This window comes from Bufo gargarizans, chromosome 2, assembly GCF_014858855.1.
Source record: "Bufo gargarizans isolate SCDJY-AF-19 chromosome 2, ASM1485885v1, whole genome shotgun sequence".
NCBI lineage: Eukaryota > Metazoa > Chordata > Amphibia > Anura > Bufonidae > Bufo > Bufo gargarizans.
The window spans coordinates 127,429,727-127,501,815 of NC_058081.1; positions in this window are offsets into that span (position 1 = coordinate 127,429,727).

A 72,089-nucleotide genomic window follows, 5' to 3' on the forward strand; every position below is an offset into this window, starting at 1 on the left:
GATTTTATATTGTTTTACTTTTTTTGGGGGGGGGTGTTAATAGAAAAAAATATAAATAAATATACTGTATGTCATAATTGCCATTTAGCGGTGACGTTACATTGCACTACAGCCATTTACAGGGTGTATTGAAGGGAAATAAACCTACTTCCTATTATCTGTTCTGCGGTGAATTGTGATTCTTATATTTAGTTTTTTGGGGTGTAGTAATAGGAAAATAAATACGTATCCACTCTGTCAGGGGGGCACTATTTGTATCAGCGTTTAATAGAACAGGTTCTGTAGACATCTATGTGGAAGCAGCTGATGACGGAGTAAAATGAGTGTGCTCTTTAATGCTATAGTAGAATCTTGGGCCTCTGCATGGTTCTTTATATCAGGCGCTAACATTGACCTGTAAGGCTTAGTTCACACTTGAGTTATTTGGTCAGTTTTGGCCCTGTAATTGACCAAATGAGTGAACTGTGAAGTCATTCTAAGAGTGACACCTGTGTTATAAGAGAGCTGAGAACATTAGAGACAAAATGATAAGAGCCGACATTGGCAGCAACAAAAGTGTATTAAAACAAAGTGTGCTCTCAACAACATAGCATGGTACTTACCCATGTTTGAATTATACACATTGCTCAAGCGTTATTAAGGGTTCGTTCCTATCTCATCCACAAACAGGAGAAAACATTCCAATAAAAGGTTTTTTTTTTTACCTGTGAGAGCAAATTTGTCATTTACATCTTGAAATGCCCATGTGGGTTTCTCTACTTAGAAGAGACATCAATGCGCATGAAAGATCATCTTAGTAAGCACAAATCTACCACCCGAAAAAGTTTCATTCACAGAAACATAACATCGCACAATTGCGTTTTCAAATTATTGATGAAATATCACAACCGAGACGTGGGGGGAACAGAAATGCCGAACTATTGAAATGTGAAGCATACTGGATACATCATCTACAGACCTTAGAACCTAAAGTTCTGAATCGCAAGTACACACTGAATATCTTCTTATAGGTTTCTGTTCATATTACTTGCAGCATTACCTTTAAAACACATTGATTTGTATTTCCAGAATATTCAGAGACTATTCTTGAAAAGAATGAACTGGGCATTATAATATTTGCTTTTGTTATTGCTGATAAAGTTTCTTTCCCTTTTTTTCATTTAAGTTGCATGATTTTCTTGATGTCACGGTCAAGTGATATATACAGACAGCTTATTGATTAATTAATTAATTGGCTTGTTCGGGCAGGCTATTTAAACACACTGTTGTATGTATTTTGCACACTGTTTGAAAAAGGCATATTTTTTGCCGAAACGCGTGACAGTATTTATAAGATGTGACATTAAAAAATGATCTACAAATTACAAGATTGAGTTCTGGTCTTCTTCGACTACTATTGTCATTTGCATGTCATACCGACTCACAGTATTGTTTTACTACCACAGCAGACTCCCTATGCGTGTTATTACAACAAAACAGTGTTCTACACTAATTTACAGGTTCTCTGCAGCCAGGAAATAGATGTTTTTTTATGTGAATCACCACAAATAAATTCAGATCAAATCAAATCTTTTTGGAAAATTGGCGAACCGACCGAATCACAATCCTCATTTCCATAATTCGCTCATCTCTAATCCTCATTGTTTTTATTCTTGTTCCTGACACTTTTATTCCAATAAGGTATGTAACTTTCACAATGAGAGTTTAGGATACTTTTAAAAATATCCCATTTTGTGTCTGTATTTTTATTTTTGAGGACATTTTCCCATTTAGTGAGACTAATAGCTTTATGCCTCCTTGAAAAAAACTATCTTTTGAACAACAATTATTTTATAGTCACTATTTTCCAGGTGTCCACCAACCCTGCATGTCTGTTCTGTCAGGTCTATAGGATAATATGGCTATCCCTCCAGTCAGGCCCTAAACCAGTTGGAAAATGTAATTCTCTTTAGTTATTGACAAAAATATGATTCCTTTATGAGATCCACAGTTTCAGTCGCCCAGTTTATATCTGGCTTGTTGAAGTCCCCAATAATAACAAGCATATTATGACTTTCCACCTCATATATTACCCTTAGTAGTAGATTTTCTGTGCAATATTAAGTGGCTTATACCACACCACTATCAGTATTTTATTATTGGTTTTCCCACCATTTCTATCCACAGTGCCTCCAAATGTTCATTACCCTGACATATCTTCCTGGAGTGTGGGTTTTAGACAGTACTTTGCATAAAGGCACACTTTCCTTTTCCATTTTTTTATGATCTGTTCTAAACAGGATGTAACCCTGTATGTTAATCAGCCAGTTATAGCTATCACCCATCTATGTCTCATACGCTCTATTTCATAGTCCTCCCAGCATTGCTATTTCCAGTTCATCAATTATATTAGTCAGGCTTCTGTTATGTATGTATATACGCTGTACAATTAAGAGGTTTCTGGATATTTTGTACCCTATACTTCTTCTTATGAACTGTTTTAGTGACTCCATTAATTACGTCCCCAGTTCCATTACCTTGCCCAATGTCACTATTTGCACTATCTGTTCCTCCTATAAGGTAATCCACACCCAGTCCTTAGTTTAAACATTCTCCCAACCTTATAGCCTTCATCTCCCTCAAAACAGCTGCACCTTCCCCTTTTAGATGCAGCCATCTCTACGGTAGAGCCTGTAGCCAACAGAGGAGTCATCCCAGCTCTACAGGAACCTAAACCCCTCCTTCCTACAGCAGTTCTTGAGCCACTTGTTTACATCCCTAATCTCCTGCTGTGGTTCTAGTCTGGCTTGAGGTACAAGTAGTAGTAATCCAGAGAATACTACAATTGAGGTCCTTGTCCTGATCTAAGTCCCTGAAATAAATGTTAAGGATCCTCCATCTACCTCTAACTTTGTCATTGATGCCAATGTGGACTATGTATACTGGGTCTTTACCAGCCTTTCCCTGTAATCAACCCGACCCGTGATATGTCAAACTCAAGTGTCAGTAAGACAACACACCATTCATGGGTCCCGGTCTTTGAGACAGATCTCTCTATCTGTACCCCATAGGATTGAATATCCCACTACCATTATCTGTTTAGCCTGTCCTGCACTCCTAGTCTCCTCGCTGGAGCTGACATTGCCCTGATTGGCAGAGGAAGAGTCATGCTTCAGCAGTGCTATCCTATCCCTGGATAGCCTCCCTGGCACTCTTCCCTCTACCCCACTTTCTCAGTGTTATCCAGCTACCCACCTCACTTTCCTGTTCCTCCATATTACTAGCCTCACTCTCATTTACTTCATTGAGGGTATGCACAATGAGCATCATACTTCTTTCCATATTGTCATGGAATCTCAGTGTTGCAATTTGCTCATTTAGATACAGGATCTGGACTTCCAAAATGTGCAATTTCCTCACATTTTTCTTAGCAATATGCACCCTCAAACTTCTGTTTCAAGACTGCATACATTGTACATTATGTAACTCAATGCAAATGATAAACAATTGAATATTTGCAATTCCTTTCCAAAGTCCCTGGATTTGAAGTCACTTTATCTCAAGTCACATGCTGAAGACAAAACAGACTTTAGATGAAAAATACATTCATAAACTCGCTACGCTATTCCCAAACCAGCCAGCATTTCTTTTTCTTCTAGATTCTGGAAAAAAAGGATCCAAAGAGAAAATCTGCAAAAAAGTAAAATGTTACCTCCATTTTGATTTAATTTCTATGAAACACCTAAAAGAATTACAAAGTTTCTAAAATAATTTTTGAATAATTTGAGGGGTGTAGTTTCTAAAGTTGATTGATTTATGAACTGGTCCTTTAAAAAGTCGGTTTTGAAAAATTGCTTCTAAAATTCTAATCCTTCTAACATCCTAAAATAATATAAACTAAAATTTACAAAATGATGCCCACATAAAGTATACATATGGTGAATGTTAATTAAAAACTATTTGGAGACATCACTATCTACTTTAAAAGCAGAGAAATAGAAATTTAGACAATTGCTAATTTTTCCAAATGTTCTATAATTTTTAAAATAAAATAAACCTAAAACATGTCGACCCAAGTTTACCACTAACATGGAATACAATGTGCCACAAAAAACAATCTCAGTGTCGCTTGGATAAGTAAAAGGATTCCAAAGTATTACCAAAAAAAGATTAGCGAAATTAGGCAGGGCGAGAAAGGAGAAAAATAATTGTGCCTGTAAGGGGTTAAATGCAAATTACACCGCTATAGATAATTCTGTATAATGTCAAAGTGACATCACAGGATTTTCTATCCTTATAAAAAATATTATGCCTATTGAAAGACAGAAACAGAAAGGTCTGTATTGGAAAGGTTAACTTTAGGCCTTCAGCTTTCAGTAAAAGTCAGGTGAATGATCACTCTTTTTGCAGTGTAAGTCACAAAGTGGTTAACAGCAGCATTAGAAACACCAAAGCAATTTTAATGTCAATAAGGCACAATAAAAGTCACACTCCTACTGGAAATGGCTGATATTTGATATACAATCATTGCAGTCCACTGCAGAAAAAGTCAAAGGTTCAAATTAAAGCAATATAAATATTCTTGGGAATATTCTTCAACTTGCCAAGTCATTAACGGACCTGAGAAAGAGCAGGTGGAGGTCAGAGCAAAAGCCCTTTATATCGGTGCTAGAGTGTCATTTGCATTAATGTCACACTCCTAAACAAGAATACGGCTAAATATAAAAATGTTTGTACAAAGTCACTGTCTTATCACTAGTTAAAATGCCAACGTTTCAGTTTGTGACAATAGAAGCCATAGCCACTAGCTAGAAACACCTTATCATTTATTGATGATGTCTGTGGAGCAAAATTGTTTCACACAATCTCCCAAGGTGAAAATGCCAAAGCTGTTCAGGGAAATCCACCATACGTCATGTACATTAACCAATACAACCTGCAACCTGCATCCTGCTTTATTTATCTCAAAAGTGACAACATTACTACAGAGTTCAGGGGTACTTCATCTGCCAATGCTGAATTTGGTCATTTGCTGTGGACGTTTACATTTAATTGAACTTTGAAATACTATGAATTTGCATACCCCTGGCAGAATTTAGAAAATGCAGACTATTTTAGAAATTTTGGTTAGCAGACAAAAAATATTTTTTAGAGCAATGTCAACACTAAATATAAGCAAATTGATCGTACCCTAATCAAATTATTAATAGTTTTCCAAAAATTCTACTTCTGAATTAAGTTTTGGCACAAATCAGGTGGCCAGATATCGAAGATAAAGATGCAGGACAACGCTCTCTAAGTCAGACCAGTGCGACCAGGTGGTCGGTTGGATTGCCCGTAGAGTGTCCGGAATTAACGGCAGTCACACGTGGTACATCTGGTCAATTCCCTTTAATTCGCACAGGGTGTGGGTAAGGAGCAAGCTCAACGCGTTTCGGGGTCTACAAGATCCCCTTCATCAGGAGCATAAACATATTGCAACATTGTCTGATATTTAAGCCCAAAAATGTGGCAAAAAATGGAGGTAGTTACATCACTTCCGGTCCGTGCTCCAATGTGGAACGCATCAGAACCCACCGAAACCAAGGACCTTTCCGCCAAGCCAAACATCTGATCCCACACTCGGATATTCCGAGAAGCTCTTTTCAGGAGAAGCTCTTTTCAGCGCCATTCCTTCATTTGGGCCTCTCGAAAAGCCCTCTTGAGATCTTGTGCACTGATTCCCAAACTCTTGAGCATCCACAGTCACAAGAAGATGACAGTGGGGAATGGAAATTGGTGTTTCACGAGGTGGATGATGATGAGACACAGTTACCAATAAGACAACGGCAATTAGTGCCTCAAGAGGTTGATGATGAGGGTGAGAGTTGTCAATAACTGAGGTTATTGTTAGGTCAATAAGTCAGGAGAATGAGCAGAGTAAGGAAGTGGAAGAGGAGGTGGTGGACAATTAAGTCACTGACCGAACCTGGGAAGGTGGCAAGCCGAGCGAGGACAGCAGTACAGAGGGGTAGGGATCTTCAGCACCGCAACAGGCTGGAAGAAGCAGTGGCGTGTCAAAAGAGAGAAGGTGGGCCATGCCAAAAGGGCCCGCAACTGTTCCCCGCAGCACACCTTTACCAAAATCTCCCTTACCAAGGGGTAGGTGTTCCACAGTCTGGCGCTTTTTTGATGAATGTGGAGATGACAAAAGAAATGCAATTTGCAACCTTTGCCACATAAAAATGAGCAGGGGCATGAACACTGGCAGCCTCACCACCACCAGCATGATCCGCCACATGGCATCAAAGCATCATATAATAGGTGGGCTGAATACCTGGGTCCACAATATGTATCTGCGGGTCACACCACTGCCTTCTCTTCCCCGTGTTACATGCTGGCCAATCCCCTGTCGAATGCTCGGACTGGGAGAAAACGTCTGTATGTGGGTAAGTAACTGGCTCAATGATTGAAAACAGAGGGTGGTTATTAATGGTACACACTCAGATTGGGTCACTGTCACTAATGGGATACCTCAAGGGTCAGTATTGGGCCCTATTCTCTTCAATATATTTATTAATGATCTTGTAGAAGGCTTGCGTAGTAAAGTATCAATTTTCGCAGATGACACTAAACTGTGTAAAGTAATTTACACTGAAGAGGACAGTATACTACTACAGAGGGATCTGGATAGATTGGAGGCTTGGGCAGATAAGTGACAGATGAGGTTTAACACTGACAAATGTAAAGTTATGCACATGGGAAGGAATAATGCAAGTCACCCGTACATACTAAATGATAAAACACTCGGTAACACTGACATGGAAAAAGATCTAGGAATTTTAATAAACAGCAAACTAAGCTGCAAAAACTAGTGCCAGGCCAAGACCAATAAGATAATGGGTTGCATCAGAAGGGGCATAGATGTCTGTGATAAGAACATAGTGCTACCACTTTACAAATTGCTAGTCAGACCACACATGGAGTACTGTGTACAGTTCTGGGCTCCAGTGAACAAGGCAGACATAGCAGAGCTGGAGAGGGTCCAGAGGAGGGCAACTAAAGTAATAACTGGAATGGGGCAACTACAGTACCCTGAAAGATTATCTAAATTAGGGTTATTCACTCTAGAAAAAAGACGACTGAGGGGAGATCTAATTAATATGTATAAATAAATCAGGGGTCAGTACAGAGATCTATCCCATCATCTATTTAACCCCAGGACTGTGACTGTGACGAGGGGACATCCTCTGCATCTGGAGGAAAGAAGGTTTGTACACAAACATAGAAAAGGATTCTTTACGGTAAGAGCAGCGAGACTATGGGACTCTCTGCCTGAGGAGGTGGTGATGGTGAGTACAATAAATGAATTCAAGAGAGGCCTGGATGTATTTCTGGAGCGTAATAATATTACAGGCTATAGCTACTAGAGAGGGGTCGTTGATCCAGGGAGTTATTCTGATTGCCTGATTGGAGTCGGGAAGGAATTTTTTATTCCCCTAAAGTGTGGAAAATTGGCTTCTACCTCACAGTTTTTTTAGTTTTTTTTTGCCTTCCTCTGGATCAACTTGCATGTTAACAGGCTGAACTGGATGGACAAATGTCTTTTTTTGGCCTTATGTACTATGTTAGTATATTACTATGAAGGCGCATGCCCGGATGCCTCCTGCCCTGCATTTGTACTTTTGCAAGCACCATCAGCAACCACATCCACTTCCGTGTCCCAGCGCAGCGTACAAATGTCCTTACCCCAGGCATTTGAACGCAAGAGCAAATACCCAGCAACCCACCCACATGCCATAGTGTGCAACTTTCCAAATTACTGGCCCTGGAAATGTTGCCATTTAGTCTTGTGTACACTGAGGCCTTCTGCAGCCTGATGTCAGTGGCCGTCCCCAGACGTCACTATTATTTACGGTACGCCATGCCCACCTCACATCAGCATGTGTCCAGTAACATCACCCGTGCCCTGACCAGCGCAGTTACTGGGAAGGTCCACTTAACCACTGACATGTGGACAAGTGCTTTTGGCCAGGTCACACATCCCATGCGTAGCCCACTTTTTCAACTTAGGCTACTTTCACACTGGCGTTTCACGGATCCGTTTGAAACGCAATGGAAACGGATCCGTCAATAAAATATCTAAACGGAGACAAACTGAAGCCATTCAGATGGATCCGTTCAAACGGATCCGTCTGTATTGCAAATCCGTTTGTCACATTTTTTTTTAGTTTTTGCATCCGTTTAGCGGATCCGTTTTGGAATGAGTAGCAATTAGGTTCCCCCCTCTTCATGTATTCAGATCCCCAAGGTTGTCATGCTCCTAAAATTTCTCCAGGGCTATCTTGTTGAAATTTAAAGATCATCCAGTTTTATCTTTGATCATGGACCACACCTTTTGGACTCTTGTACACGACTACATGCACTTAAAGATGTATAGTGTTCGTTAGCGGGCCATATGTCCCTGATCGTCATTGATCGTGCGTACGGGAGTACAGAGCATCATGATGCTGACCATGTTGTGCCGCACACTGGGCTATTGTCCTGCACTCATATGATCTATTAGTGCAAGACAATATCCTCGCGGGCAGCTCGACTTGCACATAATCATTGTGCACTATGATGCTGTGTACTCTCGTGGGCATGATCAATGCCACTATGGGACATATGGCCTGCTCACGGACCGTATGTCTCTGGGGGCATACAGTCGTGTGCAAGAGGCCTTAAAGGGGTTTTCTCATGTGGGACAATGGGGGCATACCGCTAGGATATGCTCACATTGTCTTATAGGTGCTGGTCCCACCGCTGGTACCCTCGCATATTTTGAGAACGGAGCCAAGAAAGTGGATGAGGGCGCACTGCGCCGCCGCCCTCCATTCATTTCTAAGGGAGAGGCAGCGATTAGCGATTTGTGGTGGACGTACCACAGGAAATTTGTGGTCCTCCAGCAACAGTGCTCCCCGCTCCGTTCTCGATATAGGTGCGGATCCTACCAATGGAACCCACACCTATCAGACAATAGGGGCATATTCAAGCAAAATCCCCCCATTGTCTATGTGAATACTCCTTTAACAACTGTATGTCCCTTGCGTGTCCCATGTGGTAATCACACTAGTTATATTAGAGCGTCATCGGGAAATCATTAAACTGTAAAATTACAATTTATTAATGAAATCCTGATGATGCTGATGGACCGTGATTCCCACAAGGGCTCATATGAAAGGGCACAAGATTGAACAATAAACAAGCATTTGCTTGTTCATGTGCCAATCATAGGGTCTACGGTCAACAAAGAGCCAAAAGATAGCTCATTATTGATGGTCATGTTCATGGTTCTTCCAACATTGACACTAATGCTGTTTTGAAATAAAAACTACCAAGGGTGTTACAAGAAACGCACAGTAGTGAGACTAGGGTAGTTTTAATTTCAACGCAGCTGTAGTGGCCAAGGTTATTCTTTACAAGACAATAAAAACACAGACACAGTGAAGTAAACTATAATTTTTTTTTTTTATAAAAAAATTAAATAAATATAAACATAAAATGTATTTACAATTGCTCGTAATGGTGAGGGGAGGTGGACTGTCGTGGGGTTGATGGTCTGGGACTGGAAATGGTAGCCCCCCTGTCCTGGCGATCTACTGAAATGAAACTACGGGCCACAGGAAAGGATGCAGTGCGTAAATTGTGGGGTGTGGAGAAAGGAAGTGTCTGAGGAGGAGGGGACCCGAGCATGTGTAGAGGTGGAGGGAGTTTGAAAAGAAGTAGAAGGAAAATACTGGGCAGGAAAAGAGACAGAAGGTAACACGTGCTCGGGGGGGTGGGGGGAGGGTGGGGGGGTGGGAAGGAAAAGGTTGGCGGTACTGTCCACTGGTGTAGGATGGGGGGTAGGTGTGGGATGAGGGTGGGTGGTTGGGGGCATTGCATGATTTCCCATGACCCGTTCTCTAGCATGATCTTAAACTCATGCAACTGCTTGGGTGTCATTGAGTCCATCAAACGGATTATGCTTAGCCCATAATGGTAGTTTGGGCTGCGTTGAATTGCCAACTCTGCCCCCTCCCAGCAGCGAATCAAGTCAGCACTAAACTCCTTCTGATGTAAGGCAAAACCTTCTAGAGCGTCGGAAACGACCTCTACAAGGTTTGCATAATCAGTTTGATTTGGCCTACCAGATCTCTGCCTGCTCACCAGGGCTCTCAGATTTTGGCGAAAACCAAAGAGCGGAGGGATCCGGTAGGGGATTCGGATTATCCTGAGCCGATACATGAGGGACAGGAGGGCTGGCGCTGGCGATCTGTTCCGGTTCCGCCTCAGGAGGTTGTCCATGCTCCCGAGTGCTGCTGGCACTTTTGTAGAAAAAAAAAAAAGTTAAGAATTGTCCTTTAAAATAAAACATCCATTTTCTATGCTATGTCTACCTTATACCACAGGGGGCTGGCCAAAACAGCGGAGCCAAACGCTTTGCTGTCTCAGACAGCCCCTTTACACTCAGACGGAGAAAACAGTTGTCCCTCTGACTATAGAGGGCTGGCCAAAACAGGGGAGCCAAACGCTCCACTGTCTCAGACAGCCCCTTTAAAAAAAATAAAAATTAAGTATTAAATATTTACCTTCTTGGTGCCTTTCGTAGGAACCCCAGGGCTGCCGTATGAACATATGTGGTCCCTGAGGTTCCTCCGGAGCCACTCGGGGCCTGAACCTCCTTGTTAAAATTCCAGGAGCCTCTGGAACTCTGAAAAAAAAGGAAATACAAAATGAAATATAAATCCTAATAAAATGCAAATTAAAACTACTTAATCAAGACTTACACGTCTACGACCACCACGCTCGTTCCCGCAGACTCTGGAGGCGACTGGGGGATCCCTGCTGGCAGCTCTAGGTGCAGATTGCTGAAACAAAAACAAAAAATGTTTAAAACAGAATGTATTAAAAAAAAAATATATATATATTATATATATATATATATATATATATATATATACACTTACTTCTTGACAGCCCTGGTCCGGGCTTGGTCCACCTACCCTGGACACTGGCGATTCCAGCACTGGAGCTCCAGCTCCGGCAGGTGAGCTGGCCATAGCTGGAGAGCCCTCGGCTGATGATGATGATGAAATCTATAATAAGAGCACATACTGAATAATGCAACAAATCAAACAGTACAAACTCCAAGTGTTGATTTTACACTTACCGGCCACTGAATACGCCTGCGCCTTCTGGGTGGGTTTTTCCAATCTATGGTTGTCTTCTTTGATGACATCTGTACGCAACAGAATGCCAGACAAAATGCAGATAACGTTAAAGGAACTTGTTTAGAGCACTATGTCCTCATATATCCACAATTTATTTTTATTTTTTAATACTTACTTTTTAAAATATAGATTGGTGCTTGCCCACCGCAGAACTTTCTAGAAATTCAAAATGTTTTAATTTTTTTGCTTTGGGACGACCCTAATAATAAAATGATTAAAAAATGTATCCAACAGGAGCCATATTCCCCGCAAGTGCCATAATCACCCCCAGAGACAGCAGCGCCGCATAGTGCCTGTAGCCCCCCATAGTTCCAGCAGCCCTTCACAGTGACATCAGCACCGCACAGTTCCAGCCGCAAACATCCCTGCAGTGCCAGCAGCAACCACAGTTCCAGCCACAAAAAAAACTGCAGTGCCAGAAGCACCGCACAGTTCCAGCCACAAACACCCCCGCAATGCCAGCAGACCCTCCAATTCCAGCCACACACATCCCCGCAGTGCCAGCAGCACCCACAGTTCCAGCCACCCCCCAAAAGTGCCAGCAGCCTCCACACCCCAGTGCCAGCAGCCCCCCCCACCCTAGTGCCAGCAGCCACCCTCAGAGCCAATAGCCTCCCATAAAGGCAGCCCCCACCACCAGTGACAGCAGCCCCCACTGTTCTAGACACACACACACACACCCCTTCCCAAGTGCCAGCAGTTCCCCAGAGATAGATAGATAAATAGATAGAAAGAAAAGAAAGATAGACAAACAGACAAAACTTCATATACTTACCTGTCTTCATCAATTCAATAATCTAAAATGGCCAACAATGAGGGGAGGGACAGGAAGTTACTGGGCATGCACAGAGACGTGAATGGTTTCTAACGGATCCGTGTCACAGCAGAGTCAATTGTGAGTCCGGACGGATCCGTTTGGCTCAGCATCGTCAGGTGGACACCAAAACACTGAAATCTATAATAAGAGCACATACTGATTAATGCAACAAATGAAACAGTACAAACTCCAAGTGTTAATTTTACACTTACCGGCCACTGAATACGCCTGTGCCTTCTGGGTGGGTTTTTCCAATCTATGGTTGTCTTCTTTGATGACATCTGTACGCAACAGAATGCCAGACAAAATGCAGATAACGTTAAAGAAACTTGTTTAGAGCACTATTTCCTCATATATCCACTTTTTTTTTTAATACTTACTTTTTAAAATATAGATTGGTGCTTGCCCACCGCAGAACTTTCTAGAAATTCAAAATTTTTTCATTTTTTTTTTCTTTGGGACGACCCTAATAATAAAATGATTGAAAAATTAATCCAACAGGAGCCATATTCCCCCCAAGTGCCATAATCACCCCCAGAGACAGCAGCCCCGCATAGTGCCTGTAGCCCCCCATAGTTCCAGCAGCCCTACACAGTGACATCAGCCCCCCAGTTCGAAACAACCTTCCCACAGTGCCCTCAGCCCCCCCCAATGCCAGCAGCACTGCACAGTTCCAGCCACAAACATCCCTGCAGTGCCAGCAGCAACTACAGTTCCAGCCACAAAAAACCCGGCAGTGCCAGAAGCACTGCACAGTTCCAGCCGCAAAAACCCCTGCAGTGCCAGAAGCACCGCACAGTTCCAGCCACAAACACCCCCACAATGCCAGCAGACCCCCCAATTCCAGCCACACACATCCCCGCAGTGCCAGCAGCACCCACAGTTCCAGCCACCCCCCCAAGGGTGCCAGCAGCCTCCACACCCCAGTGCCAGCAGACTCCCCCCACCCTAGTGCCAGCAGCCACCCCCAGAGCCAATAGCCTCCCATAAAGGCAGCCCCCACCACCAGTGACAGCAGCTCCCACTGTTTCAGACACACACACACACACCCCTTCCCAAGTGCCAGCAGCCCCCCCCCCCCCCCCCGAGATAGATAGATAAATAGATAGATAGAAAAAAAAAGAAAGATAGACAAACAGACAAAACTTCATATACTTACCAGTCTTCATCAAGTCAATAATCCAAAATGGCCAACAATGAGGGGAGGGACAGGAAGTTACTGGGCATGCACAGAGACGTGAATGGTTTCTAACGGATCCGTGTCACAGCAGAGTAAAGACAAACGGATCCGTCCCCCTTGACTTCAATTGTGAGTCCGGACAGATCCTTTTTGCTCCGCATCGTCAGGTGGACACCAAAACACTGAAAGCAGCGTTTTGGTGTCCGCCTCAAAAGCGGAACGGAGACCAAGCCTAAAGATAACACAAAGTTCCACACTTTGAGTTCAGTCCAAGCAGGGTTCCAAAACAGTAGTGTCTCATCAATCTTTACAGTCTTTCAGAGATCACGTTCCCCTCTCAGCTTGTTCAGCGTTCAGATTGCCTGTCCACACTGTATCTCCCCAGCCTTTTTAACCACACCTTTATGAAAACCCTGGATGGAGTACGGAAGTGACCTGTCCCACTAATTGTCTCTGGTCATGCCTAAAACCCGAAACCAAAATACACTTTTTCATGATAACCTCCCAGTAACCTAGTGTTGCTGGCATACTGATTCCCAGGAATTATTTCAATGAGGCATACAATCTCAGTACGACATACCGACCATCCTTAATTCTCCCATTTTGGCTACTACAGTGCATACAGCAATATTAATCTTTAGCTATAAAATGGTAGAAATGTTATAAAAAAAAAGGCAACGATGAAGGTATAAAAACACTACAGTAATATAAAACAACAAGACTATACACTAATAAATATACATTATAACCATTAACTTAAATGGGTTGTCCGGGTTCAGAGCTGAACCCGGACATACCCTTATTTTCACCCAGACAGGCCCCCTGAGGCTAGCATCGGAGCATCTCATGCTCCGATGCGCTCTCGTGTCCTGCGCTAAATCGCACAGGGCACGGGCTTTTATGTTTTCACTAACACACTGCCGGGCTGTAACTTCCGTCTGGCAGTGTGTTCGGTGATGTCACCGACTCTGAGGGGCGGGCTTTAGCTCTACCCTAGCCGGACAACCCCTTTAACTACTAAATATCACTAGACACTAATGAACTATTCCTAACTAAAAAACTATATAATGAATTTAGATGCAAATTGTCATCTGCTTTATACACTAATCACTAATTGGCTTTTAATCTGATCAGAATTTTTAATTTTTTTTACACAGTATTAATAAATCTGAAAAAAAAAAAAAATCTTACAGCTGCAACGGGAGCACCACAAAGATTTAAAGGAGCCACGGGAACAGCAGCGAAAGTTGCAGGAGTTGAAACATCAGTTTTCATTCAAAATGATGATGCTGGAGGAGAAGCAAAATAAGGCCTCATGCACACGACCATTTTTTTTAAGGTCCGCAAAAACGTGGTATGTAGGTCCGTGATCCGTGACCGTTTTTTTGTCCGTGGGTCTTCCTTGACTTTTGGAGGATCCACGGACATGAAAAATGAAAAAAAAATTTAAGTCAAGTTTGCCATTGAAATGATAGGAAAAAACGGACACGGATCACGGATCACGGACGCTGATGACATATCTTGTGTGCATCCGTGTTTTTTCACTGACCCATTGACTTAAATGGGTCCTGTGAACCGTTGGCCATGAAAAAAATAGGACAGGTCATATTTTTTTCACAGCCAGGAAAAACAGATCACGGATGCGGATGCCAAACGGTGCATTTTCCGATTTTTCCACGGACCCATTGAAAGTCAATGGGTCCGCAAAAAAAAAAGGAAAACACAAAGCACAACGGCCACGGATGCACACAACGGTCGTGTGCATGAGGCCTAAGGCAGTGGAGGTGCTGTTAAACCTCCATGACCATCTTAAAGCTTTGCCATAGATTTACATGTAAATATAAAGCTTTTTGATAATGTTAAATGTTAATATAAAGGTTTTCTAGTTAACTTTAGAGTTGAGCGGACACCTGGATGTTCGACGGGTCCGGCCGAACTTCACCAAAAAGTTTGCGTTCGGGACCCGAACTTGACCCTGAACCCAAACACAATTGAAGTCAATGGGGACCCGAACTTTTGAGCAAATGTCATGGAAACGTCTAGAGGGCTGCAAATGCCAGCAAAATGTGGTTAAGAGCATGGCAAGTGCTCTGCAAACAAATGTGGATAGGAAAAAGACTTTAAATAACAAAATACGTTTAAAAAAAATTGTTCATGTGGCGGTGCAGGTGGAAGCAGCAGTGGAGGAGGTACATTTGGAAATATAACCTGTGATAACCCCCCTCCAGTCGTGCTAAACACACACTCAGACAATACACTGACTGCAGGGAAGGCCACCACCTCCAAGGCGTAAAGGGCAAGCTCAGGCCATGTGCCCAATTTGGAGACCCAGAAGTTGAAGGGGGCAGACCCATCAGTCAGTACGTGTAGGTGTGTGCACACATACTGCCCCACCATGTTGCACGTCCCCATGATGTCCACGATCCATTTGGATATCTTCTTCAACTTTCGATGTTCATTACTGAGCCTACCATGTTGATCACGGTTATCGGCGAATAGGGGTTTCACGCCGGAGAGGAAGCGTGAGAAAGAGATACCACATCCAAGGGAGGTCAATGGATGAAATGAAATGTGATTGAGCGGAAAAGTGGGACAAATTATTTAAGCCGAAGCTTACAAGTAAAGGAGGCGGCGCGCTTCAATTCATGAAGAATTTTTAAAATTGTATTCCCAGTCATCTATGCAGAGCAGGGGTTTGTATATGGCAAAATTGGTAAAATGTCACCTGACAATGTAACAGACAAATTAGTGAAATGTTTTTACCTGTCCACTAGGTATATCAGGGGTATATCACAGCCAAGAATTGGTGAATTTCACCCGAGAATGTAACAGACAAATTAGTGAAATTTGTTTACCTGTCTACTAGGCATAGCAGGGGTATATCACGGCCCACAATTAGTGACTCTCACCCGAACATGTTACAGACAAATTAGTGAAATGTTTTTACCTGTCTACTAGGTACAGCGGGGGTATATCATGCCCATATCATGCCCAAAAATTGGTGAATTGTACCCGAGTGTGTAACGGACAAATTAGTGATTTTTTTTTACCTGTTTACTAGGTAGAGCAGGGGTATATCACATCCAAAAATGGGTGAATTTCATCCAAATATGTAACAGACAAATTTGTGAATTTTTTTTGCCTGTCTACTAGGTATAGCAGTGGTATATCACAGCCAGAAATTGGTGAATTTCACCCGAATATGTAACAGACACATTACTGATTTTTTGTTTTACCTGTTTACTAGGTAGAACAGGAGTATTTCACAGCCATAAAATGGTTAATTTCACCCGACTATGTAACAGACAAAGTAATGATTTTTTTTAACCTGTCTACTAAGTATAGCAGTGTTATATAACAGCCAAAAATTAGTGAAATTCACCCGAAAATGCAACAGACAAATTAGTGAAATGATATTAAATAATATAAAATACCTACAAATAAAAAATTAACTTGATTTTTGAGGTGGAGGTCCATATGGAGTAGGAGTTTGAGAAGGCTAGGTGGAAGCTGCGGTGGAGGAGGACGAGGTAGTCAACACTGGTTTAAATTTTTTATTTTTATTTTTTATTAGGGTACACCCCAAAAGAGTGGGAAATATCCAAAATACAACAATGAGCAATTGCTCTGTAGTATAACAATGGCAAGGCCGGTATACATGTCTATTCTGCAAAAGGTACGGAAAAGTCCTGTGGGATCCATGCCTGGTTCATTTTAACCCCTTAAGGACCAGGCCATTTTTCACCATAAGGACAAGACAGATTTTTGGAAATCTGACATGTGTCACTTTATGTGATGATAACTTTTAAACGCTTTTACTTATCCAAGCCATTCTGAGATTTTTTTTCTCATCACATATTTTACTTCATGACAGTGGTAAAATTGAGACAAAAATTTTCATTTTTATTTATAAAAAACACCAAATTTACCAAAAATTTTGAAAAATTAGCATCTTTCCAAATTTCAATTTTTAAAACAGATAGTTATACCTCCTAAAATTGTTATTACTTTACATTCCCCATTTGTCTACTTCATGTTTGGATAATTTTGTGAATGCCATTTAACTTTTTGGGGGATGTTAGAAGGCTTATAAGTTTAGAAGCAAATCTTGAAATTTTTCAGAAACTTTCTAAAGCCTACTTTTTAAGGACCAGTTCAGGTCTGAAGTCACTTTGTGAGGCTTAAATAATAGATACCACCCAAAAATGACCCCATTTTTAGAAATTACACCCCTCAAGGTATTCAAAACTGATTTTACAAACTTTTTTAACCCTTTAGGTGTTCCACAAGAATTTATAGGAAATAGGGATAAAATTTCAGAATTTCACTTTTTGGGCTGATTTTCAATTTTAATCCATTTTTCCAGTTACAAAGCAAGGGTTAACAGCCAAACAAAATTCTATATTTATTGCCCTGATTCTGTAGTTTACAGAAACACCCCATATGTGGTCAAAAACTGCTGTATGGCCACACGGCAGAGCACAGAAGGAAAGGAATGCAATATGGTTTTTAGAAGGCAGATTTTGATGGACAATTTTTTGGACACCATGTCCCATTTGAAGCCACCCGAAGCACCCCTAGAGTAGAAACTCCAAGCAAGTGACCCCATTTTAGAAAATACACCCCGCAAGGTATTTAAAACTGATTTTCCAAACTTTGTTAACCCTTTAGGTGTTCCACAAGAATTAATAGAAAATGGAGATGAAATTTCAGAAATTCACTTTTTGGGCAGATTTTCCATTTTTATTTTAAAAAAAATCCGCTAAGTAAAGCAAAGTTTAAGAGCCCAACAAAACTCAATATTTATTGCCCTGATTCTTTAGTTTACTGAAACACCCCATATGTGGTAAAAAAAAAACTGCTGTATGGCCTCTTGGCAGTGCACAGAAGGAATGGAACCCCATATAATTTTTAGAAGGCAGATTTTGATGGACAGTTTTTTGGACACCATATCCCATTTGAAGCTAACCTGATGCACCCCTAGAGTAGAAACTCCAAAAAAGTGACCCCATTTTAGAAACTACACCCTTTAAGGTAATAAAAACTGATTTTACAAACTTTATTAACCCTTTAGGTGTTCCACAAGAATAAATGGGAAATAGAGATTACATTTCAGAATTTCACTTTTTGGCAGATTTTCCATTTTTATAATTTTTTTCCCGCTAACAAAGCAAAGGTTAACAGTCAAACAAAACTCAATATTTATTGCCCTGATTCTTTAGTTTACAGAGACAACCCATATGTGGTAAAAAACTGCTGTATGGGCCACATGGCAGGGCGCAGAAGGAAATGAATGCCATATCGTTTTTAGAAGGCAGATTTTGATGGACTGTTTTTATGACACCATGTCCCATTTGAAGCCACCCTGATGCACCCCTAGATTAGAAACTAAAAAAAAATTACCCCATTTTAAAAACTACACCCCTTAAGGTATTAAAAGCTGATTTTTACAAACGTTGTTAACCCTTTAGGTGTTCCACAAGAAATAATTGTAAATGGAGATGAAGTTTCAGAATTTCACTTTTTTGGCAGATTTTCCATTTTAATAATTTTTTTTCCGCTAACAAAGCAAGGAGTAACAGCTAAACTAAACCCAAAATTTATGGCCCTGATTCTGTAGTTTACAGAAACACCCCATATGTGGTCAAAAACTGCTGTATGCCACACGACAGGGCGCAGAAGGAAAGGAACACCATATGTTTTTGGGAGGGCAGATTTCACTGGATAATTTTAACTTGCCGTGTCACATTTGAAGACCCCCTGATGCATTCCTAGAGTTGAAACTACAAAAAAGTGATCCTATTTTGGAAACTATGGGATAAGGTGGCAGTTTTATTGGTACTATTTTAGGGTAGAGATGATTTTTGGTTGATTTTATATTAGGTCCCTTTCACACGAGCGAGTTTTCTGCGCGGGTGCAATGCGTGACATAAAACGCATAGCACCCGCACTGAATCCTGACCCATTCATTTCAATGGGTCTGTGTACATGAGCGTTGTTTTTCATGCATCAGTTCTGCGTTGCGTGAAAATCGCAGCATGTTCTATATTCGGCGTTTTTCACGCAGCCCTGGCCCCATAGAAGTGAATGGGGCTGCGTGAAAAACGCATTGCATACGCAAGCAAGTGCGGGTGCGATGCGTTTTTCACTGATGGTTGCTAAGAGATGTTGTTTGTAAACCTTCAGTTTTTTATCACGCGCGTGAAAAACGCATCAAAACGCATTGCACCCGCGCGGAAAAAACTGAACAACTAAACGCAATCGCAGACAAAACTGACTGAACTTGCTTGCAAAATAGTGCGAGTTTCACTGAACGCACTCTGAACGCATCCGGCCCCAATCCGCAACGCCCGTGTGAAACCAGCCTTACACTTTTTGCGAGGCAAGGAAACAAAAAAAATAGCTGTTTTGCCACAGTTTTTATTTTGCTATTTACAACATTCATCTGACAGGTTAGATCATGAGCTTATTTCATAGAGCAGGTTGTTACGGACACGACAATACAAAATATTTTTGAAAAAAGATTTTTTAACGTCTCCAAATTGTGAAAGCATTACTTATTTATTTTTTGGCAGCGAATGTCTTATGTAGGGGCTCTTTTTTTTCAGTATGAGATTATAGTTTGATTTGTACAATTTTGGGGTGCATATGACTTTTTGATCGCTTGCTATTAAACATTTTTGGGATGTAAGGTGACAAATTGGCTATTTTACATAGTTTTTTTTTTTTTTCACGGTGTTCACCTGAGAGGTTAAATATAAAATATTTGTATAGAGAAGGTTGATACGGACACGGCAATACCTAATATGTATACTTTTTTCATTTATTTAAGTTTTTTAAACTAATATTATTTTTTAAACCCAAAAAAATCATGTTTTAGTGTCACCATAGTCTGAGAGCCATAAGTTTATTTTTTATTTCTTGGGCGATTCTTTTAGGTAGGGTATCATTTTTTGTGGGATGAGATTAGGGTTTGATTGGTACAAGTTTGGGGTGCATATAACTTTTTGTTCGCTTGCTATTACACTTTTTGTGATGTAAGGTGACAAAATGGCTTTTTTACACTGTTTTAATTTTTTACGGTGTTCACCTGAGGGGTAAAATCATGTGATAATTTTATAGAGAAGGTCTATATGGACGTGGTGATAACTATTATGTATGCTTTTTTACATTTATTTAAGTTTTATACACAAATAGATTTGAGCGGAAACTGAATGTTCAGGTTCGACGGGTTCGGCCGAACTTTGGAAAAAAGTACTTTGGAAAACCCGAACTTGACCCGAACTTGACCCCAAACCCCGTTGAAGTCAATGGGGACCCAAACTTTTAAGCACTAAAATGGCTGTAAAAATTTTATGGAAAGGGCTAGAGGCCTGCAAATGGCATCAAAATGTGGTTAAGAACATGGCAAGTGCTCTGCAAACAAATGTGGATAGGGAAATGACTTTAAATAACATAAAATACATAAAAATAAAAAATAATAATCTTGATCTAGGAGGACGAGGTCCATATGGAGTAGGGGGTTGAGGAGGCGATGGATGTGGCGGTGTAGGTGGAAGCGGCATTGGAGGAGGAGGTAGCCTACACTGGTTTTTGGTTTTAAATTGTATTTTTTTAATTAGGGTACACCCCAAAACATTGGGAAATATAATCTGTGATAACCCCCTGCAGTCGTGCTAAACACACGTTTAGACAAGTCAGTCAGTTCGTGTAGGCATGTGCAAACTTAATGCTTCACCATGTCGCACGTCCCCGTGATGTTAACGTTCCAATTTGATATCTGCTCTATCAACTTTTGATGTTTTGGTGGTACATCACACCCAAAAATTAGTTAATTTCACCAGAATATGCAACTGACAATTATTGTTTTTTTACCTGTCTACTAGGTATAGCAGTGGTACATCACTCCCAAAAATTGTTGAATTTCAACTGAAAATGTATCTGACAATTTTTTTAATTTTTAACCTGTCTACTAGGTATAGCAGTGGTACATCACACCCAAAAATTTGTGAATTTTCCCCGAAAATGTAAATTACAATAATTTTTTTACCGGTCTACTTGGTATAAAAGTGGTACTATTGAAATATAAATCTGTATTAATCTGTTGTAATCAGCTCGCATCAAAGTTTGTGTAAGGAAAAAGGTAAATCCATCCTCCATCAGCCGCAGTCAGAGACAGACCCACTTGTTACCATCTTGATTGAATTCTCCTGAGTATCTCCTCTGCAAAGGAAATCTATAATAATCTGTTGTAGAAAAATTAATAGTGTAATCAGCTCGCATCAAAGTTTGTGTAAGAAAAAAGGTAAATCCATTCTTATCATCTGCAGTCAGAGACAGACCCACTTGTTACCATCTTGATTGAATTCTGCTGAGCATCTCCCCCCGCCCTGCTCAGTCTCCGTCCTTTATTGACAAAACAAAAGGTGTAAAAGGGGCTGGCCCAAGACAAGGATACAGAAAGTGATGACATACAGGAAGTGATGACATAGGAAGACAAGCATTTAGAATAACATAGCCAGCTAACAAACACATGTATACAATACAGGAAGTGATGACATACAGGAAGTGATGACATAGGAAGACGAGCATTTAGATACAATAATCTCCCATTTCCACTGGAGCAAACTTTATCCAGCCTTGCTCAGTGATCAATGCCAGATAAAGTTACTATGATCCACATGCAGGTTTATTTACAGAACAACGTCATTATCTCCAGCGGCTGATCAGGCGCAGTAGAGACAACAAACGCACGTTCCTTTCGTTTATATTGTTCTCTTAACAAATGCATCCACGCCAAGCCAATAAATCCGCGTCTTGCGCGGGGGCCCTAGCCATGAGCCAACAAAACACTGCTCTGCTGATCACATCAGTCTCCCCCGACCCACAGCCTACTGCTTAGCACATGGACCATTCGCCGATGGAGACCCCTGCGCCCAGCAGCTGTGACAGGACATACACGGGAGGATATCCACTCCAATGGTTTACCCTGACACTGAGAGACATGATGACTATACACAATATAACAAATACACATCCTAATAAAATTTCCACAACACTATACACACAAAAATTTGTGAATTTCACCCCAAAATGTAAATGACTATTTATTTTTATATTTTTTTAACCTGTCTACTAGGTATAGCAGTGGTACTATACACCCAAAAATTGGTGAATTTCTAAAATTGGTGAATTCTGCACAAGGTACGGCTAAGTCCAGAGGGATCCATGCCTGGTTCATTTTAATGAACGTAAGCTTGTCCACATTGGCTATGGACAGGCGGCTGCGATTGTCTGTGATGACGCCCCCTGCCGTGCTAAACACACGTTCAGACAATACACTGACTGCCGAGCAGGCCAGAACCTCCAAGGCGTAAAAGGCAAACTCAGGCCATGTGCCCAAATAGGAGACCCAGAAGTTGAAGGGGGCAGAGCCGTCATTCAGTACGTGTAGGCGTGTGCACACATACTTCTCCACCATGTTGGTGAAATGCTGCCTCCTGCTAAGACATTCCATATCAGCTCGTGGTGCTGGTTGTTGTGGCATGCTGTCAAATCTTTTCCACATTTCGGCCATGCTAACCCTGCCTTCTGAGATGCTGGCGGTGCCCCAGCTGCATTGGCGACCTCGTCCTCTGCCTTCGCCTTGTGCTTCCACTGTGCCTCCTCTGTCAGATGGGAATGCCACCAGCAGCGCGTCTACCAGCGTGCGCTTGTACTCGCGCATCTTACGATTACGCTCCAGTGAGGGAATTAGGGATGGTACGTTGTCATTGTAACGGGGATCCAGCAGGGTGGCCACCCAGTAATCAGCACAAGTTAGCATGTGGGGAACTCGGTGGTCGTTGCGGAGACACTGCAGCATGTAATCGCTCATGTGTGCCAGGCTGCCCAGAGACAACGAAAAACTGTCCTCTGTGGGAAATATATCGTCTGTGTCCTCTGTATCGCCCCAGCCACGCACCAGTGATGGACATGAGCTGGTCTGGGTGCCACCCTGCTGTGAATATGGTTCCTCCTCCCCCTTAATCTCCTCCTCCTCATCCTCCACCTCGTCTTCTTCCAGAACTGTGCCCTGGCTGGACAATTGTGTACCTGGCGTTTGTGGGTGCAGGACCCCCCCTCCCACAGAGCCACTTGAAAATGACTGGCCGGAAACACTACTAAATGAACCCTCTTCCTCCACCTTCTCCTGTGCCACATCCTCTTCCATCTAATAATAAAGAAGTTGCAGCACACAGCTTTTCTTGTTGCTATTAAGGTTTAATTTCACATTTTTTCTTTTCACATTTTTTACATGATTAAGGTTCCGGTGCTATATTTCACAGTAATGAGAAGAAAAACGACCAGACGTTTCGGCCTTTCACGGCCTTCCTCAGTGGTCTAAATCTAAAAGAATAATACATATTTATGTCATATATATGTTGGTACCTTTGCTACATGAAAAACAATGTTTTAGGAGAAGTTTTTTTGGTATACATATATGGATATCCTCATATGCAATTAAACATAACAAAAAAATTGTAGAGAACATTATAGAAAGAAATATTATGTACAAAGGATATAGTATAAAAACAATAGATAGCTTATTGTCGTCTGTGAGTAACTCAGATTTATTAGCGATTATAGTCAATAAAGAATAGTATGCTAGTATCGATAAGTGGGGTATAGACTGTGGTGCCTCTCAGTGTCATGGTTGCATTCCTGGTGGTTTTGCCCAATGTAGAACACGTTTGCATTATTGTAGTTGTATACTATATAGAGGATCCACTAAACAGGCAGAGGATCTTGTGGAATATTTGTACATAATTCCAGAGAGGTATGTATAAGATTAATGCGCTGTGTCTGTCACTGGGCAGCCCCATGAGTGCATTTCATTAAATCTATGATCAAGAAATTGCTGGCCAGTCATGATTACTGGCACTTTTACCCTTATCCTATTGATTAGACATATATAAATCTCATAAAAATCTCATAAAGATATATAGGCAGCCGATCTATCGGCTTCTAGTTGGTACAAAAGCAGGCATAAATACATTGGATGACACGCAAGTGGAAACACCATAATAACCTTGTCTGCTGTGTGTGTTGGGTGAAGCGCCGGATGCACTGAATGCGCGCCAGTCCTAGTGCCTTTTAAACACGAGGGAAGCGCTGCTGCGCTCTGAATTCTGGGGCATGTCCGGTCATGTGATTCGATGAGGGCGTGTTTAGTGCGTTCCACTTGCGTGTCAAGCAAGTGGATCCGGCCGTTCACCGGGCTGTGCTGCGCATGCGCAGGCAGAGCGGAAATGTCCTGCGTTCCACCTGCGTGTCATTCCTGCAGTTCCATGCTAATCAGAAGGAGGCACATTTTATGTGATGTGTCATAATGCTATATTTGTGCTGAATGTTGCGCTGGACACCCCCATGTGTCTAGATAGTGGGGCCATATATAATTGAATATAGATCCTAAGCAAAATTCACATCACATAAAACATAAGATTACATGACAGGGGATAGATTGATACACTGAAATAAACGGTATAGCACCACATATTATATCCAAGCATACTTGTGATAGAGAACTGCTGATATATGGTAGACTATGATGTCCCTAATGTAATGGATGATTTGTGGGGTGGATAACGGGACAGGGAAAAACTCAGGAAGGAAGGGGGGTGGGGAGGGGGGAAAAAGGGAAGGAAGGGAGGAAACGGGGAAACAGGGGGGGAAAAATGGGGGGGGGGAAGGGGGGGCAAAGGGGGGGGTTAGTTATCTCACCCTCGTAGGTCGTATTGTCAGCGGGTCTGTAATGGAAAGTAGAAATTTTGTTAATTATACATAGAACTTATAATTAATACAATACATCAGATATTAATAGAAAAATCACATTCAGGGTTGAGACCATGCGGTGATAGGGTCCCGAGTGTGTGGATCCAGTATGCTTCTCTTTGTTTTAAATGTAGGATCCGATTTCCGCCGCGTCTTGGAGGGTCCACTTGTTCTAGTACTTGCAACCGTAATTGGGATACCCGATGGTTTTTCTCATTAAAATGGTACGGGACGGGTAGTAGGGTGTGTCCGAGTCTGATTGTGGATTTGTGTTTGCTTACACGATCTCGCACATGTTGAGTTGTCTCGCCAACATACGCCAGTCCGCATGGGCATTTCAGTACATACACTACAAAACTAGAATCACATGTAAAAAATCCCCTTATCTGGTATCGTCGTCCAGTTCTCGGATGGGTGACATGTTCGCCTCTAGTGACGTTAGAGCATTGTGCGCAGTGTAAACATGGAAATGTCCCTTGTCGTTGACTCCTCAGGAAAGTTTGTTTTGGTAACTTGGTGAGACTACCTATGTCTGCCTTTACTAGTTTGTCTTTGACATTATGGGGTCTCTTATAGCACGTGATTGGTGGTTCGCTGAATTCCGGAATGTCGGGGTATGCTTTTATGAGTAGTGGCCAGTGTTTTCTTAATGCCTGGTGGATCTTAGGTACCAAGGGGTGATAAGTAGTGACACAGGCTAACCTTTTGAGTTCCTTTTGGCGTGGTTGGGCTTTTTCAGTAATATTATTCAGTGTGGAATTGAGGAGTGCTTGTGGATAACCTCTTGTTTGGAATTTCTGCGTCATCTCATTTAACCTGGTTTCTCTCACATTGGTTTCAGTGACAATACTGTTAACTCTTATATACTGGGATTTGGGTAGAGAGTTTTTGGTGGCCCTAGGATGGCAGCTGTTATAGTGGAGGAGACTGTTGCGGTCGGTCGGCTTGTTGTATAGATCAAATGTTATGTTGCCTGTTGGATCAAGTTTGACTATTGTGTCTAGGAAGCTTATTTTCTCTTTGCTTGACTGTGAGGTAAAGCCCAATTCGGGGTAAACAGAATTGAGATCCTGTACAAATTTGTCAATTGAGGTTGCGGGGCCCCCCCATATGCAAAAAATATCATCGATAAATCGTAGCCACGTGATTGAAAATTGATTAAATAAAGGATGGGTATACACGTGATCCTCCTCAAAGGCTATCATGTAAGCATTTGCATATGGAGGGGCCACATTTGACCCCATGGCGGTACCTTTTTTCTGACCGTAATACGTGTCCCCGAACATGAAATAATTTTTTGTCAATATGGTAGTTAATAATTCTATACAGAATTTTTGTTGTTTTATTTCCAGATTTGAATGGTTGTATAATAATCTGGTTGTAGCTTGAATTCCCTTTTCATGTTCGATTGATGTATATAAGCTGTTGACGTCTAAAGTGATAAGTGTGCAATCCAGTGATTTATCAATCTGTTGCAATTTGGAAATGAAATCTGTTGTGTCGAGAATGAACGATCTGGATGTTTTGATCAGAGGAGTGAGAACTTTCTCTAGGTAGATGGCCAATGGGGAAAATATGGAGTCTGTTGAAGCAACAATAGGGCGTCCTGGGGGATCTTGTAAATTTTTGTGAATTTTGGGCAATGTATAGAATACTGGTATGATGGGATCTTGTTTGGTAAGGAACGTTACGGTCTTGGAATCAATTATCTCGAGATTATTATATGTAATTAAAATATTGGCGATCAACTCCTGGATTTGTGATGTCGGGTTCTGTCTTAGGATTTCATATGTTGTTTCATCATCTAGTTGTCTCCTTATTTCGCACATGTATTTAGTTTTGTCCATCACAACAAGGGCCCCACCCTTGTCGGCTGGTTTAATTATGGTGTCGCTCTGTGCTTGTAGTGAATCTAGGGCCAACTTTTCCTCCGCCGTCAGGTTGTTAGTGTGTTTATAATGCCCTTGTTTGTGGTCTTTTATAATTTCTTGTACGGATTTTTGGGCAAAGGAAATGTATGTTTCTATCGGGTGTTTATTGCGTGGTGGCATGAATGAGCTTTTGTTCCTTAGGCCTAATGTCTCCAGGGATAGTGCCCCTGGTGATTCTATGGTATTGAGTGGTTGGGGTTCTGCCTCGTTGAAATGTGCCTTCAGTCTTAAGGTTCGGTAGAACCTCTGGAGTTCCTGTTCCAGGGTGAATGTGCTCAGGCTCGGTGTTGGGCAGAAGGAAAGTCCCTTTTGGAGGACATGAGTTTGTGCGGGGGAAAGATTGGTAGAGGAGATATTTACAACTAAGTTGTTCTCCTTACCTGCGATCTGGTCTGTACTTGGCTTCCTTGTCCGTTTCCTCCCGCCTCGCCTGGTGCGCCTGGTCCTGGTCCCCGTCCTCTCCGTCGGTTGCCTAAAAAACGAGCCGGATGTTTGTAGTTTCCCGATCGGTCACTGTCGGATGATGAGCCGGAATATTGTTGGTATCTATTATTCCACGGGTTATGCTGGGGGTTCTTTTTCCATCGATAGACGTTATCAAGGCGATAATCCTCCGCGTCACGTACGAATTTCTGTCGTTTATTCAATTCAGTTTGTTTCTTATATTCATTCAGTTGTTTGTCAATCTTGTCTTTGGCTTTCTTCCATTCTTCCTCTGGTGCTGTTGTGGTTAAGGTTGTCTCTGTGATCTCGATTTTCTTCGATAAATCCTCTATTGATTTTTGTAGTTGTTCTAGGGTGAGCAAGATTATATCAAAAGAGCACTTATTTAAAATATTCTCAAAGCGCGTGGAGAATTCTGCATTATCGGAAAAAAGTGTGGGTCTTAATCTTGATCGCAGACCTCTCGGTATACGGTTAGTGCGGTAATATTCGGCAAGGGTGCTGCAATGGAGCTCCCAGCCTATCAAACGTTTTCGGTCTCTTTCGTAGTCTCGTATCTTCAGTTCATGACTGGGTATATGGAGAAAGTCGCTGGAGAGGTTTACTCCAGAGACAATGCTATCTGCGGTGCTGGTATCATAGGAAAACACATTTGTCATGTTCAGGTAGGGTGCCAGTAACTCACAGTATTATAAACAATGTTGAGTTTTGGAGTACCGCACACCTGTATAGTTCACTGGTGCCTGCAAGGACTTATTCAGTCACATATAATAATAAAGAAGTTGCAGCACACAGCTTTTCTTGTTGCTATTAAGGTTTAATTTCACATTTTTTCTTTTCACATTTTTTACATGATTAAGGTTCCGGTGCTATATTTCACAGTAATGAGAAGAAAAACGACCAGACGTTTCGGCCTTTCACGGCCTTCCTCAGTGGTCTAAATCTAAAAGAATAATACATATTTATGTCATATATATGTTGGTACCTTTGCTACATGAAAACGCACTAAACACGCCCTCATCGAATCACATGACCGGACATGCCCCAGAATTCAGAGCGCAGCAGCGCTTCCCTCGTGTTTAAAAGGCACTAGGACTGGCGCGCATTCAGTGCATCCGGCGCTTCACCCAACACACACAGCAGACAAGGTAATTATGGTGTTTCCACTTGCGTGTCATCCAATGTATTTATGCCTGCTTTTGTACCAACTAGAAGCCGATAGATCGGCTGCCTATATATCTTTATGAGATTTTTATGAGATTTATATATGTCTAATCAATAGGATAAGGGTAAAAGTGCCAGTAATCATGACTGGCCAGCAATTTCTTGATCATAGATTTAATGAAATGCACTCATGGGGCTGCCCAGTGACAGACACAGCGCATTAATCTTATACATACCTCTCTAGAATTATGTACAAATATTCCACAAGATCCTCTGCCTGTTTAGTGGATCCTCTATATAGTATACAACTACAATAATGCAAACGTGTTCTAAATTGGGCAAAACCACCAGGAATGCAACCATGACACTGAGAGGCACCACAGTCTATACCCCACTTATCGATACTAGCATACTATTCTTTATTGACTATAATCGCTAATAAATCTGAGTTACTCACAGACGACAATAAGCTATCTATTGTTTTTATACTATATCCTTTGTACATAATATTTCTTTCTATAATGTTCTCTACAATTTTTTTGTTATGTTTAATTGCATATGAGGATATCCATATATGTATACCAAAAAAACTTCTCCTAAAACATTGTTTTTCATGTAGCAAAGGTACCAACATATATATGACATAAAAATGTATTATTCTTTTAGATTTAGACCACTGAGGAAGGCCGTGAAAGGCCGAAACGTCTGGTCGTTTTTCTTCTCATTACTGTGAAATATAGCACCGGAACCTTAATCATGTAAAAAATGTGAAAAGAAAGAATGTGAAATTAAACCTTAATAGCAACAAGAAAAGCTGTGTGCTGCAACTTCTTTATTATTATATGTGACTGAATAAGTCCTTGCAGGCACCAGTGAACTATACAGGTGTGCGGTACTCCAAAACTCAACATCCTCTTCCATCATCGCCAGCAGCGTTTCTCAAGGAGACATAGAAGTGGGATAGTTACGCTGAGAATGGCGCAACAAGGAACACAGGTCTCACATGAAGGCCCAGTTATTGGTGTTGAAGTGGTGCTCTTCTGCCGAGCGGCTCACCCGTGCGTGCTGCAGCTGAATCTCCACTATCGCCTGCTGCTGCTCGCACAGTCTGCCCAGCATGTGCAAGGTGGAGTTCCACCTTGTGGGCACGTTGCATATGAGGCGGTGATCGGGAAGGCCGAAGTTACGCTGCATCACTGACAGGCGAACAGCAGCAGGGTGAGAACGCTGAAAGCCCACACTTTATGCAGCAGCTCTGACATATCTGGGTAATTTTTAAGGAATCTCTGCACCACCAAATTCAGCACATGCACGAGGCAAGGGATGTGCATCACACCGGCTAGTCCCAGAGCTGCTACAAGATTTCGCCCATTATCGCACACCACCAGGCCGGGCTTGAGGCTGACTGGCACAAACCACTCATCGGTCTGTTGTTCAAGACCCGTCCACAGCTCCTGTGTGGTGTGGGGTTTGTTCCCAAATAGATACGTTTATAAACTGCCTGCTATCGTTTACCCCTGGCTGTGCTGAAATTGGTGGTGAAGCTGTTATGCTGACCAGATGAGGAGCTGGTAGAGGATGAGGAAGCGTAGTCGGAGGAGGAAGCAACAGGAGGCAAACTGAAGTGCCCTGCAATCTTCGGTGGTGGAAGGACATGCGCCAAACTGCTATCCGCCTCGTGCCCAGCCGCCACTGCATTTACCCAGTGTGCTGTTATGGATATATAACGCCCCTGACATTACAGAAAAGAAGAGCGCTAAAACCTCTTCTAGGCGCATTGCAACAGAAATCTATCACCTACCATTGGCTCCATCCGTTTGGTTTATTGATTAACAACCCGGGGCGCAAGCTAGTGATTAGATCTCCCTCCGACCTTCCCCAGGTATACAACACCCTGGAGATAGAGCCGCTGGATATACCAGATTAGTACATCGTTAAAAATCTACCAGACTTACCTGCCATACCTGTGTTGGAACCTTGGACCCTGAGTACTTCCTCCAGAGCCCAGCGCTCAAAGAGAAGGATGATGAAGACGACCCCAAGAAGGATTTGCCTGGACCCAGATTGACCCTCCACAGGAGGATTACATGATTCCTGCTCCTCTTTCACTTGAGGGAACCTCCACTCTAGGTCCACAAGCAGTCCTTCACCTGAAGTCTCCATAGGATCAAGGGACTATTCTAAAGATTCAGAATCCTTCTTACTAGCTAAAGTCATAAGTTGATACCAAGTTCATTCTGTCCTCACTTATTGTGTTCTCATTTGCTGAACTCTGAATCTATTCAGAGTTTTATTTCTTATTTCTTATCTCTATTTCTAATTTCCTAAATTATTTTTCTCAAAATAGTCCTATCCCCTAATCTACCCCTCCTCCCCTCCCCCCCCCACGTACCCCCCCCCCCCCCTTTCCTTCCTCATATGTTACTACCTTCGCTTAGGCTTTTTGATTAAAAAAAAAGCTTTACACTTTTATCTCCACTATGACCAACCTTACTTAGGTCCACTAGACTCCCTGTACGGTGTTCCCCAATTAAGGCTTATCTACAAACCCAAGCTTATTACTCCTTCTTTCTATAGCTTTTATCTTTCTGCTCGCTAGCATCACCATGCTGCCTTTTGCTGTCCATTTCTCCACCTCCCACTCTTCCACCCTGTTTGGGTGTCTCCCTTTATTTCTCTAATTCAGCATACCCTCAAAATTGCTGTACTTAGAAATGGTTACTATTGTTTGTATTGACTGTTCAATTCCTTTTCTCCAGCATGACTTTCCCCTCCCCCTCCTACTCCTACAGCACATAAGATTAACCAAGCAAGTATTGGAATTGCTTCATCAACAGATCACTCATCTGCACCTCATCTAAATGGCCACCCTGAAGATCTGCTCCTTCAACGTTAGATGCCTCAACTCTCCGGCTAAACGAAGTCAGATAATAAATTTGCTACGCAAGCAACAGGTGAGTATAGCCATGCTACAAGAAACCCACTTTAAGAAAGACCATACACCACAACTGAATCATCTCTGTTTTAATCAAAGGTTTCACGGTGTATCGCCTTCCTCTGCATCCAAGGGAGTGTCTATCGCGATCCGCAAAAACTTCCCACTAAATGTTCTCTCCTCCTTGATTGATACGGAGGGAAGATACATTTTTATCAAGGGTACACTATGTAATCAAACATTTACATTTGGGAATATATATGCCCCGAACACTGCTCAATCCAAATGGATTTGTAGTACTCTAGAACACCTAAGAAGCTTTGCGGAAGGAGAAGATATCTTAGGGGATGACTTAAACTTGGCTTTATTCCCACAACTAGACTCCTCAACCAGCTTATCCTCCACATCCAGAATAGCTTCAGCAAAAGTCAGATCCATATTTGAATTGCTCGGGCTCATAGACGGCTGGAGAGCTTTACACCCCAACACTAAAGATGACATCTTTTACTCTGTCACCCATTGCTCTTATATTATAAATGGCACATTATCCCCCCCTGCAGATCAATAATGGGACCCAACAAGGATGCCCCCCTGTCTCCTCTACTATTTGTCCTCATAGTAGAATGCTTGTTTCAGGCAATTAGACAAGACAATAGAATAAGGGGAATTGATCTGCAGGGGGTACAGCACCACCTTGCCGCATTTGCGGATGACCTCTTGGTAATAACTAATCCAGATTCAGCATTCCCCGCTATACAGAATATATTTGACCTTTTTGGGAAACTAACTTCCTTATAAACCCAGCCAAATCCCAAGTTCTAAACGTGACATTGGATCTACCAACCCAAAACAGACTACAACTAATTTCACCTTAACAGTGGTCCAACATCTCCCTAAAATTCCTGGAAATTTGGTTAACAGTTGACCCAAAAGATCTATATAAAACAAACTTCCAGGAACACCCCAAAGCTTTAAGCCAAACCATTAATACTTGGGACATCCAATTCTCATCCTGGTTCGGCAGACGCTCTTTAATCAAAACAATATTACTGCCTAAGATACTATATTACCTACAGACCTTACCAATACCTCTTCCCAGATCTTTCTTTATGCAAATTCAGACCATCTTCTCCAATTTCCTGTGGCATAAGAAAAAAACTAGACTTAAAAAAACAGTACACTATACTACCTTCTCTTCAGGGAGGGATGGGAATACCGGATATACGTAGTCATTATATTTCTATGCAAGGAGTACGGTGTCTAGACTGGCTCCGCCAGTCAGAGGCCCGACTGGACATACAAGCTGAGCAAGCAATCAACCACACCTCACCATACAAAGCTCTTTAGCCTCCTAACAAAAAACACAGTTAGAATATGGAATCTACACCTAAAAAAAACTTGCTGATTTCTACCCCTATATCTCCTTTACTACAAATAAGGGATATACTATGGGATGCGCCACCTCAATTCCTTCAGACCCTCCCTAGTCCCCTCAGACGTCTTACCACTCCAATCATAGACCTGCTGCACTCGCAGGGTTACTTACTAGATAATTGGGAACAATCCTTCCACGTACCCTTTTTGTCCTACCTCCATTTGTCACATATCAAAAATGCTAATAAAGCATTGCTCCCAGCAAAATACACAAATCCGACTAAATCTGAGGCAAAAGTATTACAATTGAAAGAGCCAACTAAAAAGATAACTACTATATATGCCGAGTTAATACAACATAACAAACCTGAAACTCTATCGTTTATGACAAAATAGGAAATGGACCTACAAATGACACTGTCACAAGAGTCCTTCAACAAATGTTTAGCCCTCACTCCGAAGATCTCCTCATGTGTTCGCTTGCAGGAGAATTATTATAAGGTACTCACACGTTGGTACTACACTCCGGAGGTCCTTCACAAAATATATCCAGATATCAGCCACCTATGCTGGCGTTGTAAGATTCCGGTACATTTATTCACACATGGTGGCGATGTAGCCATATAACTCCCTTTTGGGATAATATATGTTCCTCTATTAGTGAGATATGTAAAACCAAAGTTCAGCCAACACCACAACTATGCCTACTTAACCTGTTGGATCCGATACCACTCCTAGACATGCAAAGAAACTGATAACCTCCTTGCTAGCCTCTGCTAGGACACTTATCGCCTCTAACTGGAGATGTCACTCACCTCCCACATTAGTTAGGTGGCTTAATAAATGTGACGATAGATATAGAATTGGAGCAGATTGCTGGTTGGGAAGCAAGATCCACTCAAGCTTTTCAGGAGACCTGGTACCCTTGGGTATCATTTAGAGGTGTGCTTCTGCCTGTATGCGGCGTCCCCTTGGTTACCAGGTCACGTGGGACGACACGTACAGGCAGAAGCACACCACGTGGGACGCTGCGGGTGTGCGGTCTCCTGGACCAATGCTACAGCAGCGGTAACGGGTAAGACCGGGCTCGTTTTGGAGCACAAATATTAGTATACAAAGCGGTATTGAGCTCATAATCACGGGCAGTATACCAGAAGCGTACTGGACTGAATAGGCCCATTTACAGCTTGGTGGGCTAGTGGACGCAAACGTATACATCCGTTTTATATACTTGTAGGACACAATCCATTTCAACTTACAATAGTTGCTGGACATTTGCTGGATATTATTGTGGACAGCACTGCTGATTGTGTAGAACAACAGAAATTGCAACTTACAGCCACTTGGCGGTTATATTACATTTTTCCATTTTTGCAACTGAGTGTGCACTTACTTGGTTCATATTGATTGATGTACCATATTTTATGTATGTTTTAGGGGTATGTTCTTAAATATAACTTTTATTTAATAAAGTGAATCATCACTATCCCATTTAGTGTTTCCTTTTGAAGTGTGCCTCCCACACCTGTTTTTTAGACGCTATTTCACACTCGGTCCTGAGGGTGGGACCAGGGGGTGTGCACCTTATCCATATAGGAAGGGGGTGAGCCGCTGTATCTTCTATATGATAATATTACAGGCTAAAGCTACTAGAGAGGGGTCGTTGATCCAGGGAGCTAGTCTGATTGCCTGATTGGAGTCGGGAAGGAATTTTTTATTCCCCTAAAATGGGGAAAATTGGCTTCTACCTCACAGTTTTTTTTTTTGCCTTTTTGTACCTTATGTACTATGTTACTATGTAAGGTGACAAAAAAATGCTTTATTTAGCGCAGTTTTTTTTTTTTTTACGGTGTTCATCTGAGGGGTTAGATCATGTGATATGTTTATAGAGCCAGTCGATACGCACACGGCAATACCTAATATGTCTATTTTTATACCTATTTTCTGCCTATTTTTTTTTTTACTTTATTTGGGGAAAATTACAATTTTGTTAATTTTTACTTGAAACTTTTAATTTTTTGGGGGGAAAACCACTTTGGGACTTTAACTTTTGGGGGTTTAATCCTTTACAATGCATTCTAATACTTCTCTAATACAATAATACTGTGTGTATTACTCATACAGCTTCCGGCCTGTGAGATCCAGGGGGATAGATCTCACAGGCACGTCACAGAAAGGCAGCGGCAAGGCCTCAGGAAGGCATCGCGCTAGCTTCCATGCCATCGGGTCCCCCTACAGCCCCATGGGGACCCGATGGCACCGCTGCCGACATCCACAACATGAAAAGCCGCAAACCGCAGGTCTGAATTGACCTGCAGTTTGCAGCGATCGCCGACATGGGGGGATCATGGGACCCCCCCGGGCATTTAGCCGAGGTTACTGCTCAATGACTTGGCACCTTGTTCTGATCACCGCCCGCCGCACGGCGGTGATCGGAAATACACAGGGCTTACAGGTACGCCCTGTGTCCTTAAGTACCAGGACATCAGGGAGTACCTGTACGCCCTGTATCCTAAAGAGGTTAAATTCATATATTATTAACAAAATACATGATTATAATAATTTACTAAATTATAAATATATAAATAAATATATAAATACATATATTAAAATATTTAAATCTCAATCAATCAATTAAATTTATAAATACATGATTTAAATAAGTAAATAAATAAATATAAAAATATATAAAAACTTTATAACATACATATATTTAAAATTTCATCATTAAATAAAAACAAAAAATAATTATATACATCAATAAATGCATTTAATAATTCATAATTAAAAATGTAAAATAAATTAATAATTAAAAAGATCAATAAAAAAATCAATAAAAAAAACAGGTTTAGGAGGCAGAGACAAGGAGAGGGTTGGACAAGGGACTCTTCAATGGCCTGAACCGACAGCAGAGGCCACAAAGTCACTGCCGATCGAGGACTTGTTCATGTTGATGAATGTCAGTCTGTCCACTGAGTCAGTGGACAGACGGGTCCGCTTGCCGGTGACCGCTTGCCGGTGACCACCCCACCTACCGTGCTGAATGTCTGCTCAGAGAGTATGCTTGAGTAGGGTCAAGATAGTAACTGCAGCACATACTGAGCGAGCTCACGGAAAGTGTCCAGCCTGGCAACCCAGTACTCCATGGGGTCATCGGTGCTCATGCTGTTGGAAGCACCAACGGACCCCGTGTAGTCTGCCACCATGAGGGCTAGTTGCTGGTGGTGACTGCTGCTAATACTGGGTCGCGCAGACTGGTAGAAAAACCACATCTCACCCATAAGGTCACCTGTCCTGGCAGCAGACATGCCCCACACTTGCTATAGGGATGCTTGCTGGGGGGCTCAGCAGCCGTGGAGACAGTAGTTTGTGGGGTGAGATCATCAGTTCTCCCCTGGACACCCATGGGCGGCACTACAAAGTCAGATGCCACTGAACCCTCCCAGGCGCCTCAGAGGGACACCCTATGGGCATTAAAACATATGTATCATCCCTGCCCATGTCTGCTGGTCCAAGCTGACAGCGTGATCCAGCAACAGGGATACATTCTGTACAATATTCTGGTGTAAGGCAGGGACGCCGGTCTGGCAAAAAATGACGGCTGAGGACACACTATCTGGGTTGGGCCTGCTCCAACATCTGCCTGAATGGATTTCTGTCCACAAGATTGAAGGGCAGCAGATGTTGGGCGATAACCCTTGCCAGGAACCCATTGAGTGAATGCATGCGCCGGTCCCCGGGAACGCAGGGCTGGGTGCGTTCAAAGGCGTCGGCAACTGACAGCTTCCGCCGGATGGCATAGGTGGTGGAGATCGAGGAGGGTGCAGTGGAGGCAGAGGTATGGCTTCCAGTACCAGAACCTTTAGTAGAGGGAGCGGGGGAGTGGAAATGAATCGGTGAAAGGGGTTGGGGTGGCTGCAGTACAGTGACAGGAGCTGCTGTCCCTTTCACACTGCTGGTGGTGCTGCTACCACCACCCTGCATCTGTTCCCACTTCCTCCAGTATATATTGCAGGCCTCAATCAATATTTTGCTGAAGCTGGTATATCAATCCCATTAATCAGTATTTTGTAAAAAAAGGTATCTCACAGGCCTCAATCAATATTTGGTGGAAGCAGGTATATCAATCCCCTTAATCGGTATTTTGTTGAAGCAGATATATCGCAGGCCTCAATAAATATTAGTTGGAGACAGTTATATCGAAACCCTTAATCAGTATTTTGTGGAAGCAGGTATATCGTAGGCCTCAATCAATATTTGGTGGAAGCAGGTATATCAAACCTCTTAATCAGTATTTAGTGGAAGCAGGTATCTCACAGTCCTCAATTAATATTTGGTGGAAACAGGTATATCTATCCCCTTAATTAATATTTTGGGGAAGCAGGTATATCGTAGGCCTCGATCAATATTTGGTGGAAACGGTATATCAAACCCTTTAATAAGTATTTTGTGAAAATAAATATATCATAGTCCTCAATCAATATTTTGTGGAAGCAGATATATCAAACCCCTTAACCACCTCCGGACCGCCTAACGCAGATGTGCGGTCCGGAGGTGGCAGCGCTGCGCACAGTCACGCATATACGCGTCATCTCGCGAGACGCGAGATGACGCGAATATGCGCGCGCGCATGCGCAGTTCGCGCCGGCATTTCGCACAGCAGTATTTCGTCAGCAACCTGCCAGCCAATGATCGTGGCTGGCAGGTTGCTGATTTTTAAAAAATCCAATCAAAGTGCCAGATATCAGATCATATTAGTAAATATGATCTGATATATGGCTGCCTGCTCCTCTGCTGGTTCTTTTCGTCGGTTGGATCCAGCAGAGGAGCAGGCTTCACAGTGAGTACACCAAACACCACACACTAGCCCCTGATCACCCCCCTGAACCCCAATTAACCCTTTGATCACCCCTTTGATCACCCCTGTCAATCACAAGTGAAAAGAAAAAAGTGATCAGTGCAAACTGTCACTTTTTTTTTTCACTGTTATTGACCGTTAGGTTTTAGGTATAGTTTAGGTCCCTTGGTTAGGTAGTTAGCGATCAGTTAGCGCCCAGCCCACCGCACCGCAGTCCGTTATTCGCTGATTAGCGTATCGCTAATCAGCATTTGTACTTTTATAGTATCTGGAAGTGATCAAAACTGATCACGGTCAGATCTATAATAGTGTCACTTTAGTTCGCCCTCCACCCAAAACACAGTGTTTGCCCGATCAGGCCTGATCGGTCGCCCACACGTGCGTTCGCCCACACCCGCCCCACCGCAGTGACAAAAAAAATTTTTTTTTTGATCACTGCACATTCACTTTACACGCACTGCGGCGATAAAAAAATCCGTTTTGATATTTTTTATCAACCGCAGCGGCCTCCGGTACTTCGCTAGCCTCCCCTTTGTAAGACAGGCTTGCTTTTTTTTTCTTGGGTAGTCTCAGGGAATACCCCTAAATTTAGTTGCCCACATGTCTAACAGGGGGTATTCTTCTGAAGAGGCCTACAGGCTTCTGACCCAGTCGGATGAGGAGTGGGAACCCTCATCTGATGAATCCAGCGGGTCAGAATACGAACCTGTAGAAAGCAGTGGCTCTCTGACCCAAAGTTCGGATGAGGAGGCTGAGGTCCCTGATACCACCAGGCGTACCCGGCCCCGTGTCGCTAGACCGCAGGTTGCGCAGGATCCGCTTCAAGAGCAGCAGAGTGGGGCTGGTGCTGTCGGATTACGTGGTGAGGCATACACCAGCAGCCCAGCCCTCCCTGGACCTAGTACCAGCACTGCCGTACAACCTGGTGAAGTAGCGAGCACCAGAAGGGCAGTTGAAGCTGGTACGGTGGCACGTGCAGTAGTGACCCCGTCGCAGCCACCGCAAAGACGTGCCCGTAGAGCCCCTAGAATCCCAGAGGTGCTGGCAAACCCTGATTGGCAGTCCCCAACTTCAGCCGCACCTGTAGTTTTCCCTTTCACTGCCCAGTCTGGAGTTCGGGTTGAGACAGCTCAGATCGGTTCGGCCCTGGGATTTTTTGAGCTGTTCTTGACTGCGGAGCTTTTAGACATAGTTGTGGCCGAAACAAACAGGTATGCCACACAATTTATCACCGCTAACCCGGGAAGCTTTTATGCCCAGCCTTTCCGGTGGAAACCAGTCCAAGTTTCCGAACTTAAAACTTTTCTGGGCCTCCTCCTCAACATGGGCCTGACAAAAAAGCATGAATTGCGGTCATATTGGTCCACGAACCCGATTCATCACATGCCCATGTTCTCTGCTGCCATGTCCAGGGCACGTTTTGAGGCCATCCTGCGGTTCCTGCACTTTAGTGACAACACCGCCTCCCGTCCCAGGGGCCACACTGCTTTTGACCGGCTCCACAAAATTCGGCCCCTCATAGACCATTTCAACCAGAAATTTGCAGATATTTATACCCCAGAGCAAAACATCTGCATAGACGAGTCCCTGATACATTTTACCGGGCGCCTTGGCTTCAAACAATACATCCCAAGCAAGCGCGCCCGGTATGGGGTCAAATTGTATAAGCTCTGTGAAAGGGCCACAGGCTATACCCACAAATTTCGTGTCTATGAGGGAAAAGATCAGACCCTGGAGCCGGTCGGTTGCCCTGACTACCTGGGGAGCAGTGGGAAGACAGTTTGGGACTTGGTGTCACCCTTATTCGGCAAGGGGTACCATCTTTATGTGGACAATTTTTACACAAGTGTGGCCCTCTTTAGGCATTTGTTTCTAGAACGGATTGGCGCCTGTGGTACCGCGCGAACTAGTCGCGCGGGCTTCCCCCAACGGCTCGTTACCACCCGTCTTGCAAGGGGGCAGAGGGCCGCACTGTGTAACGAAGAACTGCTCGCGGTGAAATGGAGAGACAAGCGTGACGTTTACATGCTCTCCTCCATTCACGCAGACACGACAATACAAATTGAGCGAGCAACCCGTGTCATTGAAAAGCCCCTCTCAGTCCACGACTATAACCTCCACAAGGGAGAGGTGGACTTCAATGACCAGATGTTTTCTCCGTATTTAGTTTCCCGACGCACCAGACGCTGGTATAAGAAGGTGTCTGTATATTTAATTCAATTGGCTCTGTACAATAGTTTTGTTCTCTACAGTAAGGCTGGGAGAACTGGATCCTTCCTCAAATTTCAGGAAGAGATCATCGAGAACCTCCTGTATCCAGGAGGTTCCGTGGCCCCAACCACCAGTGTAGTTAGCCGTCTACACGAGCGACATTTCCCCAATGTCGTTCCTGGTACCTCAACCCAACAGTCACCCCGAAAAAGATGTCGTGTCTGTAGCAGGAGTGGAATAAGGCGTGACACCCGCTATTTCTGTCCTGACTGTCCGGACCACCCTGCCCTATGCTTTGGAGAGTGTTTCCGGAAGTACCACTCACAGGTACACTATTAGCATAGGGATCATCTCACCAGGACAGGCACACAGGGCTATTACGGCCCATTCACTCACTGCTGCTGCAAACGTCTCCTTTCACATGGGACAAAGTGCATAACGCACTTCGCCACATCTTTGGGCGATTTGCGCTTTGCACATTGACCCATGGGGAAGGAGAGGTTTGTTCTATAAAGGTAAAAAAACAAAAAAACAAAAAAAAACACACCAGTAAGCAAACACGTTAATGTTCAGTTAAAAAAGTTAAAGTTTATATGTTCTGTTGCAAAGTTAATAAAATTATTGCGTTGCGGCCTGGTTTTTTATTTTTTTTTATTTTTTATTTTTTTACCTTCCAGGTGGACCAACCGATCGACCAGCTGCAGCACCGATTTGCATTCTGACAGAAGCATTGCGCTGCTGTCAGATTACACGCAAGTCGGTGTATGCGGCGCTGCAAGACGGGATTTTCTCCTCTGCAGTGACAGATACGTTTGCCAAGGCATACGAGCTGAGGAGGAGGCGGCGTTCCTATGCTTTGGCAAACACTTTGTATATATATATAAAAATTAAAAATAAAAAAATCCCGGCAATGATTTATTCATCCACATCGATTGATGTGAATGGAGAAATCTGGTTTGCCAGGGCATACGAGCTAAGTGGGTATGGATGTAGGGCGGAGCTCCTATGTCCTGGCAGACGCCTTTCCCCTCCATTTTTTTTTTTGGCAGAGATTTTTTCATCCACATTGATCGATGCGAATGAAGAAATCTGTGCCGTTCATTTTTTTCTTTCAGCCCAGTGGCTGAACGGAAAAAAAAATCTCATTACCTGTATGCTCAATATAAAGAGAATAGCAGAAACTCCTAATGCTGGCCATACATGTAATGATTGCGGAGACCCTCAAATGCCAGGGCAGTACAAACACCCCACAACTGACCCCATTTTGGAAAGAAGACACCCCAAGGTATTTGCTGAGGGGCATATTGAGTCCATGAAAGATTTAAATTTTTGTCCTAAGTTAGCGGAAAGTGAGACTTTGTGAGAAAAAATAAATAAATCAATTTCCGCTAACTTATGCAAAAAAAAATAATTTCTATGAACTTGCCAGGCCCCTCATTGGATACCTTGGGGTGTCTTCTTTCCAAAGTGGGGTCACATGTGGGGTATTTATACTGCCCTGGCTTTTTAGGGGCCCTAAAGCATGAGAAGAAGTCTGGGATCCAAATGTCTAAAAATGCCCTCCTAAAAGGAATTTGTGCCCCTTTGCGCATCTAGGCTGCAAAAAAGTGTCACACATCTGGTATCGCCGTACTCAGGAGAAGTTGGACAATGTGTTTTGGGGTGTCATTTTACATATACCCATGCTGGGTGAGATAAACATCTTGATCAAATGCCAACTTTGTATAAAAAAATTGGATAAGTTGTCTTTTGCCAGGATATTTCTCTCACCCAGCATGGGTATATGTAAAATGACACCCCAAAACACATTCCCCAACTTCTCCTGAGTACGGCGATACCAGATGTGTGACACTTTTTTGCAGACAAGGTGGGCAAAGGGGCACATATTCCAAAGTGCACCTTTCGGATTTCGCAGGCCATTTTTTACACATTTTGATTGCAAAGTACTTCTCACACATTTGGGCCCCTAAATTGCCAGGGCAGTATAACTACGCCACAAGTGACCCCATTTTGGAAAGAAGACACCCCAAGGTATTCCGTGAGGGGCATGGCGAGTTCCTAGAATTTTTTATTTTTTGTCGCAAGTTAGTGGAATATGAGATTTTGTAAGGAAAAAAGAGAAAAAAAAAAAATCATCATATTCCGCTAACTTGTGACAAAAAATAAAAAATTCTAGGAACTCGCAGTGCCCCTCACGGAATACCTTGGGGGGTCTTCTTTCCAAAATGGGGTCACTTGTGGCGTAGTTATACTGCCCTGGCAATTTAGGGGCCCATATGTGTGAGAAGTACCTTGCAATCAAAATGTGTAAAAAATGGCCTGCAAAATCCGAAAGGTGCACTTTGGAATATGTGCCCCTTTGCCCACCTTGGCAGCAAAAAAGTGTGACACATCTGGTATCGCCGTACTCAGGAGAAGTTGGGGAATGTGTTTCGGGGTGTCATTTTACATATACCCATGCTGGGTGAGAAAAATATCTTGGTCAAATGCCAACTTTGTATAAAAAAATGGGAAAAGTTGTCTTTTGCCAAGATATTTCTCTCACCCAGCATGGGTATATGTAAAATGACACCCCAAAACACATTCCCCAACTTCTCCTGAGTACGGCGATACCAGATGTGTGACACTTTTTTGATGCCAAGGTGGGCAAAGGGGCACATATTCCAAAGTGCACCTTTCGGATTTCACCGGTCATTTTTTTACAGATTTTGATTGCAAAGTACTTCTCACACATATGGGCCCCTAAATTGCCAGGGCAATATAAATACGCCAGAAGTGACCCCATTTTGGAAAGAAGACACCCCAAGGTATTCCGTGAGGGGCATGGCGAGTTCCTAGAATTTTTTATTTTTTGTCGCAAGTTAGTGGAATATGAGACTTTGTAAGGAAAAAAGAGAAAAAAAAAAATCATCATTTTCCGCTAACTTGTGACAAAAAATAAAAAATTCTAGGAACTCGCCATGCCCCTCACGGAATACCTTGGGGTGTCTTCTTTCCAAAATGGGGTCACTTGTGGCGTAGTTATACTGCCCTGGCAATTTAGGGGCCCAAATGTGTGAGAAGTACCTTGCAATCAAAATGTGTAAAAAATGGCCTGCAAAATCTGAAAGGTGCACTTTGGAATATGTGCCCCTTTGCCCACCTTGGCAGCAAAAAAGTGTGACACATCTGGTATCGCCGTACTCAGGAGAAGTTGGGGAATGTGTTTTGGGGTGTCATTTTACATATACCCATGCTGGATGAGAGAAATATCTTGGCAAAAGACAACTTTTCCCATTTTTTTATACAAAGTTGGCATTTGACCAAGATATTTTTCTCACCCAGCATGGGTATATGTAAAATGACACCCCAAAACACATTCCCCAACTTCTCCTGAGTATGGCGATACCAGATGTGTCACACTTTTTTGCTGCCAAGGTGGGCAAAGGGGCACATATTCCAAAGTGCACCTTTTGGATTTCACCTGGTCATTTTTTACACATTTTGATTGCAAAGTTCTTCTCACACATTTGGGCCCCTAAATTGCCAGGGCAGTATAACTACCCCACAAGTGACCCCATTTTGGAAAGAAGACACCCCAAGGTATTCTGTGAGGGGCATGGTGAGTTCCTAGAATTTTTATTTTTGTCGCAAGTTAGTGGAATATGAGACTTTGTAAGAAAAAATAAAATAAAAATATCATCATCATTTTCCGCTAACTTGTGACAAAAAATAAAAAGTTCTATGAACTCACTATGCCCATCAGCGAATACCTTAGGGTGTCTACTTTCCGAAATGGGGTCATTTGTGGGGGTTTTCTACTGTTTGGGCATTGTAGAACCTCAGGAATCATGACAGGTGCTCAGAAAGTCAGAGCTGTTTCAAAAAGCGGAAATTCACATTTTTGTACCATAGTTTGTAAATGCTATAACTTTTACCCAAACCATTTTTTTTTTGCCCAAACATTTTTTTTTATCAAAGACATGTAGAACAATAAATTTGGCGAAAAATTTATATATGGATGTCGTTTTTTTTGCAAAATTTTACAGCTGAAAGTGAAAAATGTCATTTTTTTGCAAACAAATCGTTACATTTTGATTAATAACAAAAAAAGTAAAAATGCCAGCAGCAATGAAATACCACCAAATGAAAGCTCTATTAGTGAGAAGAAAAGGAGGTAAAATTCATTTGTATGGTAAGTTGCATGACCGAGCAGTAAACGGTGAAAGGAGTGTAGTGCCGAAGTGTAAAAAGTGCTCTGGTCATGAAGGGGGTTTCACCTAGCGGGGCTGAAGTGGTTAATCAGTGTTTTCTGCAAGCAGGTATTTTGTAGGCCTCAATCAATATTTGGTGGAAACAGGTATATTGAACCTCTTAATCAGTATTTTGTGGAAGCAGGTATATCACAGGCCTCATTCAATATTTTGTGAAAACAGGTATATTGAACCCCTTAATCAGTATTTTGTGGAAGCATATATATATTGCAGGCCTCAATTAATATTTCGTGGAAACAGATATATTGCAGGCCTCAATCAATAATTTTTGGTAGCAGGTATATCAATCCCCTAATCAGTATTTTGTGGGAGCAGGTATATCACAGGCCTCAGTCAATATTTGGTGAAAGCAGGTATATTAAATCCCTTAATCACTATTTTGTGGAAGCAGATATATCGTAACTCTGAATCAGTATTTTGTTGAAGCAGGTATTTTAAACCCCATAAGCAATATTTTGTGGAAGCAGGTATATTGCAGGCCTCAATCAATATTTGGTGGAAGCAGGTATGTTAAACCCCTTAATCACTATTTAGTGGAAGCAGGTATATCGCTGGCCTCAATCAATATTAGGTGGAAACAGGTATATCAAACCCCTTAATCACTATTTGGTGGAAGCAGGTATATCACAGCCCTCAAGAAGCATTTTGTGAAAGCAGGTATATCAAACCCCTTAAACAGTATTTTGTGGAAGCAAGTATATCATAGGCCTCCATAAATATTTAGTGGAGACAGGTATATCAAACCCCTTAATCAATATTTTGTGGAAGCAGGTATATTGCAGCCTTCAATCAGTATTTTGTAGAAGCAGGTATACCAAACCCATTAATCAGTATTTTGTGGAAGCAGGTATATCACAGGCCTCAATCAATATTTGGTGGAAGCAGGTATATCAAACCCCTTATTTAGTATTTTGTGGAAGTAGATATTTCCCAGTCCTCAATCAATATATTGCGGAAACAGGTATATCAAAGCCCTTAATCAGTGTTTTCTGGAAGCAGGTATATCGTAGGCCTCAATCAATATTTGGTGGAAACAGGTATATTGAACCTCTTAATCAGTATTTTGTGGAAGCAGGTATATCGCAGCCCTATTGAATATTTTGTGGAAGCAGATATATCAAACCCCTTAATCAGTATTTTGTGGAAGCAGGTATATTGCAGGCGTTAATCAATATTTGTTAGAAGCAGGTATATCGAACCCCTTAATCAGTATTTTGTTGAAGCATGTATATATTGCAGGCCTAAATCAATGTTTTGTGGAAACAGATATATCGCAGGCCTCAATCAATAATTTTTGGAAGCAGGTATATCAATCCCCTAATCAATATTTTGCGGAAGCAGGTATATCGCAGGCCTCAATCAATATTTGGTGGAAGCAGGTATATCAAACCCCTTAATCACTATTTTTGGAAGCAGATATATCGTAGCCCTCAATCAGTATTTTGTGGAAGCAGGTATATCGCAGGCCTCAATCATTATTTGGTGGAAACAGGTATATCAAACCACTTAATCAGTATTTTATGGAAGCAGGTATATCGCAGCCCTCAATCAGTATTTTGTGAAAGCAGGTATATCGCTGGCCTCAATCAATATTAGGTGGAAACAGGTATATCGAACCCCTTAATCACTATTTGGTGGAAGCAGGTATATCACAGCCCGCAAGCAGTATTTTGTGAAAGCAGGTATATCAAACCCCTTAAACAGTATTTTGTGGAAGCAAGTATATCATAGGCATCCATAAATATTTAGTGGAAACAGATATATCGAACCCCTTAATCAATATTTTGTGGAAGCAGGTATATTGCAGCCTTCAATCAGTATTTTGTAGAAACAGGTATACCAAACCCATTAATCAGTATTTTGTGGAAGCAGGTATATCACAGGCCTCAATCAATATTTGGTGGAAACAGGTATATCAAACCCCTTAACCAGTATGTTTTGGAAGCATTAAAATTGCAGGCCTCAATCAATATTAGTTGGAAACAGGTATATCAAAGCCCTTAATCAATATTTTGTGGAAGCAGGTATATTGTAGGTCTCAATCAATATTTGGTGGAAGCAGGTATATCAACCCCTTTAATCAGTATTATGTGGAAGCAGGTATCTCGCAGTCCTCAATTAATATTTGATGGATGCAGGTATATCAATCACCTTAATCAGTATTTTGTGGAAGCAGGTATATTGCAGGCCTCAATCAATATTTGGTGGAAACGGGTATATCTATCCCCTTAATCAATATTTTGTGGAAGCAGGTGTATCGTAGGCATCGATCAATATTTAGTAGAAACAAGTGTATCAAAGCCCTTAATCAGTATTTTGTGAAAATAAGTATATCGTAGGCCTTAATCAGTGTTTTCTGGAAGCAGGTATATCGCAGGCCTCAATCAATTTTTGGTGGAAACAGGTATATTGAACCTCTTAATCAGTATTTTATGGAAGCAGGTATATCGCAGCCCTCATTCAATATTTTGTGGAAGCAGGTATATCAAACCCCTTAATAAGTATTTTGTGGAAGCAGGTATATTGCAGGCCTCAATCATTATTTGGTGGAAGCAGGTATATCAAACCCGTTAATCAGTATTTTGTTGAAGCGTGTATATATTGCAGGCCTAAATAAATAATTTGTGGACACAGATATATCGCAGGCCTCAATCAATAATTTTTGGAAGCAGGTATATCAATCCCCTAATCAGTATTTTGCAGAAGCAGGTATATCGCAGGCCTCAATCAATATTTGGTGGAAGCAGGTATATCAAACCCCTTAATCACTATTTTTGGAAGCAGATATATCGTAGCCCTCAATTAGTATTTTGTGGAAGCAGGTATATTGTAGGCCTCAATCAATATTTGGTGGAAGCAAGTATATCGCAGGCCTCAATCAATATTTGGTGGAAACAGGTATATCGAACCACTTAATCAGTATTTTATGGAAGTAGGTATATCGTAGCTAGAGTTGAGCGAACATCTAGATGTTCGGGTTCAGGGAGTTCGGCCGATCATTAAAAAAAAGTTTGGGGACCCAAACTTCACTTTATTATTTTCCGTTATAACATGGTTATATCGGAAAATAATAGTAATAGCCTTTTCAGATCTGAGTTTTCACAATAGTGAAAACTCAGATCCGACAGTATATTCTAACACAGAGGCGTTCCCATGTTGACGCTTCAAGTTGGAATATACTTAGAACTGTGTAAATAACTGCCCCCTGCTGCCTGGCAGCACCCGATCTCTTACAGGGGGCTGTGATCCGCAGAATTAACCCCTCAGGTGCCGCACCTGAGGGGTAAATTGTGCGGATCTCAACCCCCTGTAAGAGATCGGGTGCTGCCAGGCAGCAGGGGCCAGACCTCCCTCCCCAGTATTAAAATCATTGGTGGCCAATGCGGCCCCATCCCCCACCCTCCTATGAAAATCATTAGATGTTAGTGCGGCCCCCCCTATTAAAATCATTGGTGTCCAGTGCGGCCTCCCCCACCCCTGGCAGTGGCCACAGGTTAAACCCCCCCTCCCCCCATCATTGGCGGCAGTGGAGCGGCAGTTCCGATCGGAGTCCCAGTTTAATCGCTGGGGCTCCGATCGGTTACTATGGCAGCCAGGACACTATTGCAGTCCTGGCTGCCATGGTTACTTAGCACTTTTAGCAGCGCTATACTTACGTGCACTGTCTGTGGCCGGCCGGGCGCTCCTTCTACTGGTAAGTGACAGGTCTGTGCTATAAGCAATGCGCCGCACAGACCTTTCACTTACCAGTAGGAGGAGCGCCGGCAGGCCACAGACAGCACATGTAAGTATAATGCTGCTAAAAGTGCTAATTAACCATGGCAGCCAGGACTGCAGTAGCATCATGGCTGCCATAGTAACCGATCGAAGCCCCAGCGGAAGGGGGTTGTTTTAATTAGGGGAGAGGGGAGGCTGCACTGGACACCAATGATTTTAATAGGGGGCGGGGTGGGGGGCCTCACTAGCCACCAATGATTTTAATAGGGAGTGTCGTGGCCGCACTAGCCACCAATGATTTTAATAGGGAGGGGGGGCGCACTTGCCACCAATGATTTTAATACTGGGGAGGGAGGGAGGTTATTCTTCATTGACGCGTCAGTGCATCATCGCGCGTTCACAGCGACGCGCAACTCACAAGTTAATCTACAGCCTGCCAGCAGCGATCATTCGCTGGCAGGCTGTAGATGCGATTTTCTTAACCCTAAAAAAGTAAATTAGACGCTGTTTTGTTAACAGCGTCTAATATACCTGCCACCTGGTCCTTTGGTGCTCCCTTTTGCTTGGATCGACCACCAGAGGACACAGGCAGTTCTGTAAGTAGCACCAATCACCACACTACACTACACCCCCCTGTCACTTATTAACCCCTGATCACCCCATATAGACTCCCTGATCACCCCACTGTCATTGATCACCACCCTGTAAGGCTCCATTCAGACCTCTGTATGCGTTTTGCAGATCCTCGGATCCACAAAACACGGACACTGGCAATGTGCTTTCCACATTTTGCGGATCCGCACATTGCCAGAACTAAATAGAAAATGCCTTTTCTTGTCTGCAATTGAGGACAAGAATAGGACATGTTCTATAGGCTCTACAAAAAATGCAGTGTTCGCCCGATCAGGCATGATCTTGTGCACACACTTGCGTTCAGTCCGCCCCACCGCAGTGACAACATTTTCTGATCACTGCAAAACACTGTAAAATCGTTGCGGCGCTATAAAGATCACTTTTGAGGGGCATGGCATAGAAGATTTTTTTTTGCAAAAGTTTGCGGAAATTATATATATATATATATATATATATATATTATTTTTTTTTTTTTTCTTACAAGGTCTCATATTCCACTAACTTGTGACAAAAAATAAAATCTTACATGAACTCACCATACCCCTCACGGAATCCAAATGCGTAAAAATGCCCTGTGAAATCCTAAAGGTGCTCATTGGACCCTTTGCGCATCTTGGCTGCAAAAAAGTGTCACACATGTGGTATCGCCGTACCCAGGGGCATGGCGAGTGTATGTAAAATTTTATTTTTTGTCACAAGTTAGTAGAATATGAGACTTTGGAAGAAAGAAAAAAAAAATCAATTTCCGCTAACTTGTGACAAAAAATAAAAACTTCCATGAACTCACTATGCCCATCAGCGACTACCGTAGGGTGTCTACTTTCCGAAATGGGGTCCTTTGTGGGGTGTTTCTACTATATGTGCATTGTAGAACCTCAGGAAACATGACAGGTGCTCAGAAAGTCAAAGTGCGTAATTAAATTTATTTGCACCATAGTTTTTAAACGCTATAACTTTTACCCAAACCAATAAATATACACTTATTGCCTTTTTTTTTATTAAAGACATGTAAAACAATAAATTTAGAGAAAAAATTATATAGAAATTGAGTTTTATTAGAAAAATTTTACAGCAGAAAGTGAAAAATGTAATTTTTTTGCAAAAATTTCAGTCAATTTTGATTAATTTCAAAAAAAGTAAAAATGTTAGCACCAAAATACCATGAAATACCACCAAATGAAAGCTCTATTAGTGAGAAGAAAAGGAGGTAAAATTCATTTGGGTGATAAGTTGTATGACCGAGCAATAAACCGTGAAAATAGTGTAGTGCAGAATTGTAAAGAGTGGTCTGGTCATTAAGCGGGTTTAAGCTAGGGGAGCTGAAGTGGTTAATCAGTATTTTTTTTAAGCAGGTATATCACAGGCCTCAATCAATATTTGGTGGAAACAGATATATCAAACCCCTTAATCAGTATGTTGTGGAAGCAGGCATATCATAGCCCTCAATCAGTATTTTGTGGAAGTGTTATATCACACCCCTAATTATTTTTTTTGTTTGTTGCCAAAACAGTTTTATCAAACCACCCTGTTAATTTGCAGCCATTAATCAGTATTTTGTGGAAGCAGGTATATTACATTCCTCAATAATTTTTTTTGGGGCACCAGGTATATCACACATGTTGCAAAAAGTTGTTCCAATTGCGCTTGTCCCTGTATATAGCTGTGGTATTGTACACAACTTCTGCACAATACAAATGCACTATAATATACTTTCCATGTTAGAAAGTATAAGTATATCACACGCCTCAGTATATGACACCAATAGATAGCGCACCTTTACCAGTCCCTAACTGTCCCTGCTCCAAAATGCAACCTCTCCCTACACTGGCAAAACACAGAATGTAAAATGGCTGCCAGATCGGATTCTGTTATAGGGTGGGAGTGTGTCCATGTGCTGAAACATCTCAATTGGCTGTCCTGTCCCACCTGATGATGTGTCATGGGTCAAAGTTCGTCACAATGTAAAAGAATATGGCACTGGCAGACATCGCCATACGTTTGCATGTTTGGCGAATCGTGAACGTGCAACGTTCGCACTAAACGACCGTCGCGCAAACCGCAAGGCCATCTCTATTTGGTGCAAGCTTAAAAATGACACAATAACAGCAATAAATGATAAATGCAGGAAAAACGTGGATGGATCCGGCACTCAATTTTTTTTAATGATTATAAATGATGTTTCCCACAGTATACATCTATCTGTCTGTCTATCTGCCATCCATTTATTTTTGCTGATCCTTTGTAACAATGCCTAAAACGGACAAGAATAGAACATGGGGGGGGGGGGGGGGGCTACGGAACGGACATACTGATGCGGACAGCACACGGTGTGCTATCCGCATTTTTTGCATACCCATTGAAATGAATGGTTCTGCATTCTATTCACACAAAAAAACTGAACGGACAAGGAAACAAAATCTGTTAGTTTGCATGTAGCCTTCTTAAAAGAAGCCACTTTTTTTTTTTTTTTTTTTTTTTTTATACAATAACATTTTCTGTTTATCTAGGTCTCTGGTGTTCATCCTGTGTAAACAGGATCTCTCATTGCATTTCCATGCTTTCTGAGCAATGTGCATTTCCTAGCTGATGTCAACGACAGTTTTGGTTGTTTCTGACCCTAGTTGATTTCAATAAAAGCCAGATGAAGTTTATATTACATGAGAGTTTGCTTCATAGTAATACATTAAAGCCAGTATAAACCTGTATCAGACATTTTTTTAAGCAGCAGACAACTTAATTAGCTACAATTATACTAAAGTAAATTATTAGTCACCATATACGTTAAGCAACTAGAATGCCTTTATCTTTACAATAATATAATTTATTAATAAAACGTTAGTATGTTAAAACCTTTTGAAGTTGTTATGTGTTGTACATCTTATTACTTAACCTATGGTTCATGAGGTTGAACTGCAAGTGTGGTTAGCAAGTCCCTTTATCTTAGCACGATACATGAATCACCCTCTAAGCTGTCAACTATAATTAAGCATATGAATTTGTTCTGCATAATTCTATTTTATTTTAGATAAGATATAGGATCAAACACAGTATAATCAAAGCTGCTTGAATCAAATATCATGTCCTCGATAAGGCATTTAATTAGAAATGAGCAAATTAATTCAAAACAAATCAGAATGATTACAATAATTTCACATAAATTTCTTCAAAGATTTTTTGTTCATTTCAGATGAATTGTTCAAAAACAGCGCCCAGTGCTATTTTACTGTGAAATTTGGCAGAAACAAAAATAAGGGAGGAAGAAGAAAGATATTCAAATAACACTGGGAGGAAGTGGAGTGTTGGACTTGCCCAAATTGGCTCAGAGCTGACGTAGAGCCTCATCAGGGGTGGCAGCAGGCAGGGTGACGACTGGGCAGAATGATCAAATGCTATACTGCATTTTTCTGTAATACTAAATATTTAGCCACAGTTTCTGCCATATTCCATCACTGACACTTTTAGCTAGGCATCCGCGCCTTCACCAAAATGTAATTGTGCTGTATGATATTCATAATTTTGCCCAATTGTTATATATATTTTTTTCTAATAAATTGTTTAAGCTGTTTTCATTATCAAAATGTCTATGCTCTTTCCCTGGTGATTACATTGTTGCCTGACCCCATGGACTTCTGAGTAAGCAGATTGAAACAGTAGCTGGAGCTGGCCTAGTTTTCTCTGTCTGTAGTGTCTTGTCGAGCCTTCAGTGTCATATCAGAGAGGGTTTTTAGCATGTCATTATGACACCTAAATTGACAAAGTTGTCCTCTGCCACTGTACAAAACATCACTTTTGTCAAAATGAACTAGGCATGGATCTGTAGGGATTTTAAAACTCCTCCAGCTGAACCCAATGAATAGATCTGCCCTTGCTAATGGTGCCCCATCTTGCCACTGCCGCTGTCTGACTGTCATCATGTTCTGTACCGTTTGGATGCTTCTGTCATCCTTCCTACCATCATGTTCTGTTCCATATGGCTGCTGATGCCCTTATGCCACTGCTGCTGTTGGCCTACTTACCATCATATTCCACACTGTATGTTTGCAGCTGCCACCATTATTTCACTGCAGCTATCTACCTGCTATTATTGTGTTCCATACCATATGTCTGCTGCTGCCACCACTGCCGTGCCTTCTATTCCCTGCTACTAATTCTCAACTACCACTAACACTACCCTTACTGCCAATGCCATTATTACCACTACTGCTACTAAACGGCCACAAGCATCTACTCCCTGGTCTGTTCCATGCTGTGCTGCTCCTTCTGTAGCTATTATTGGGGCCATATGACTCAATTACCCTGCACTTTCCCTATCCACACTATACCACTGCTGCTTCCTACTAAAAGGGATCATTTTTCCAGGCTTGTTTAGAGCAACCCACTCTTTCTTCTGATAATGAACAAATGTGTGTATATAACTAAGGACAGGCATTGTTTCCCTGTTAATGCATTATTTTTGGATGCTTATGCAGAATAGTGTTGATCACAAATATTCAAATAGCGATTTTTTTAATATATATATATACTTTATTTTCAATTTTTATAACCAAGACAGTGTCAATTTCAGAGACATTCAAATTAATACAATTCATCTGACATTTCAAATAACAGTCAGAAATAGCATTTGTTAAAGGGGAGAGTATCTGTATCAACAGGCATGTGAGAAACCTGACCTGACCTGACTACTCAGCATCAAAGAGACCCCAGAAACCCCCCTTTGTTTCACCTGGGTTGTCTCTAGTAATGACTCTAGGTCCGTAAGGGGTCTCAGAAGCCAGTATTTCCCTGACGCTCTCCTGCACACAGCTTTTAAATGTGAGTTTGCTAGGAAAAAGGTTGGAGACCTTTTAGTTGATTCTGTGATCATTTCTTTTAAATAATATTCTGTGTCTCTCATAAAGTCGCCCACTTTAATCTGTGCCAAAGAAGACCACAATTCTGGGAATATTTTTATTGGTATTTCTAAGAGGTCTGGAAGGAGATTCGTTGGCATCAGTGGAGATGGAGTAGGAGCTAAAGAGCTCCTTTCTGAGCACCACATCTCATATACCCCTTAAATAGAGGGTCCATGCTATCTGTTATATCTTTCTTTTTATTTGGGAGCCAGAGGTATTTTTGAAAGTGGTCCCCCACACTGTATTCACACAATTCACTAACATCTTTCTGTCTATTTGGTTCTGCTAATTCTAACCATCTATTAAACTGTATCGATTTATAGTATGTGCCTACATCTGGTAATCCGAGGCCTCCCCTCTCTCTGCTTTTTACTAGGACTTTGTGTGCTATGCGGGACCTCTTCCCCGACCATAGGAAGTTGGAGAACAGCTGCTTGAGGTCTAAAATAAATCTCCTGGTAATGTGAATGGGTACCATCTGCATAATGTAGAGAATCTTGGTTATTGCGTAGGCCTTCAAAACATTTTTCCTACCCATCCATGTCAGAAAAGGTATATTGTATTTTTGGAGCAATTGCTTGATGTCCTCTTTTAGTGGCAGAAAATTATATTTAAACAGATCTTCTAAGTTCTGAGGGATTCTAATTCCCAGGTATTTTATAGGTCCTTTTGACCAGCAGAAGGGGGATGTTTTTTTTAAGTTGTAGGACTGTGTCCTCAGGGAGTATTATGTTGTGAATCTCTGACTTTGTAGCATTCACCTTGAAGTCTGAGAGTTCACCATATTCCTGTAATTTCCTTTCCAGGTTGATTAGTCCTTCTCTTGGATTTGTTATAAGGAATAAGAGATCATCAGAAAATGCTGTGCATTTAAGCTCCCTCTCTCTAAACCTGATCCCTGTGATAGTTGGGTCCTGTCTAATCACTTGTAGGAGTGTTTCGGCCACTAGTATAAATAATGAGGGGGAGAGAGGGCAGCCCTCTCTGGTGCCATTTGTGATATCAAATGTCGATGAGAGTGTGCCATTAACTCTCAATCTAGCATTTGGTTGTTCGTATAGAGTAAAGATAGCATCAATAAAAGCCTCAGGGAGGGCAAATTTACTGAGTGTTGCTCTCATGTATTTCCAGTTTACTCTGTCAAATACCTTGTCGACATCTATTCCTAGCAATACTAGTGGCAGCTTTCCCGTTCTTGCTATATGTATTGCATGAAACACTTGATGAGAGTTGTCTCTCCCCTCTCTCCCCCTCACAAACCCTGCCTGTTTGGGTCCTATCAAATCAGGGAGGAAACTGCTTAGACTCATAGCTTTACACCAGGTTTCCATAACCTAACCATTTTTCTTCACTGCTACAGGTCAGCTTTAAAGGTGCATGGTGCTGTGGATAACACTGTTAAGGGAGCGGAGTGCTGTGGAGGTGACAGTTCAGGGGGCAGGTAGGGTGGCCATTTAGGCAACTCTAAAAAGATGGACTTAAAAATCCTGCCCCAGGACCCGCTAATCCATGCCCCTAATCCGGTTAGGCCATGTCCCTTCCCACTCCGCAGCTGACAAGAATTGAAAAAATGATGGTAAAAATCTACTTCTGTCAGCTTAAGGGGTGAAAGGGATGGGGACTTTCTCCTTGCAGCTCATGCTCAGACAGCACCATGCTGCTGTCTGAGAGTGAGCTGTTCAAAAGGACATCCCTGCGTGACATATTCCCAAAAAATGCATTAGCCAACAGAAGCCTGGTTACATGACCCTTATCAGCCAATAGAAGCTTGCAGACCCTCAGTCTCCACATACGCACAGTTTTACACCAGGTTTCCATAACAACCCAGCCATTTTTCTTCACTGCTGTATGTCAGCTTTAAAGGGGCGGGATACTGTAGATGTCACTGTTATAGTGGATAACATCGATATCTTTTAATGACATACACAAACATTAAATTAAATAGATGAAATAAGCCCGTGTGAAGCTGGGTCCTTCTGCTAGTTTTAGATAAATGAAGACATTAAATACAATTACAATGCTACTTGTAGTAGTCAATTACTATAATAATACTATCAGATATTTACATTGCTTAAATCTATACTTTGCCAATAGCGTATTTTAGAATCATACAATGAAAAAAAAATACCCCATCTTGATCTTTGTATAACACTTTGACTACACACTTGCCAGTCCTTACTTGTACTATATTAGACAATTGAACAAAGACTTTTAACATAATGACTGGGACTTATTAGTAAGCCAGACTCTTGATTAGGACTTTTGAGTTTGTCAGACCCTTGATAATATTCTTAATCTGTGTAGGTTGATTGGTGAAAATGGGATTTAACATTCACAGTAGATTCTCTGCACATGGATTTACTGTCTGATATAAAGACAGTTGTAAGTGAAAACGCACTCAATAATGGATTTAAAATGAATTATTGATTAATGTACCAGGACTGTCATTGATTTAAAATGGCTCATGAAGATGGAGTACTTTAAGGTGTTCATTTATGCAATGATCTGATTATTGTTCTATATTATTGTGCAATAGATGAGGAAAAGATCTCCCTTATATGGATCTTATACATATATTTAACTATTTCCCTTCATGCATTTGGGGCCTTAGTGATCAAACAATGATTTACATTTTTTCAGTGCTATATTTTGTATTTTTAGTTCAATAACTTTTTTCTTATTCTTTTCCATCTATCTTTTTAGTTTTTATGGATCCATTCAGGGTTACACATGGCTCACTGGTTAACTTTTATTAACTCTTTCTGGGGGGTGATGGGGAAAAAAAACAGCAATACCGCCCCTGAGTTTTAATGTAGTAAATTGTGTGTCATTTTACTTTATGGCAAAAATAACGTAACTTTATTCTCTGGGTCAGTACGATTACAACAATACCAAACATATATAGTTTGCTGCACTGCATCCCAAGCCCCATCATATTTTAATTTGTGGTCCTACAGAGCTGACTGAGGGCCTGATTTCTGCGGGTCGACTTGTAGTTTTTATTGATACTCCTTGGGGGTACAAAATGCTTATTGATAGCTTTTTCTTTTAAATTTTTTGTGGCAAACATCAATTCTATCATAGATTTTTTATTTATTTTTATGGTGTTCATCGAGTGGAATATATTACATGATGATTGTTTAGTGTTGGTCATTACTAGAGTTGATCGAACCCAAACTGCAAAGTTCAGGTTCATACTGAACTTTGCGAGTTCGGGTACTCGGACCCGAACCCGGACTTTTTCACTGAGGTTCGGGTTCGGTGTTCGGGTGATTTTATAATTTTCTGTTATAACATGGTATACCGTAAATAATAAATAAATAAAGGTTCTGAAAAAAAGAAGATACCGGCTACACGATCAAGTGGATGAGGTTAGTTTTTTTTTTCTTATTTTTAACCCCTTAATAGACATTTTATTTAGCATTCTGTTTTAAGAATGCTATTCTTTTCCGTTATAACCATGTTATAATGGAAAATAATAACGTGGCGTTCGGGTCCCCATTGACTTAAATAGGGTCCGGGTTCAGGGTGAAGTTCGGGTCCTGAACCCGAACTTTGACCTGAAGTTCGGCCGAACCCAGCAAACCTGAACTTCCACAGGTTCGCTTAACCCTAGTTGTTACAGATGTGGCAATGCCAACATATGTGTAAGGTATTTTATTTTTGGATTATTTTTTTTCATTGAAAAGCAGAAAAGTATTTATTTATTTTGTATGATAAACATACACTGAAGGAAGGCCTTTCAGTAAGCCCCCAGCTGCCATGCAAAGGTATCGGCACCCCACAATCTCACTTGTGTGTGCCCATGCCTAACAGAATAAGTTATCTCCCTCTAAACCACTTATATGCCAAAATCGCTTTGATGGCAGCATCTAAAAGGTAAAACGTCTGTCATATTAGAGCTTGGTTCCTACTCATTTCTACATGGGAGACCTATGCAGCACTTACAGTATTTGTGGCCACTGTAAAAAGGCAGGGGTCTAGAATAAAGTTAATTAATTACCACTATAAAAACATTTATTTGCAGTTATTAATCGGTTAAAATAGAGCCATAGTGATGAATATTATCTCTTTTGAACTTTCAATCTTTATGTTATTTTTTACTTGTACAGTGGATTAGGATATTAGGATTCATTGGTTTTAATTCAAAGTAACTATATATATATATATATATATATATGTGTAAAAAAAAAAAAAATATATATGAGCTGTGCGCTGCGATTGGCCAGCAGTGCAGCAAGGGACACGCCTCCTAAATTAAATCAGTCAGAGGGAGCGCAGACACCGGAGCCTATACCGGGCGAATGCCCAGGCATACTAGTAAGTGCAGGGGGACCCCTGAGCGCCGCTCTGCCCACAGGTATAGTTAGCTTTTAGTTTGTACAGTAGTGAAAGGTTCTCTTTAAGTTTATTTCCAGCCTCAATACATTTATCCACATCACCAATCACTGCTACTTCTGTAATATCAGGACATTTTACCCCTATCTTTCTCTCCACCATCTGAAAGATCTGGTTCCAATATTCCATTATTTTAGGGCAAGCCCATATTAGATGTAAGAAATCCACCTCTCCTTGTTGACATCCCTGACATTTAGAGTTATTCTTCAAATTACTCCTATACAATAATTTGGGGGTATAATACAATCTATGCAAGATTTTAAATTGGGATATCCTATGTTATTATGACATAGAGGAATCTTTGATATTCCTGTATACCTTTCCCTATTGAATTTCACCTCTTACGCCTATATCTCTTTGCCATTTCCCTTCACTTTTAAATATTGTTACTTCAGCTAAAACTTTTATTTTTTTTATATATTTTAGAAAGTGAAAATTGTGTTCCCTTAGTTTTATAACATAATTCCATAACCTCCTGAGATTTAATATAAAATAGATGTCTTTCAAACGTGTTTTCATAAGCATGTAAAAGCTGAAAATATCTAAATCTTATCACCTATATTCATCTCTGATAGTGCTAAAATCTTCCCTTCTTTAAATAAATGTGAAACTAAATATGCCTTATCTTTCCAATATTTAAAATCTAGAACTTTTTAAAATTCTGGTAGGTGAAAATTGTCCCATAGCGGGGTAAAGGCAAAGGAATGTTTAATACCCAATATCCTTTAAAGGCTACTTTCACACCTGCACTTTCCCTTTCCGCTATTGAGATCTGTCAGAGGAGCTCAATAGTGGAGGAAAACACTTCAGTTTTGTACCTATTCATTGTCAATGGGGACAAAACTGAACTGAAGGGAACAGAGTGCATCAGAATGCAGTCTGTTATGTTTCATTGCATTCCCATGACGCACACAAAAGCGCTGCAAGCAGGTCAGATCCGTTTTCTGTGACACAAAAGAAAAAAGATCTGTCCCCCATTGGCTTGCAATGGTTTTAGTGATGGATCTGTCATGGCTATTTTAGAGATAATACAAACGGATCCGTTCATAACGGATACAGACGGTTGTGTTATCATGACAGAAGAGTTTTGCTGATCCATGATAGATCCAGTAAAAACACAGAGGTGAAAGTAGCCTAAGGCATAATGGGGGCGAGCCGCATTTGGGCTGCAGCACGGCAAACATTCTAAGAGGCAGCCAGAATGTCGTAGTTTTATTCCGGCTGCCTCTCAGCATGTGTGCCGTGCTGCAGCTGGAACTCGAGCCTGCCCCCATTATAGTCAATGGGGCCAGAGCGGTAGTCCAGAGGCACGCGTGCACTAGCGGCAGCACGTATCCGCTAGTGTGAAAGTACGCTAAGCCATACCGATTGATGCAACTAGAGATGAGAGAATTTCACCAAAATTTGATTTGGCTAGTTCGCCAAATTTTTTTAAAACATTTGGTTCGATACAAATTTCTTTGTGGCGAATTACTTAAAAATAAATAAAGTTATTTCCTGGCTGCAGAGAGCATTTAGAGTGGTGTAGAACACAGTAACATGCATAGGGAGTCTGCTATAGTAGTGAAACAATACTGTCAGTCAGTATGACATGCAGATAACAGGCGTAGCTCTTATAATCACTGCACACTTCAGTTATTTGGGTAGTTACGGGCCAATGCTGACCAAATAACTCAAGTATGAACTAAATTTTAGTGTCAAGAAGAAGTGCACTCCTTTTACACCGTCGGCAGCTGATTCCACATAGATGTCTACAGAACCTGTTCTAATAAACGCTTATACAAGTAGAGCCCCCCCGACAGAGTGGAGAGGCTATATTGAAGATAAGGGTCGGCACTGCCTTGTAATGGTTGCGGTGCACGTGTCAATAGGTCGGCGTCCCAGCGATCAATATGAAGAAGAGGACCGGCACTCGCGATAGAAGTTTCACTGCTGTGGTTTATTCAGTCACATATTAACACATAGTGATGCGTTTCAGCACTAAATCGTGCTTTCATCAGACCATATATTACACTTCTATCATTGTGTCTTATATACATTCAAAAGGTAAAGGAACTGACGTCATGAGATGTAAAGCTCCTCCCACATGGAGGCCGATACAGGTTCTGTGATGTGCATACCACCGCCTTACCACCGCCTTACACTGACTTCTATGGTCCATGGTATGCACATCACAGAACCTGTATCGGCCTCCATGTGGGAGGAGCTTTACATATCATGACGTCAGTTCCTTTACCTTTTGAATGTATATAAGACACAATGATAGTAGTGTAATATATGGTCTGATGAAAGCACGATTTAGTGCTAAAACGCGTCACTATGTGTTAATATATGACTGAATAAACCACAGCAGTAAAACTTCTATCGCGAGTGCCGATCCTCTTCTTCATATTGATCGCTGGGACGCCGACCTATTGACACGTGCACTGCAACCATTACAAGGCAGTGCCGACCCTTATCTTCAATATATTATCTGGCTTTTGGGATCCGAGCATGCAACCTGAACTTCTATCAATGAGCACCTTTGCTTACACAGAGGATGAAGCCTGTGATATTGTATCACAAGTTACAGCCTCGACAGATTTTCTCCAGATCCCCACGAGTGAACTGAAAAGCAGGAACCTGACTAAAGAAAGCAAACATCTGATCGCATTGGAATTACATGCCGCTACTTTAGCCGAGTATCATCGCACCCAGAGAATACCACGTGGCTTAAGGGTGAAATCGAGACCTACATTCTTTGGCAATAACCTGGAATATCGCACACGCTTCGCTAACATCCTGAATAAATGTTCCCTGGATTTAATAGTTCCCACTGTGGAATATTTGAACATCGCTATAGAAGAAAGCAAGGCACATATCTCGTCAGCCAAAGAACAATTGAGGGATTGCCTCAAGGCAGAAGACCTCACAGCTCTACTAGCTACTAGACAAGACAGAGAAACAATGCAGAGATCTCAAGACAAAGATAGAAGTTACCAAGCGCTCCAAGTTTCTCAGAGATGTGGAAGATTATTCCTCACAACGTGTTTACAGATGGCAGGACAAGTCCGGAACAGTCATTCCCTTCTCTCATACAAGAGACCTCAGAGCAGGTTCTGCGTCCTCCGGTTCTGGCAGCGATACCTTGGGTGGAGCATCGAGTCATTTTTTAGCCAAGCACCACGGCAAAAGAAGGGCAACACCAGGAGAGCCGTCCGCCATCATAGGAGAAGCAGAAGCACCGAGGATGACACGATCGCAGGTACAGCAGAGAACTTAGTTGTTAATTTATCTAGTAAAACCGTGAGTCCTGTGCAACTGAACTTACTGAAGAAGGGATTGTCCTTCAGCCCCACTGGGACGCTGGACACCTTTGCCCTAGATATAGACCTTCAGCGATTTGTTCGCAATCTGCGCCTTAAAGCGCATTTCTACAAAGATGACACAGATACTAATGATGACTGTATCGATACTGAGGAACACTCGGATCAATTAACCCTGAAACAATTTGCATTGAGAATAAAAAGTCACTTTACACCACCCAAAATATATCACCCTGTGGAAACCTTTGCTAATCTAGTCCAACGTGATGTTAATACTTTGCTGCAACATTGTAGACAGGGTAATTTACATATAAGACACAATCTTACCTCAGAAGAGAAACATGCACTGAATCATCTACCTGATGATAAATCCCTCATATTTAAGCCAGCATGACAAGACCACCTGGACGCCCCATAGTGGCCTCATCTGATTCGATCCTCTCCCCCCCTGCTATCTTTCTTGAGAAAATTCTTACACCTCTGACTGTACAATCACCTTCCTACATACGTGACACAGGACATTTTCGGAGTGAGATCCGCCCCCTCAAAATGGATGGAGACTGCATACTCGTCACGTTTGATGTATGCAGCCTCTACACTTCCATCACTCATGACAAAGGCCTAGAAGCTGCGTCCAGATTGCTCAACACCAGCCATCACACGACACCCCAAAAATAATTTTTTCAGAGGCTTCTAAAATTCATATTAGAAAAAAATTACTTTTTATTTCAAGATACGTTTTTCCAACAGTGCCGCAGGACCGCGATGGGATCAAACGTCGCGCCGCCGTACGCAAATAGCTACATGTCATCATTTGAGAGTGAATTTGTTTATTCCAATCCTTTATTTCTGAAACACTGTACATTTTGGCGTTGATTTATTGATGACGTGTTTTGCGTGTGGCGAGGCGACGTTCGATCCCTCACGGAGTTCAATCTCTATCTTAACTCCATTTGGAGTATACCACAGTTCACCATGCACTTTGATTACCGTAAAATTTCATTTCTGGACACGTGGGTAATACGCAACGATGATGGCACAGTGTATACTGATCTATTCACCAAAGAAACTGATCGTAATATCCTGCTTACCTTCACAAGTAGCCATCCCCCAGCAACCAAGAAAGCCATTCCCTTTTCACAGTACCAACGGGTAAAAAGGATCGTAACGGACCCTGATACCTGTCAAACCAGGATGAAAGAGATGACCAATAAATTTCTCCATAGAGGCTATCCCAGACATCTATTACAAAAGAAAAAACTTGACCAACCACAGGAAGAAAAAACGATAAAACCACCCCGCATCCCACTAGTGGTGAAATATCACCCATGGACACAGAAAATTAGAGGCATTATTAATAAACACTGGCCCGTAGTTTCAAGATCATATCCCCAGATAGAGGCATTTCAAAACCCACCAATGATGTGTTTTAAAAGAGCAGACAATATCCGTGATAAAATTATTTGAGCCAATATAGGCACCATTAAACCAAGTCTGCAACAAACTACACTGACCACTCCACGTTATGGCACATTCCCATGCCTGAACTGTAATAATTGCTCCAGTGTTATTAAAGGTGCCTGTCTGACACATCCCCATTCTGGGGAACAGATTCCAATTAAGGGCATGTTCACATGTGACAGTAAACATGTCATATACATCCTCAAATGCCCCTGTGGTTTGCTTTATGTGGGAGAAACCTCTATGCGAATTAAAGACAGATTAAGCAAGCATAAATCCACTATTCGCACTGAGAATTTACTGCTTCCTTTACCACATCACTTTCATGAGAAAAGACATGCAATATCCCAATTGCGACTTCAAGTTATTGAAAATGTGCCATTACCCCGCCGTGGTGGTGATAGGAACAAAATGCTTCTAAAAAGAGAGGCGTATTGGATCCACCGATTACAAACGGTGGAACCAAAAGGCCTCAACCGGGATTACAATATCTCTGGCTTTATTTAAATGCTTGATCATGCTTGCATAATATGCATAATGCTTATACTTTGATTTATGTTTGATTTTCAGCGGACTTGAATTTTCTCACCGCCTTACACTGACTTCTATGGTCCATGGTATGCACATCACAAAACCTGTATCGGCCTCCATGTGGGAGGAGCTTTACATCTCATGACGTCAGTTCCTTTACCTTTTGAATGTATATAAGACACAATGATAGTAGTGTAATATATGGTCTGATGAAAGCACGATTTAGTGCTGAAACGCGTCACTATGTGTTAATATGTGACGGAATAAACCACAGCAGTGAAACTTCTATCGCGAGTGCCGGTCCTCTTCATCATATAGAGTGGAGAGGCTGTCAGCAGCAAGTTTGTGTTGACGTCACTGATTAGTTTGCCCTTCCTCTGATCCTTCAGAACAGAAACCCCCCCCAAAAAATGATCCTGTCTGTGGAGCATCCACCTTCACTCAGTCAGCATTTGGTCAGTAATCCATCAGTATTGCTAAAGCCCAAAAAACAGGAGTGGATCCAAAACAGAGATGACAAGTGAATACAATATTTGCAAGTCTTCTGTGTTTTATACCCACTCCTGCTTTTGGCTACCAAACCATAAGCCAATTCTGATGCAAAATAAGGGACCATGTCATACAGGCCTTACAGCTGTTACATAAACAGGATCTGTTGTGCGTCTCATTTTTCCTTCCTTCTGACAGGTCAGAAGAAGGGTCAAATAAATGATGATGTCAGCTAGGCCTATAGGCAAAATAGTGGCCCAGTTATGAAGTAGGGAGGATGGGAGCAGCATAAGAAGTCCACAGAGTGCCCTATGACATAGTAGTAAGGTGGAAGCAGCATGAGGAGACCACAGAGTGGCCAATGGCAGAGTCTGGAGGTGGCAGCAGCATCAGGAGCATGCCATAGAGTGGCCCAATGACAGAGTTTGGAGGTGGCAGTAGGAGTAGCATCAGGAGGAGGCCACAGAGTGGCACAATGACAGTGTGGAGGGGGAAGCAGCCTTACAGAGTGTGGATTTGGCTGCATAAAAAGCATCAGGCCACAGTGTGGCAAGGTGACATAGTGTGGAGGTGGCAGCAGCATCAGAAGACCACAGAGTGGCAAGGTCATATAGTGTGGAGGTGGCAGCAGCATCAGGGGACCACAGAGTGGCAAGGTGACATACTGTGGAGGTGGCAGCTGCATCAGCAGACCACAGAGTAGCAAGGTGACATAGTGTGAAGGTGGCAGCAGCATCAGGAGACCACAGAGTGGCCAGGTGATAGAGTGGGGAGGTGGCAGCAGCATCAGGAGTCCACAGAGTAACCCAGTGACAGAGTGGGAAGGTGGATGGCAATACCAGTACTAGCTGAAGATCGTGGGTGAAAGAACAAGCACTTTGCATCAAATGTGTTGCATCAGGTGGGTGGCAGCATCAGAATAGTAGCTGAGGCAGGTAGCCAGAAAAAACTGGTTTCTTTTGTCAAAATGTTGGTGTGGCACCATGGAAGATCTAGTCTGATGTATCAGGCATAGGTGGGTGGAAATACTGGCTGATCCACGCCTGATTCATCTTGACAGGTCAGTCTTTACACATTTTGGGAGGACAGGCGTGTTCTTCTTGGGGTAACTATGGCCCCCGTCGCACTGAACACCCACTCTGATGCCACACTACTGGCTGGGCAGGACAGCTTTTCCAGGGCAAACTCCAAATGCCAGTTGAGGCCACAAATCCCATTTTGTTGCCCAGTAGTCCAGTGGATCTTCAATGTGGGGTGGCAGGGTGCTGTCCAAGTATGCCACCACCTGTTGGTTCAGGTCCTGCTCCAGGTCTAGATGCTGCTGCTGGTGATTAGTTTCTTCACTAGGTAGCTGAAGAAGGCTGCTTATCAGCAACTCTAGACTCAAGTTGCTGCTGATGGTGCTGAAACTGCTCCTATACCCCCCACCTTGCCACAGCAGCCATTGCAGAGGAACATGAGCCCAGAGGACCCCCTGGTCAGACCTGCCAGAGAATGGATGATGGCACAGAAAGGAAGCGGACAACTGAAAACACAGGATGTCTCTATAGTAGTTCAGTTTGTCCTCCCTCTCAGCAGGTGTAATAAAGGCCCCTATTTTGGACCAGTAGCGAGGGTCCAACAAGCTGGAGAGCCAAAAGTCATCCCTCTGTCGAATGCTGACAATTCGGCTGTCACTATGCAAGCAAGTGAGCATGCATCGGCCATTTGTGCAAGTGACTCGGAGGGACTCCCTGCCTCTATTTCCACTGCATACTGGCATGGTGTGTCTGGGTCCTCTGCCTCCTTTTCCTCACTGCCACGTAGCTCCTCTGGCTGCTCCTCCTCTCTTGTCACCTTTGTAGAAAAAACACCCATTTTACTACATGTTGCTTATGCTCCAATCTCCTCCTCCTCCTCCTCCTCCTCCTCCAGTTCAGACTCCACAGGGCAATAAGTCTCAAGTCCCCTGACCAGTGTGGGGATGTGCTCGTGGTAGGCTACGGTAGCGGCGGCAGTATTGAGGCAATCACAGACAGTCTTTGTGATACACCGTGACTTTATTCACACCAAAGGCATAACAGGCAATGTGCAGACCACACAGGGGCATATTCACATAGTGCATAAAACAAAAGTCCTTCCATAGAAAATAAACAGCAGGTTTGAGTCACCTTGGTTTGGACAGACCACAGCAGTTCTGCAGGCTTGTAAGCTACCTGCCTTTGTCTCCCTTCGGCTCGTAGCACCACAGGTCCCAGGCTATCCTTCAATGTGTGCTGCGCCCAGACTCTCCTTCACCAGCACTGACTCTGTCTGTGGAAATCTCCAGCACAGCAAGACACACCCCACCCCCATCATCAGCAGGCTGGGTTCTTAAAGGCCCAGCTCCACCAAAAACCTGGGCTGGCCGTGGGGAACAGGCACCCCCCCCCCACTCTTTACCTGTTCCCAGTAAGAACCGGCCCGGACACGCTGCGCCAGCAGCATTCGCCGCTGTAACCGCAATGATCCGGTTCTTACTCCACCGAGGCCAGGACCTCTGGTGGCACGTATCGTCCGTCCATTATTATTCCGGGGACTCTCCTACATATCCCCCCCCTTTGTTCACCCCTGAGGGCTTGAACATACTGTTCAAGCCTGAGGGGGTGAACACATGCACAGCAGTGTACCCGGGACAGGGCATCTGCGTTCCCCTGTAAGCGGCCGGCCCTGTGCTCAACAGTGAACTTAAAGTTCTGGAGGGACAAGAACCACCTGGTAACCCGAGCGCTCCCCTCCTTAGCCCGACTCATCCACTGGAGAGGGGAGTGGTCGGTCACCAAACGGAACCTTCTCCCCAGAAGGTAATATCTGAGAGACTCGAGTGCCCACTTGATGGCGAGGCACTCTCTCTCCACAATGCTATATCGGGTTTCTGCTGGGGTAAGCTTGCGGCTTAGAAAAACCACGGGGTGCTCTTCCCTGTTGAGCTCTTGGGAAAGCACAGCCCCTAGTCCTACTCCCGAGGCATCTGTTTGAACTACAAACTCCTGCTTGAAGTCGGGCGTCACCAGAACTGGGGACTCACATAGGGCCGACTTCAAACGGGAGAACGCCTCCTCCTCCTTCTCCCCCCAGCGAACCATCACCGACTTTCTACCCTTCAAGAGGCCGGTTAACGGGGCTGCCAAGGTGGCAAAATGGGGAATGAACCTCATGTAGTACCCAATCAGGCCCAAAAATGACCGTACTTGCTTGGACGTGCGAGGCCTGGGCCAATTCCGGATTGCTTCAACTTTATTCACTTGGGGCCTAATGACTCCGCGTCCAATCACATACCCCAAATAGCGAGCTTCCTCTAGTCCCACCGAGCATTTTTTTTGGGTTGGCAGTTAACCCCGCCTTCCTTAGAGAATCTATCACTGCCTGAAGTTTTGACAAATGACCCTCCCAGTCTGGGCTAAACACGACTATATCATCCAGATACGCGGAGGTATACTGGTGATGGGGCTTGAGGACGACATCCATCAGACGCTGGAACGTAGCCGGAGCGCCATGCAACTCAAAAGGCAACACCCTATACTGAAAAAGCCCCTCCGGGGTGACAAAGGCCGTCTTCTCCTTTGCCGCCTCCGTCAGAGGTACCTGCCAGTAGCCCTTCGTGAGATCTAGGATCGAAAAATACCGGGCTTTTCCCAGCCGCTCTATCTACTCATCTACCCGAGGCATGGGATAGGCGTCAAATTTTGATACCTCATTCAATTTCCTAAAATCATTACAGAACCGTAATGAACCATCCGGTTTGGGAATAAGGACAATCGGGCTAGCCCACTCGCTCTTTGACTCTTCTATGACCCCTAGACGTAGCATCGATCTTACCTCCTGCGAAATGGCCTGTCGCCGAGCCTCCGGTACTCGGTATGGTCTTAAGCGGACTTTCACCCGGGGCTCGGTGACAATGTCATGCTCGATCAAGGTGGTACGTCCAGGAAGGTCAGAGAATACGTCCCTATTCCGACTAACAAATTCTTTCACCTCTTGTGCTTGTTTGGTCGACAGTCCGTCCCTATCGTCACCCCAGCGGCGTTCTCCGGAACACCTGGTGACCCCGGGTCACTCCCTGACGTCCCGACAGAGGGCGGGCTGTCTGCAAACAAATTCTCTCTGTCTCTCCAAGGCTTTAGTAGATTCACATGATATACCTGTTTGGGCTTCCGCCTCCCTGGCTGGTATATCCTGTAATCAACTGGGCCCACCTTCTCCTTAACTTCATAGGGTCCTTGCCACCGGGCCAAGAATTTACTCTCGACCGTGGGCACGAGTACAAGAACTCGGTCACCCGGATGAAATGTCCTTACCCGGGCGGTTCGGTTATATACCCGACTCTGGGCCAGTTGTGCCGCTTCCATGTGCTCACAGACGATCGGCAACACGACCCCTATTCGGTCCTGCATTTTTCCTATGTGCTCTATCACACTTTTATGAGGCGTAGGCTGTTGCTCCCATGCTTCCTTAGCGATATCCAGTAGCCCACGGGGATGTCGCCCATATAACAACTCAAAGGGCGAGAACCCCGTGGACGCCTGGGGCACTTCCCGTACCACAAACAAAACATAGGGCAACAGTAAGTCCCAATCTCTCCCGTCCTTAGCCACGACTCTTTTTAGCATGGACTTCAGGGTCTTATTAAACCGTTCTACTAACCCATCGGTTTGGGGATGGTAGACGGACGTGTGCAGGTGTTTAATATTTAATAGCTTACACAATTCCTTTGTTATTTTGGACATAAAGGGTGTCCCCTGGTCCGTCAGAATCTCCTTTGGTATCCCCACCCGGGCAAACATACTCATGAGCTCTTTAGCTATTACCTTGGCCGACGTATGGCGCAATGGGACCGCCTCCGGATAGCGAGTGGCATAGTCTAACACTACCAGGATGTGTTGGTGACCTCGGGCTGACTTAATAATGGGGCCTACCAGATCCATGGCGATCCTTTCGAAGGGCACCTCTATAATGGGCATAGGTACCAGTGGACTGCGATACTGAGGTTGGGGGCTAGTCAGCTGACACACTGGACAGGACTGACAGAACCTCCGGACTTCCTCATATATCCCAGGCCAATAGAACCGTTGTAGAATTCGCTCCAGCGTTTTCTTAACCCCCAGATGACCACCCAACACATGCGCATGCGCTCAATCCAAGACCATTCGCCGGTAAGGTTGGGGCACCACCAGTTGTTCCACCACCTCCTGCCTCACCTTGTCTACCCTATATAACAGGTCCTGGTTATAGGCCAGGTGAGGAAATACGGTATCGGCGCCGGGACGCTGGGCAACACCATTAATCACCGACACACCTTCTCTAGCCCGCAATAACGTTGAATCCTGGAGCTGTGCGGTCCCGAAGGTTTCTCGGGGTACCTCCAGATCCAGGATGGACGAACTTTCTACTGTCTCACCCGCCAATACTTCTAGGGGAAACCGGTCAGGGTTACACTCTACCTCCTCTACGGTGACCCCTACAGTTGGGGCCCCTGCCTCGGGGTCGTCGGGCTCAGGACCTGGACATTTTCCTTCCCCACAGGTAGGCAACCCGTTCCTCCACAAAGTCCAGAACAGGGGAAAGTCCCTCCCCAATATTGCGGCATAAGGGAGCCGTCTCCCCACCCCGACGACATGTGGTACCTCCTTTCCACACACTGCCAGGGTAACCTTAGTGGTGGGATACTCCCTGCGATCACCATGTATACAGACAATGGTAAGGGTTCGCCTTTCTGGGAGTTTTTCCATTACCAGCGACTCATGGACCAGAGTTACCAGGCTCCCAGAGTCCAGCAGGGCCTGCACGGAGTGTCCATTAACAACGACATCACACACCGGAGGGGTGTCCGCCGCCAGCAGGGGGTCAGCTATATACACCGGTTGGGCATAAAAAGAGGACCGGCGAGCGAACCCGCAGTCCATGGGTTCGGATGCCCTAGGGCAGTTGGATGCCACATGTCCCCAGTCCTGACAATGCCAACATCTGATCCTCGCAGCCTCCCTCCTCCCCAGGGTATTCCTCCCACGGACTGGAGATCCACTCCCCTCCTTATGTGGTGGGATCCCTTTTTCAGGATTCCGGGTCGGCAACGGGGGCTGACGTGACTTCGGTAGTACCGCTGAGTCCCGCACCAAATCCTGAGTGGCCATATACCTCTCCACCAGGCTAACCAGTTGTTCCAGGTTGCCTGGATCGCCTTGTCCCACCCAGCGCTGTATGGCTCTTGGGAGGGTACGCACGAACCTGTCGACCACGACCCTTTCAACCATCTGAGAAGTGCTCAATATTTCAGGCTGAAGCCATTTCTTTACTAGATGAAGTAAGTCATAGGCTTGTGACCGGGCGGGTCGGGACTCGGCAAACACCCACTGATACACCCTGTGCGCTCGCACATAGGTGTTTACCCCCAATCTGGCCAACACCTCAGCTTTTAGCCTCTCATAGTCCTTGGCCTCATCGCAGCTGAGGTCAAAATAGGCCTTTTGTGCGTCCCCCACCAGAAAAGGCGCCACCACCTCGGCCCACTGCTCCAACGGCAGCCTCTCTTGCTCCGCGGTTCTTTCGAACACCATCAGGAATGCCTCTATATCATCTCCCAGACCCATTTTCCTCAGGGTGGATCGGACTTTGTCCCTGGCGGTAGACACAGTCGGGGTTGTCGCAGTTGAAACTCCTTGCAGGGATGTTCGCATCGACTCTTGCATGGCTACCAGCTGCTGCATTAGGAGATTGTTTGTTTGCTGCTGTGCACACATAGCCTCCTCATGTCTTTTTTGCTGTAGCTCATTACTTTCCCTCTGAGCCTGCAATGCCTGTTGCTGCTGTACATTACTCTGAATCAGGTGCTTAATGGCCTCCTCCATCTTGTCAGGAACCATAAAACTTGCAGGCCTGATATATGACATGCAGTCCAACACAACTTTTGCCTCAGGCCTGCCTCACTGCAGGAATGCCCGCTCCAAGCCACCAATTGTGGGGATGTGCTCGTGGTAGGCTACGGTAGTGGCGGCAGTATTGAGGCAATCACAGACAGTCTTTGTGATACACCGTGACTTTATTCACACCAAAGGCATAACAGGCAATGTGCAGACCACACAGGGGCATATTCACATAGTGCATAAAACAATAGTCCTTCCATAGAAAATAAACAGCAGGTTTGAGTCACCTTGGTTTGGACAGACCACAGCAGTTCTGCAGGCTTGTAAGCTACCTGCCTTTGTCTCCCTTAGGCCAGAGCCCCTTCGGCTCGTAGCACCACAGGTCCCAGGCTATCCTTCAATGTGTGCTGCGCCCAGACTCTCCTTCACCAGCACTGACTCTGTCTGTGGAAATCTCCAGCACAGCAAGACACACCCCACCCCCATCATCAGCAGGCTGGGTTCTTAAAGGCCCAGCTCCACCAAAAACCTGGGCTGGCCGTGGGGAACAGGCACCCCCCCCACTCTTTACCTGTTCCCAGTAAGAACCGGCCCAGACACGCTGCGCCAGCAGCATTCGCCGCTGTAACCACAATGATCCGGTTCTTACTCCACCGAGGCCAGGACCTCTGGTGGCACGTATCGTCCGTCCATTATTATTCCGGGGACTCTCCTACACCAGCCAGATTTACCAGCATTTGTTCCAGGACAGGAAGCAGTGGAATGACATTGTTCATCCCGTAGTCCTGGCGAGTGACAAATAGCGTGGCCTCCTCAAAGGGACTGAACAACCGGCAGGTGTCATGCATGATCTGCCACTGGGTGACATCGAAGTTACACAGGGAGTACTCCTGTTTGCTTGGATCATTAAGAAATCGTTTATGGCCTTTCTCTGTTCGTATAGTTGGTCCAACATATGTAGGGTGGAATTCCAAGTGTTGGAAACATTGCATATCAGACTATGTTGGGGGATGCCGTTCTGCCGCTGCAGCTCAAGGAAGGTCTGCTTTGCAGCGTACGAGTGTCTGAAGTGCATGAAGAGTTTCCTGGCCATTTTTAGGCTGTCTTGCAGATGGGTGGAAGACTTCAGGAACTGCTTGACAACCAGATTGAACATGTGTGCCATGAAGGGCACATGTTTCAGCCCTCCTTGAGTCAGCACAAACACCATGTTCTTCCCATTGTTGGTCACCATGGTTCCGATTTTCAGTTGTCGCAGAGAAAGCCAGGGTTCAATTTCTTGATAAAGGACACAGAGCAATTCCTCCCCTGTGTGACTCCATTCGCCCAGGCAAAGGAGGTGCAGAAGAGTGCAACACTGCTGTGCCCTGCACATGTGGTATGCTGGAGGGGCACTGTAAATTGTCCGCGCAGTGGAGGCTGAAGACACGGTGGAGAATGAGCAGGCAGAGGTGGACATTGTCACAGGACCAATAGCGTTAGAACGTGGAGGTGGAAGCAGTGTCACCTGGCCAAGTTGCTGGTGTGGCTTTGCAGGAAACTCTTTCACCCAGTGGTCCATAAAGGATATGTATTGTCTCTGACCGTAGTT